The 69,710-nt window shown below is 36.4% G+C and overlaps 2 protein-coding genes across 3 annotated transcripts in view; one reads left to right on the top strand and one right to left on the bottom strand.

Moving 5' to 3' along the window:
* The first annotated feature begins 9,071 nt into the window (after window positions 1–9,071).
* Window positions 9,072–40,048, top strand: ankrd24 (ankyrin repeat domain 24). Its single transcript, XM_056448357.1, has 22 exons — window positions 9,072–9,200; window positions 11,046–11,176; window positions 11,289–11,377; window positions 13,587–13,651; window positions 13,747–13,804; window positions 13,902–13,972; window positions 14,487–14,593; window positions 16,840–17,015; window positions 17,445–17,467; window positions 21,980–22,066; window positions 22,775–22,903; window positions 23,050–23,169; window positions 23,869–24,019; window positions 26,171–26,334; window positions 29,699–29,865; window positions 32,391–33,076; window positions 33,165–33,502; window positions 36,005–36,238; window positions 36,318–36,494; window positions 38,559–38,714; window positions 39,621–39,686; window positions 39,764–40,048. The coding sequence occupies exons 1-22, from the start codon at window positions 9,138–9,140 to the stop codon at window positions 39,833–39,835; spliced, it is 3,330 nt and encodes a 1,109-aa protein (XP_056304332.1). The 5' UTR covers window positions 9,072–9,137; the 3' UTR covers window positions 39,836–40,048.
* A 4,582-nt stretch (window positions 40,049–44,630) lies between these two features.
* shc2 (SHC (Src homology 2 domain containing) transforming protein 2) overlaps window positions 44,631–69,710 on the bottom strand; it is a 26,899-nt gene continuing 1,819 nt past the window's right edge. Inside the window, exons 2-14 of one of the 2 annotated variants that reach the window (XM_056447945.1) lie at window positions 69,345–69,575; window positions 63,027–63,097; window positions 57,713–57,773; window positions 57,401–57,520; window positions 56,793–56,846; window positions 56,664–56,715; window positions 56,271–56,397; window positions 51,675–51,852; window positions 51,215–51,308; window positions 50,924–51,082; window positions 49,263–49,552; window positions 47,241–47,394; window positions 44,631–46,955 (exon numbers count right to left, since the gene is read on the bottom strand). In XM_056447945.1, the coding sequence (XP_056303920.1) occupies window positions 47,266–47,394; window positions 49,263–49,552; window positions 50,924–51,082; window positions 51,215–51,308; window positions 51,675–51,852; window positions 56,271–56,397; window positions 56,664–56,715; window positions 56,793–56,846; window positions 57,401–57,520; window positions 57,713–57,773; window positions 63,027–63,097; window positions 69,345–69,485 (1,476 nt within the window). In that variant the 5' untranslated portion in view covers window positions 69,486–69,575 and the 3' untranslated portion in view covers window positions 44,631–46,955; window positions 47,241–47,265. Of the gene's footprint in view, window positions 46,956–47,240; window positions 47,395–49,262; window positions 49,553–50,923; window positions 51,083–51,214; window positions 51,309–51,674; window positions 51,853–56,270; window positions 56,398–56,663; window positions 56,716–56,792; window positions 56,847–57,400; window positions 57,521–57,712; window positions 57,774–63,026; window positions 63,098–69,344 lie in introns of both variants that reach the window. The other variant, XM_056447944.1, reaches the window with a different exon arrangement.

The raw sequence follows: 69,710 nt of genomic DNA, 5'->3' as shown, positions 1-69,710 counted from the left end.
TTCTGTATCTTTTATTTAATTACATTTTATTTCAGTTGATGTTAAAATAATCAGGTACATTTTTTTTTTCATTTTCGTTATATAACAACCCTGATTCATAATATCACATATATGTATTTTACTACATCAGGAGAGACCAACCCTGTTCCTGGAGATCGACCTTCCTGCAGATTTCCGTTGCAACCCATATCAAACACACCTGCCTGTAATCATCAGTGCTGTTCAGGTCCTAATTAATTGGTTCAGGTGTGTTTGATCAGGGTTGGAGCTGAACTTTGCAGGAAGGTCGATCTCCAGGAACAGGGTTGAGCACCACTGTACTACATAATATGCATAATACTGTAATAATATTGTATATACAGGCTAAATATATATACACACACACACATTGCAGTTTTTTACAGACGCTAGGACACATTTCTCAATACAAAACTCCACACAGTGAGCACAACAGAAGTCTGTGTGGGCTAAACTAAGGATCAATTATCATTGTTTTGGCACAAAATGCATTCAGTCGCCACATCTCTCAAATTTCATGATTTCTTTTCTCACTCAGACACAACGACTGCCAAAAAAAATCTTTGTATGTACAGGACATTTTGCATGTGCTTACATACTGTTTTCAAAACTGTTCACCATGTTCAAAACAATAACAATGCAAAACTGAATTAGACAGCAAAATTCAACAGCAATATTTTATTGAAACATATTTCACAACTTAAAATGCAGTTTAACCAGCCACAGCTGATTCTCACTGCAGATGAACAGGTGTGTATTTTGCTAATATTGAATAAAGTGTTTTGGTAGTTGTAGTGCATTTTGAATGTGAAATGAACTGTTTTGCCAAGCTGAAAGTCGGTTAGGAGAATTGTGTGAAGAGTTTTGCAAAAGTGACCTAAGTATTGAGAAATGTGTCCTAGAGTCTGTAAAAAAACTGTAAGTATTGTTTTATGTTCTATGTATACAGTTTTTCTCAGTGGCTTTGGTGCATTTCTCACAACACTATTTACATTTGCACAATAGTTAATGCATTTCTCAAAACGATTAGTACAAACTGCAAAACCTAGCTGATAACCTGCAAAAGCGTGTCACTTGCTCAAAATAGATAGCTCATTCCTCAAAAGCAAGTATTGATGTCAAGTGTCAGTGTCATCATGATGAAAAGTCCTGACACCATTGTTTATAAACAAGATAGTCAAGATTTGTCATGTTTTCATTATGTCAGTTTACTCTGTAAATTTTTTCCAAAGCAAAAAAGTCAGATTTTGGTGACACTTCCTGAAAATGCTCAAGACAGCACTATATAGTATTTGCACAGCCATTTGAAAACTACAGTAAAGTTAGACATCACTGCATTTAGTGAGGTATCTGAGTACAAGACACTGAATATGTATATTTCACATGTTTACTGCAGATGCTCTTTGCAATTCTAATTTATTCACAACGTTGCGCAAAAGAATAAACACATATTTACAATAAACATAAACTTCCTTTGGGTAGAGCTGTGCACAGCTGTAAACAATATTGCAGTACATATTGGAACTGAACCTACAACATACATAGGTCTGTTAATCATTCATGAAATTGTTCAATTTAGAAGACATTTTGTCAGGGAAAAAAAGATTCTAAAAGTTTTATAAAATTTGCTTGACATATTTTGACTAGTTCAACATTTTTGTATGTAAATACTCGAGAAATGACATGAGGACTATTAGTTTTCTATAGAATGACTATTCAGCATTCACAAGTTTAGTTAATTTTGACTGACATGACAAATGCAAATGATAATGTTATAAAACAGCAGAGAGTTGTATGAAAGCAACTGATGCATGTCCAAAAGCATTTGCAGTTTGTTGAAAGGAATGAGAAACTGCAACTATGATGTGCACAAATGACTAATTGTTTTGAGAAATGCATTACCTGTTGTGCAAATGTAAATAGTGTTGTGAGAAAAAATGCACCAAAGCAACTGAGAAAAACTGTCAGATACCTCACTAAATGCAGTGATGTCTAACTTTACTGTAGTTTTCAAACGGCTGTGCAAATAGTGTATGGTGCTGTCTTGAGCATTTTCAGGAAGTGTCACCTTTTTGTGCATTGGAAAAAATGAACAGAGTAAACTGTCATAATGAAAACATGACAAAGCCATTTGACTATCTTGTTCATAAACAATGGTGTCAGGACTTTTCATCTTGATGACACTGACACTTTCATTGACACGAATACTTGCTTTTGAGGAATGAGCTATCTATTTTGAGCAACACGCTTTTGCAGGTTATCAGCTAGGCTTTGCAGTTTGTTCTAATTGTTTTGAGAAATGCATTAACTATTGTGCAAATGTAAATAGTCTTGTGAGAAATGCACAAAAAAAAAAAAAGGTAAATTTTTATCATTTTCGTTTTATAACAACCCTGATTCATATCATGATATGAATAATAAATATTTATTATTTGATTTCTTACATAATATGCATAATACTGTAATAATACTGTATATATAGGCTATATACACACACACAATAAGTACTGTATTATGTTCTACATATAAGTTTAATAGACAGAGATAGATAGATAGATAGATAGATAGATAGATAGATAGATAGATAGATAGATGGATGGATGGATGGATGGATGGATGGATGGATGGATGGATGGATGGATGGATGGATGGATGGATGGATGGATGGATGGATGGATAGATAGATAGATAGATAGATAGATAGATAGATAGATAGATAGATAGATAGATAGATAGATAGATAGATAGATAGATAGATAGATAGATAGATAGATAGATGTGTCATATCAAAACATAAATAATAATAACCTATTTTATTACATAATATGCATAATACTGTAATAATACTGTATATACAGGCTGTACACACACATACACACACATTAAGCATTAGTGTTAGTGTATTGTAATAATTTAAATAATCTATCTATCTATCTATCTATCTATCTATCTATCTATCTATCTATCTATCTATCTATCTATCTATCTATCTATCTATCTATCTATCTGTCTGTCTGTCTGTCTGTCTGTCTGTCTGTCTGTCTGTCTGTCTGTCTGTCTGTCTGTCTATCTGGCTGTTCACACCATAGACTAAATATTCATTCATTTTCATGACAACACGTTTTAAGTTGGAAAATATAAAGAGCTTGGTATTTATCGCCCCCACGCGGTCATTCATATGTACTGCTTTATTTGAATACCATATATGTCACCAGTGTCTAGTGTCCACGGTGCCCACATATTCTCAAACATTTGAAGATTTATGTCATATTCTTGTATAGTTAACTTGCAGTACTAACAACCCCAAAATGAATATGTACTATAAATGAAACACAAAGTTTGAGACACCTACAAACATGGTTAAACTTTCCTTAAGCTTACCTTTTAATTTTTAAAAATTATATTTTTTAAATAAAGTGAGCGCCTATATTATTATTATTAAACAGCTTTGTATCAGAAAAACACGTGAAGTGCACATGACACCTGAAGTTTGAAACATGAGGTTCGCTGAGCTGTCAATCAAGCCTCTACCGCCCACCTCTTGCCGCCGATTGGCGGAATTTCGTGCCCAGTCAGCCAAATCCAACAGGCGTGTATTCTGCACATGACGTCACGGCATCCCAGCACAGCACATCTCATACAGCAGAGCTCAAGAATAACAGCAAAACACTGAATGTAAGTCATTTTACATTTATATTCATTTATTTACTTACTACTAAACATGTTGTTCCCTTTATATACATTTTTAAATGACGTCGTCTTCAAACAGAGGAAGGATGTCTAGAGAAGGGATGATTATTCAAAATAAATAAACTACGACACAAAGTTGCTATTGATTTAATGTAAGGCGTCCAAAACATAACAATAATAGAGTTTATTGTGTTTATACACATTTTATGTGACACATTTGTGTCTAAAAAGGAATGTCTTTTTTAAAAAGTATATATTTTAATTTTAAAATTTAAAAAAAATGTTGTTTTATTCATTACAGCTCATGAATATACTTTAGAAGAAGATGAAAACATTAAAAGCAAAGTTCAAGAAGTCTGAGGTAAGAAACCGTCACATGCTAAGTACTAAACGTGTTAGTTATGTGTTCTAGTCATACTAGTATGCTAGTATGTTTGGATCCATATTTAAGCAAAACGTTCACCAAGTATTGTTTTACAGCTTCTTTTTTTGTAGTTTTCTTTCTCTACTTGTTGCTTTATGCCTTCAAATGTGTTTTAGCAGTAGCCTGCCAGCCTGTAGACGGCACCTGTAACAAGAGACCTCAATAGTGTTCAATTATTGAAACACATTCATTCACTCACGCTCACACACTCTGTATATGATGTATACCGTGGTCTTCATTGTTTATAGGAGGTTTATGTGGTATTAGAAGCTTTTATAGTCCATCATCATCTTTAATATTAATGAAGCAGTAGGTTATTGGGTCGAATCTCACTGGGTGAAAAACGAATGCCCCATCCTGATGTTGTGAGAGAAGGGCGTGTATGTGTTGTAGATCTGAGGTTGTGTTAGGATGAACGGATAGATGAGACACTATAGGAGAGAGAAAGTGAGGTGCTTGTTTTTTTCATATCTTTCATTCAAGCCTCATGTCTGGGTCAGGTGTCTGAAATGATACTGTCACTGCTACGGGTGGGGTTCAAAAGTCAGCGATGGATCCACCAGAACGAGAGAAATGTTTGATTTCTAATAATGTGTTTGATCTTATAAGTCTTTGAACCAAAAATAAAATATATTGTTGGATTCCTAAAATATATTCAAATGGGTAAAATTAAACATATTACAATTTAATACTACATAAGGGTACTAAAGGCAATCAATGGATGCTTATAAATAAATAAATAAATAAATAAATATATATATATATATATATATATATATATATATATATATATATATATATATATATATATATAAACAAAAGAAATATAAACAAGACATAATTGTTTATTACATTATAGATGTGTAATTTTAGTATTATTTATATATTATGACTGTACGACATGTACAATGTTATAATTGCATTGTTTTTGTTTTAATTTTAGTTAAATTTTTTTTATAAAATTTAAACTTTTGTTTTGTTTTACAATTTTTTTTAATAACTTTAGTACTTGAACCCATAGTTTATGGTTCATCATCTCATTAGTATTTTAGTTTGTTTTGTTGCTAAAGTTATTTTTATTTAAAAAAAATTAAAATATTTTTAAATAAGTGCCCATTAATTAAACAAATATATTATTTATATTAATTGATTTTCTTTTCGGCTTAGTCCCTTTATTAATCCGAGGTCGCCACAGCGGAATGAACCGCCAACGTATCCAGCATATGTTTTACGCAGCGGATGCCCTTCCAGCCGCAACGCATCACTGGGAAACATTACACTACGGACAATTTAGCCTACCCAATTCTGCTATACCACATATCTTTTGACTTGTGGGGAAAATCAGAGCACCCAGTGGAACCCCACGCGAACACGGGGAGAACATGCAAACTCCACACAGAAACACCATCTGACCCAGCAACCTTCTTGCTGTGATGCGAACATGCTACGCACTGCGCCACCGTGCAGCCATATTATTTATATAGAATATAAAAAAATAATAAATAAAAAACATTTAAAATAATGTACAAATAACAAAGAAAAATAACAATATAGAATTTGTTGTTTCAGTAACTTTAATAATTTTGTAATAAAATGTCATTCAATTTCTTATTTTTGTTTTAGTAAAATTTCTAGCTATTGTTTAGTGTTCATCTATTTTTTATAATTTTTTATACTTGAAAAGAAATTCATTTATTAATTAATTTATTTATTACTTCTTTATTTAATAGTTTATAATTTATTGTTAATAATAGTTATTTTAATGAACAAAAATAATTTGAATAGTTACATTATACAATAGCAACACTGAGTTATACGTTTTTGCATTACAAAACAAAGCGTAATTGAAAAATGTACGTAGTTAAAGCTCAATCCAGTCGAATTCAGAGTCATGTTTAACTCTAGAATAAAACATGTCACATTAAAGATAAAAATGAGAAGTGAAGAGTACTGGAGACTTTTAAAAATTATTGATTTTATAATATTTTAGTTTTTGTTGTAGTAATATGTATTTTTGTGTTTTATATTACTTGTTGTGTTTTAATATACTTAGGCTTTTTTCACTTTCAGTAACTTTACTACTTCAGTCCATAGTTTATGTTTTATCATCTTATTATTATTGTTGCTAAACTTAAATTTATTTCAGGTATCAAAAACAAAATTTTAAGTAAATGTACATTAAAAAAAAAATATATATATATATAACCTTTATAACTTCTATAGAATTTGTAACTTTAATAATATTTGTAATAATAAGTCATTCGATTTGCATATTTGTTTAATGTTCTTCTATTTTTTTTGTATTTTTATATTTATTTTTATTACTTTGTATTATTAAATTATTAAATTGTATTTTATTTATTAGTTTATTTCATAGTTTATAATTCTTTGTAATAATAGTTATTTTAATTAACAAATATAATTTGAATAGTTACAGTATACAGTGCTCAGCACACAGTTGAAGTCAGAATTACTGTATAACTTATTAATGGCTTTTTGGAATTTTTTTTACATTTTTGTTTTTTAATATTTCCCAAATGATGCTTGATAGAGCAGGGACATTTTCATAGTATGTCTGATAATTTTTTTTTCTTCTGGAGAAAGTCTTATTTGTTTTATTTCGGCTAGAATAAAAGCAGATTTTAATTTTTTTAAACCATTTTAAGGTCAAAATTATTAGCCCCTTTAAGCTATATTTTTTTTCATATGTCTACAGAACAAACCATCATTATACAATAACTTGCTTAATTACCCTAACCTGCATAGTTAACCTAATTAACCTAGTTAAGCCTTTAAATGTCACTTTAAGCTGTAATGAAGTGTCTTGAAAAATATCTAGTCAAATATTGTTTACTGTCATCATGGCAAAGATAAAATAAATCAGTTATTAGAAATGAGTTATTAAAACTATCATGTTTAGAAATGTGTTGAAAAAAATCTCTCCGTTAAACAGAAATTGGGAAAAAAAAACAAGGGGACTATAAATTTTGACTTCTTCAACTGTATATGAGTACACCCCTCACAAATCTATTTTTTAAATTAATATTTTCAATAGGAAGCCATACAATATTATATTTGTGCATATACATTAGATTAGTCAGTACTGAAGCCAAACCTGGAGCTTCTCTAACAAAATAACTTCTGATAGCAGTCCAAAAACTAGTACACCCAAATTTATACGTTATAGAAAAATATTAAATACAAATTTTAAAAAAAGAGGAAAAATCAAGAGAAGCAAAAAAAAGGACAAATTTAGTTGGAAGTTTGTAATTTATTTTTGCAATATTTTGTATGAATTTCTAAATATGTTTTGTGACTGAAATATTATTTTAATAAACATATCTGTTTAATAAATCTGTTTTGTTTAAATGCACCAAAATACATTGCATACATTGACTGAGGAATAGATAAAAATATTAATTCTCAAAATAGGGTGTATTCAGTTATGCTGAGCACAGTACAATAGCCACACTGAGTAATAGGTTTTTGCATTAAAAATGTTATTAAAAATGTACGTACTTAAAGTTCAGTCCAGTTGAATTCAGACGTTAAATAAAGTCATGGCCGACATATTTTTTATTTTTAACTCTAAAATAAAAAATGTCACATGATAGATGAAAAATGAGCAGTGAAGAGTACTGGAGATCTTTTAAAAATATTTTATTCATAATATTTTATTTATATTTATCTAGTTTGGTTTTTTATAAACACAAAACAGAGCAAAAACATTTATATAATCTATAATAATTTATATACAACTGGTAACAAGAAAAAAAATGTAAATAAGTAAAATAATTTAAAAATACATAAAATACTTCTACTGCCGCTAATAATTATAAATAATAATAATTATATAATAGTAATAATAATAATAACAAAAATAATAATAATAATAATAATAATAATAATAATAATAATAATAATAATAAAACAAACACCAGTCCATTCAAACATGCGGCATATAGAATAAATAATATACACCATCAAGTTTACTTGGTCAAATACAAATATTGAAAATGTAGTAAAAAATAGGATTAAAATTGTCCATCAATCAAAAGTGCACTACTTTCAACTCTTAAAAAGATAAGCAAGGAAGAGGCCCCAGATTCTTTCAAGCTTAAGAGCAGCAACCATTTTAGTAAGCCTTTAGTGAAAAATAGGTGGTACTGGAGGCTTTTAACCAACAATCCAGCTCAAAACTTAAAAGTCATTGCAAAAAAGGCCTCTCTTAAAGGAAACTCAGAGAAAAGTTGACATCACTCTAGTGCACGTTTGGGCAATTCATCAATATTCATAAAAAAAAAGATGCCTGGCTACTTTTACCAACTTTAAAAGGGCATTAGCATATAAATGACCTCCAAGCTAACAGAAAATGCCTGAAAACACAAAATGAATATTCCACAGCATCACGAGAAGTGATTAAAATCCTACTGCGTTAACATGAAAGTGATACACGAGTGTGCAATAGACGCTGTCTGGGAGGGGTTGCGGAACCCAAACTGTTTATTTTTATACCTCCATTTATTCTGATTGCTGACTGCGTGTTTCCCTGTTGTGTTTGCTGAGTTCTCACCCCCTGATGCTAATACTGTAGCTTTGGGACGAGAGAGTGATTAGCCTGAGACGTAGGCAGCGGTGCGGACTCGAATATAAATGATATTTGGAGAGAAGTCAGACACAATTGGGATGAAGAGTAAAGAAAGAAGGACACCGGGACAGGGAGGTGTGTGTGTGTGTGCCAACAGTGACTGCAGTGTGTGTCGTATATCTCTCTGCAGACGCCAGAACAGGACGGCATAGCACAGCTGCATTTGAGGGACAGATTTCAGCATCCTTGTTTTCTGATTAGTAATCGTTTAGGCCTTCGTGTTGCAGACTGATATCCTTGGCTCTGTTATGATAGCTCTAGTAGGATGAGGAGCGGATTGAGAACTTGTTTTAAGAAAGTATTTAGTGCCCTTATAGCTTGGACAGAAGCAGAGGTTTTGTACGTCCTCTGAGCTCCATGGATCCACATGTCGTCTTTAGCCCAATGAAACACTTCTGCATGTGTTACGGCGTGATTACGGTAAGTACAGCCACTCCTCGAGAGGTTATACATATGGAAATAGGAGCGTGTAATATGGTATTAAATTATATATTAATAAAATTGTAATGATATATTGATACTGCTATCAAAATATTTTGCAATTTGAAACTTTGGGGTACAAAGTGATAGTTTTTAAGTAATAAGCTATTATTTGAACTGTATGTGAACTACACAAATGTGATTTTGCGAAAATGTTAATCTCATGCACAATATGCTACAAAAAAAGGACATGATTTCTTGAAAAAATTGTGATATCTTGCTCTAAACTACAAAAAAAACAATTTTGTGAAAGCGGTGATGTCATACATAAACTACAAAAACATTGAGTAAACATGTTAAAGTTGAAGTAAATAAGTTTGACACCCGGTGGTTGAACTAGGTATTGCACTGTTGGTTCAAAACAAACGCAAGAGCAGGTTGCCAGATTGACTACATGAACAGTAGTGTGCCTGACTGTCGAGCCTAAAGGCTGATTCAAATCGTGTTCTAAATAAAAGCAACAACACACGGTAGAAGGAATATCTTTCGTATTAAAAGGTGTTTTTGTCCTAACCAACACCTGAAATTGACGGCTTCTATTTCTCGCAGCTGAACAACAGAAAACTGACAATGATCAGCTAAGGTACACCTCATGTACTTTATTCAGTGTTAAATGTCAACAATGTGAGTTTGAATGGCATTTACATGACATTTATTGCCATACTACTGAAAGCAGCAGCAGATCTTGAAAATAAAATAAACTGTTTGAAATTGAACTTTAGAACTGGGACTCAGTTATAACCAACACAGTTTCAGTGATTCAGGATGCACATTTAATAATGTTAAAGAGGTTAATATATTACCACCAACTTATCCAGCGGCGGTTTGTTTTACGCAGCGGATGCCCTTCTAGCTGCAATTCATCACTGGAAAACACCAATACACTCTCATTCACACATATACACTATGGAGAATTTTAGCTTACCCAATTCACCTATAGCGCATGTCTTTGGACTGTGGGGGAAACCAGAGCTCCCGGAGGAAACCCACGCGAACAAGGGAGAACATGCAAACTCCACACAGAAATGCCATCTGACCCAGCAACCTTCTTGCTGTGATGCGAACATGCTACCCACTGCGCCACCATGCAGCCATATTATTTATATACAATATAAAAAAATTATAAATAAAAAACATTTTAAATAATGTACAAACCAGCGACCTTCATGCTGTGAGGCGACAGCACTACCTACTGCGCCACTGTGTCCCCATATATATATCTATATATATATATATATAGATATTTAACTATAGATAGATATAGATTTTTTCAACACATTTCTAAACATAATAGTTTTAATAACTCATTTCTAATAACTGATTTATTTTATCTTTGCCATGATGACAGTAAATAATATTGTACTGGATGTTTTTCTAGACAGGTTCAACTAACTTTTAACTAGGTTAATTAGGTTAACTTGGCAATTAGGCAAGTTATTGTATATCGATGTTTTGCTCTGTAGACTATTGCAAAAAAATATAGTTTAAAGGGGCTAATAAATTTGCCCTTAAAATGGTGTTTAAAAAAATGTAAAACCGCTTATATTCAAGCCGAAATAAAACAAATAAAACTTTCTCCAGAAGAAAAAATATGGTCAGACATACTGTGAAAATTTCCCTGCTCTGTTAAACATGATTTGGGAAATATTTAAAAAGGAAAAAAAATTCAAAGGGGGGCTAATAATTCTGACTTCAACTGCATATATATATTATATCTTAAATATATTATATAAATATCTTAAATATTATAATGTGTTATATTGAGTCTGTTTCTTTGTGTTTCAGAGTCAGGATTGGAGTAAGACAGATGAGAGGTTATTGCAGGCCGTGGAACAGAATGATCCAGAAAAAGTAGCCACGCTCTTGGTTAAGAAAGGTCTCTGTCCATCCAAATTGGACGCAGAGGGAAAATCGGCGTGAGTGAACATTTGAATTATGCATTATGAAACACAGCCTTGTCAAAGAATATTAAAATATAGATTTGAAATACTTGACAATGAACATTGAAAGTCAACGCTCCATTCGCAGGTTTCATCTGTGTGCGTCTCGAGGTCGATTGGATTGTTTAGAGGTCATCCTCTCTCATGGGGTGGACATTGGTGTAACAGATGGCACAGGTAACATTTAGTCAACTAGTTTAAGTAGTGAATAAAGGGGACCTATTATGCCCCTACAGATATATGTGTGTCAGCATAGCAGCAGATCCATAAAAAGACTAAAGTTATCTCTGTGAAAAACTGAAAATGTGAAAAGTCTATGGAGACGACAGTGTTCATTTGTGCATCCTACAACTCCACAGTTATAATCCTGTTAGTCACGGACATTATCCTCAGTTGGTGAAAACCATTAATGGCTGATTCTCACTCAGGGCTGTTTATGCTAATGAGTAAGAGATCATCATTGACGAGCAGGGCTTTCCCCCTCCGATGACGTGTACAAAAAGCAACCCAGGCTCATTCTGAAAACGTACCTCTACAAACATTTCTGGAGACTGCAAAATACGTCCTGGCGGAACGTTTTTGTGCAGTTTTTGTTTTCGCGAATCCGCCAGAGGTCGCTGTGTACGCTTTTTGAGATCTCAAATTTTCCTCGCGAGTGCCATTTGCGCCTGCTGTTCTCCCGTAGACCCATCAGAGGCCGCTGCCGACTCACTTTTTGACAGACTTTCTGACTGACTGAGCGAAAGATCGGCTGACCGGAGTGGCGCGCTAACAGGACAAACTGGTTGCAGCCGGAATGCCGTCCATACGGAGGTAAGCGGTCGGTCAGCTGGTAAGCTCGAAAAGGAACGGCGTCACACTGCTCCGTAGCGTTCATTTAAAAAAATGAAATGCAGCCATACGTACCTCCGGCTACGTAATTTGCTGTCTCCAGAAACGTCCGCAGGGCTACGTTTTCACAGTGAGCCTGTGTTGACAAAAAGAAATGTGAATCAAAGTGTTTCTACAGACTTTTGTTATCAAGAGTGATAGAAATAGGTCCCTTTTAAATGATGATTTAGAAATTAAATCATAAACTTATATGGTTTTGTTAACATGGTCACTTCAAAATACTGTGATTAATAATTTATTATTTAAACTTTTAGAGCGCCTTTTGAGAACATTCAGATTCAGAGTATTTATTTTCGAATGTAAACATTTTCACTTGTTAATCTGACCTACAACATAGCGAATATATAAACTTTTTTAAAATATATTTTTATTGGCCTTTTTTTGTTAATTGTTTACTATAAGGCTCCTTTTTTACAATAGTTATTTTAACTAAACTGACAAATAAAACAACTTATAAAGTATTTATCAATCATAGATGATGTTGATTTCTTACTTAATCTTTTTAAACCCTTAAACCCCCAATAAGACTTTATTGTAAAATGTTACCTGTTATACTTTATAATCCTTTTACTATTGAATTAGTTTAAAACATTTGTATAGCAATACACAGAAACATAAAGCTCTTTTTGTTATTATTTTGTTATTATACCGGTAAATTAACGCTACTTATCTCAAGATCGAGAATATACCTTACTTAGTGATAAAAGCTTTAGTAATTATTGCAACAAGGAAATGCCACTGTGTCATACAGTTTCAAACCAGGCTCATTCTGAAAACTTAGTCCTATGGACGTTTCTAGAGACTGCGAAATACGCAGTTTTTGTTTTCACGAATCCACAAGAGGCCACTGTGTGCGCTTTTTCATACCTCAAGTTTCTCTCGCGAGTGCCGTTCACACCCGCTGTTCTCGTGTAAACCCACCCGAGGCCACTGTCGACCGTCTGTCTGACTGACTGGCCAACCGACCAATCGACTGACCCACCCTCGTCCTTCTCTAAACCCAACCAACTTTATCTATTGACCCGCCCACCCACTTACTTCCCTAAACCCAACCAACGATTTACAAAAGCCGCCCAGAAAAAGAAAAGCCCTCATCTGATTTTTACCACATTCTTACCGTTATTCACCGTGTTGATTTTATTTTTTGGATTCTGTTTTTGTCTTACCTGATTTCTGGAACCACTCTTCCCCGGACTCAAACCCCCGTCGTTATCGTCGTGGTCAACTCCTCTCTGCATCTCAAGTCCATGGATGTACACGACGAGCTAACTAGACAAATTGGTTGCAGCGGGAAAGTCCTCCACATGGAGGTAAGCGGTCAGCTGGAACGGCGTCATACTGCCCCTTAGTGTTCGTTTAAAAAATAAAATGCAGCTATACGTACCTCCAGCTACATAATTTGCGGTGTCCGTTCATGGGACTACGTTTTCAGAATGAGCAGGTGTGGCACAGTTTACTTACTTTCAATACAATGTATTACTTTATTTATTTGTAGGCTTTAACGCTCTCCATCTTGCTGCTAAGAATGGACAGCCAGATTGTCTGAAGAGACTTCTTCAGGTATGAGTCTTCAACCACAGTCTTATAGTCCTAGAAAGCCAGTGTTTGCTTTAATATTAAAGTGGTAAAGGATGGATGTAATGTTCATCCTGCAGGAAAGGATGCCTGTTGACTCCACAGACAGTTTTGGGAGGACTTCGTTACACCATGCTGGTAGCAATACTAATACAATTCTAAAGTTTAAACCATTGAACATTGTTATATTAAAGTTGTTTTGGTATTCATTTTATGCTGTATGTGACTTTGTCAGCTGTAAGTGGCTGCCTGTCCTGCACGGAGATTCTCTGGGACTTTAAAGCCAACCTTGATGCTCAAGATGGAGTAAGTTTAAAACACACTATAAAAGACAATTGAAGACCTTGTGAAATCAAATTTGACTGTGTTTATTTCGCTAGTGCACTTTAGATGAACAATTAATCTGTGCGAGTTATTCCAATGTTAAAAAAAAAATTGTGGTAATTTTCGATCAAAGTTCGTCCATTTGCTTCCATGTTTGGAGTGGCGGTCCTACTCTGTTGACGTCTGTTTGACGACTTCAGCCATAATATTCTTAACCATACCTATCTATCGTTAGTTTGCTATGAGAGAATGATGCAAAATTGAGCCCCTTGCTCAATATTCGGTTTCAATTGGAAGTACATCAACATAGTGCAATAAAAGTCTCAACAGCTTCCAGTTCACGCAGACATTAATATTTGGGCATTTGGCAAAAGATTTTATCTAAAGTAACATTCAAGATATATATTTCTTATTACTACACCCTAGGGCTCTAATAAGTATGCTGTAATACAGGAAGTTTTGGGGGTTCTAAATATTTTAATTGATCTTTTATTAGGATGGCTCAACTCCATTGATCCTGGCAGCCCAGATGAGCAGAATCGAGCTTTGTGCCTTTTTTTTGGAACGAGGAGCCAATCCTAATTTGCAGGACACCCAGGGCAGGTTGGAGATACACTTATGGGTTGTTTTTAATTTGAAAGGCACTCTTTTTTTGTTCCTAGCACAATAGAGTGGACTCGCTGCTAAATGCTGATTAGTTTACAGAAAATCATCACTTTTGCGTGCAACAAGACAAGGAATTGACTATATAGGAAGCGTCATTTTTAAATACACAGTTGAAACACATTCTCACTTTCTTTTGGATTAGTCCCTTATTTATCAGGGGACACCACAGTAGAATGAACCGCCAAATATTCCAGCAAATGTTTTAGTTGGCGGATGCCCTTCCAGGTGCAACCCAGTACTGGGAAACACCCATATACACTTATATTCACACATGCACTAAGGCCAATTTAGTTCATCCAATTCACCTGGAGAAAGTCCATGCAAACACAGGGAAAACATGCAAACTCTACACAGAAATGCCTACTGGCCCAGCCGGGACTCGAATCAGTGACCTTCTTGCTGTCGACAGTGCTAACTATTGAACCACTGTGCTGCCCAATTGAACCACAACACCATAATAATACAATGATGGCATTCAGCAATGAACCATGGTCGACCTGAGCTCAAATGCTTGCCATGCGTCTACATTCGAAATAATGACCTTGCGTGTGCAAGACAAGTGTTATGTAAACAACCCTAATGGCTTTGTTTTATGACCCAAAATGGCGTCGATAGCAGCTTTCAGACATACGCCATTCCAAAAAGTTTTTTTTGGTAGTTTTCGATCTAAGTCTGATCATTTGCTTCTACGTTTCGAGTGTCGGTCTTTGCAACTTTCTGACATACACCATGCCTACCAACTAAACTTATTATTGGCAGTGGAAACACAAGCCTGATTAGGGTGACCTGTACCGAATCATACTATTCTATACTGAACCGTGCGGCTCAATGGAACAAGACAACTTGGAAACTCATCAGTAAAATATTACAAATGGGTAAAATTTTAATTCACATTTTATTTATTAACCCTTGTCACTGGGACAGTACCTTTTTATGGGACAGAATTGTACCTTAAGACAAAGAAACAAATTTGTACCATTGCAGTTTGTACCTTTAAGGACCTGATTTGTATCGTGGGAAACCAAATTGTACCTTTGGTTTTTAAAACCTGCAGATACAATATTGTACCTTCATCAAAGGTACAAATCTGATCCATAAAGGTACCATCACAGTGACAAGACACTTTGTACCTTAACAGTGTCAAAAATGCTTACCAAACATTTATTTAAAATGCCTTAAATGTTTAGTTTAAAATTCATATAATTTTATGTTTTACCAGTTGTTTTGTATTATTGTATTATAGAACTTAATAAATAATGTTTATGAGTTTCTTTAAAGATATACTTTTAAATAATGATTCTTGTTTTAATATGGAAATTATTCATAAAATCATTTTGCCTTTACAGTAATACTTATTTTCATAGATATTGTAATAAAGAAGGAGTTGTCCAACACATGAACCTTTTGTATGAGAACAATTGTGTACCTTCATTTCAGTTGTACCATAAAAGGTACAGAACAGTATCATAAGAGGTGTTTTCTGTACCATATAAGGTACAACTTTTACAAAGGTGCAAAACTGTTCCTCAAGGAACATTATTTGTACCACCGTGTACCTTTTTTTCTGAGAGTGAACAAACTGCAGAATTCTACCTGGTTTAAATCAAAGTTTCCATTTGTAAATACTTTTAAAAAATTTTTATTTTACTGAAATAAAATTATTATGAAATATACACTCACCGGCCACTTTATTAGGTACACCTTACCGGGTTGGACCCCATTTTGCCTTCTGAACTGCATTAGTCCTTTGTTGGATTCAGTAAGTTACTGGGAATATTCCTCAAAGATTTTGGTCCATATTGACATGATAGCATCGCGCAGTTGCTGCAGATTTGTGGACTGCGCATCCATGATGCGAATCTCCCGTAGATCCCAGTAGATCAGCAGTTTCTTAAATACTCAGAGCAGCCTGTCTGGCACCAACAACCATGCCACGTTCAAAGTCACTTAAATCCCCTTTCATCCCCATTCTGATGCTTGGTTTGAACTTCGGCAGATCGTCTTGACCATGTCTACATGCCTAAATGCATTGAGTTGCTGCCATGTGATTGGCTGATTAGAAATTTGCTTTATCGAGCAGTTGGACAGGTGTTCCTAATAAAGTGGCCAGTGAGTGTGCATAATAAATGAAACTTCATCTTATAAGAGTTGTTGGTATTATTATTATGTGTGTTTGGAGGCAGATCAGCGTTGATGTTTTCCTGTGAGAGTGACAGCATCGAGACTGTCGAGATGTTACTGAAGGGCGGAACAAACCCACACCTAACCGATGCCCTCGGCCATAACTCCGCCCACTACAGCATCACCGCTGGCAACCACAGTATAACCCAGATCCTGCAGAACCTAGGCGTAACCGCAGGTAAGCCACACACACACACATACACATCAAGCCCTCACCTTTAATTCCTCCACCATCTGGAGTTTGGTGGTGGGTCTTTCCAGCATCTCTGATCTTCATTTGGATATGCCCGTAATCCGAGAGGACGGACTAAAAAGCAGATGTTACGCTGGGTCGACGGATGAAAACACTGGAAGGTTTGCTAACTCGAGTTACAATTGGAAACATATGTCGGGCTGAGATGAAATGGATCCCAGTGTTAATAAAGGGCCCCTGTGGTCGCACCACCTGACAGAGTGATAAATGTGCAGCCTTTCATGTTGCCTCTTATTTTACTGCAACTGCGAGCGTGTGCTGCAATGGCAAGATTATATATAGTTATGTGCTTGATCAGAGTGTTTTTTTGGAGTGATGGTGTCTGTTTCTTATTTCTGTCCCATGCATTCCCAGCTGCTGAGGGTTCGAGTGAGGAGGTAATTGTTACTAATGGCATTTCAAAAGAAACAGCCTCTCCCAACACTTTATGACATGCAGACATACAAGTAAACCACACAAAATCTTCAAGGATGTTCCGGGATGTGTTGTGTTGCTCTTAAATACAAGTATAGTCAATTCTGGGTCTCATCTGAGTGACTGCGGCATCCAGACAACTTCATTTAAAGGTGAAGTGTATGATTTTTGTGCCTCTAGTGGAGTTGGATGAAATTGCAAAAGCATTTTTAAGCCTCCACACTTCTAGCTCAAGGTTTGGTCATACTTATCATTGTTCTGGACATTTTTTGGTTGAAAGTGGGTGATTTTGATGGGAATGCACTTACCGGCCACTTTATTAGGTACACCTTACTAGTATCAGGTTGGCCTTCCTTTTGCCTTCAGAACTGCCTAAATCCTTCGAGGCATAGATTTAATAAGCTACTGGAAATATTCCTCAGAGATTTGGGTCTATACTGACATGATAGCATCACGCAGTTGCTGCAGATTTGTTGACATTTGTACACCACATCCCAAAGGTGCTCTATTGGATTGAAGTCTGGTGACTGTGGAGGCCATTTGAGTACAGTGAACTCATTACCATTTTCAAGAAACCAGTTTGAGATGATTCACGCAATGTTTTGCCAATCTTCTATTGTACAATTTTAGTGAGCCTGTGCAAATTGTAGCCTCAATTTCCTGTTCATATAGGTAGCTGACAGGAATGGCACCTGTTCTTCTGCTGCTGTAGCCCATTCCCCTCAAGGTTCGACATGTTGTGCGTTCAGATATGCTCTTCTGCATACCTCGGATGTAACGAGTGGTTATTTGAGTTACTATTGCCTTTCTATCAGCTGGAACCAGTCTGGCCATTTTTCTCTGACCTCTGGCTTTAACAAGGCATTTGCGGCAACAGAACTGCCGCTCACTGGATATTTTCTCTTTTTCGGACCATTCTCTGTAAACCCTAGACATGGTTGTGCATGAAAATCTCAGTAGATCAGCAGTTTCTGAAATACTCAGACCAGCCCGTCTGGCACCAACAACTATGCCACGTTCAAAGTCACTTAAATCGCCTTTCTTCTTTATTCTGATGCTCGAACTGCAGCAGATTGTCTTGATCATGTTTAAATGCCTAAATGCATTGAGTTGCTGCCATGTGATTGACTGATTAGAAATTTGCTTTAACGAGCAGTTGGACAGGTGTTCCTAATAAAGTGGCCGGGTAGTGTTTATGCTTCATACATTTCGACTTGGGTTATTAAAACTTTTGTTTCCCACTAAATCAGAAAATCCTTTTATTTTTTTATTTAACACTGTGTTTTCTGTGTTGTTGGTGTGACTTTATACATTGTTCAGACACTTGCATGTAGCATTACATGTTGACTTACAGCTTATTGTATTCTATCTATGGTATCTATTATGTTTGGACAAAATCTCTAGTCTTCTCCTCCTGTTCTGGTTTCAAATGTGTCCCAATGGAAAAAACTAAGTATTTCAAGGTCATATATCCTACATACAGTTGAAGTCAGAATTATTAGGCACACTGTTTATTTTTTCCCCAATTTCTGTTTAACGGAGAGAGGATTTTTTTCAACACATTTTTAAACACAATAGTTTCAAGAACTAATTTCTAATAACTGATTTCTTTTATCTTTGCCATGATGACAGAAAATAATATTTTACTAGATATTTTCAGGAGACTTCTAAACAATTTAAAGTGACATTTAAAGGCTTAACTAGGTTAATTAGGTTAACTAGGCAGGTTAGGGTAATTAGGAAATTTATTGTATAATGATGGTTTGTTCTGTAGACTATTGGAAAAAAATATAGCTTGAAGGGGCTAATAATTTTGACCTTAAAATGGTTTTAAAAAAATAAAAACTGCTTTTATTCTAGCAGAAATAAAACAAATATGACTTCCTCCAGAAGAAAAAATATTATCAGACATACTGTGAAAATTTCCTTGCTCTGTTGAACATTATTTGGGAAATATTTAAAAAAGAAAAATAAATTCAAAGGGGAGCTAATAATTCTGAATTCAACTGTATCATATATTAATTCCCTTTGAATCATTTTATCTTAATATCTTTGCACTTTTGTGATTTTGTGAAAAAAGCAGAAGCAGTCCAAGTGAAGTGACGCAAGTTTTTTTTCCAGTATCAGCTTGGCGTAGGTTTCATTTTCACGTGCTGCGGTTTAAATAGCAAATGCATTTGCAGCCATTTGTATGCCCATAGGCATGGTAGTGTCTTAAGGCGCATTGTTGGCCCATCGCTATTTTGAGGCAACTAAAATTGACTGTGCCATTGACCAACTTAAAGCCGGTCTAAAGTTAATGACGCATTTTTTATTGTTATTGAAAAAGCACATCAGTGATAAGTCCCAATAGGCAGATCCGCAACATGCTTACACATTGCTTATTACACAAACAGGGATGGGCGGCAGCAAATAAACATTTTGAATAATAAAAAATTTAAGGATTAAAATGTAAAAGATGATTATGTCTACATAAATGTAAAAACCGCAATCTCCTCCCATACCTTTTTCATCTGTTATGTAGATGGTCTGCTTGCTTTAACCTCACACACAAGCAGATCCATTTCCTCACTAGGGAAGTGTTTATGGAGCCAGATCAGTCTCAAAAATAATACATTTACAAAATTTAGTTCATACATCCACAGCACAATTCAAATTCACAAAATCCAGGTTCCAAGTTCATAACACAATTCGTAAATTTACAAATCCAATTTGTGAAATTAAAATACGATTCATAAATACACAAATCCATTTTGTAAATTCAAAAAACGATTAAAAAATACAGAAATTCAATTCGCAAATTCAAAAACTATTCGTAAATACACAAACCCAATTCGTAAATTCAAAACCCGATTCATAAATACACAAACCCAATTCGTAAATTCAAACCACGATTCGTAAATACACAAACCCAGTTAGTAAATTCAAAACACAATTCGTAAATACACAAATCCAATTCGCTAATTCAAAACACCATTCATAAATCCACAAATCCAGTTTGTAAGTTAAAAAAACTATTCAAAAATACACAATTCAATTTGCAAATTCAAAAAACGATTCGTAAATACACAAATCCAATTCGCTAATTCAAAACACTATTCATAAATCCACAAATCCAGTTAAAAAAACGATTCAAAAATACACAATTCAATTCGCAAATTCAAAAAACGATTCGTAAATACACAAATCCAATTTCTAAATTCATAACACAATTCGTAAATACACAAACCTAATTCGTAAATTCAAAACACGGTTCGTAAATACACAAATCCAATTCGCTAATTCAAAACATGATTCGTAAATACACAAGTTCAATTTGCAAATTCAAAACCCAATTCGTAAATACACAAACGCAATTCGTAAATTCAAAACACAATTTGTAAATCCACAAATCCAATTCGTAAATTCAAAATACGATTCAAATGTACACAAATCCAATGCACAAATTCAAAACAAGATTTGTAAATACACAAATCCAATTAGAAAATTTAAAACTCAATTAAAAATTACACAAATCCAATTCATAAATTCAAAACACGATTCATAAATACACAAATCCAATCTGTAATTTCAAAACATGATTCGTAAACACACAAATGCAATTTGCTAATTCAAAACACAATTCAAAAATACACAAATTCAATTCGTAAATTCAAAACACGATTCAAAAATACACAAATTCAATTCGCATATTTAAAACTCAATTAAAATACAGAAATCCCATTCATAAATTCAAAACACGATTCGTAAATACAAAAATTCAATTCGCAAATTACAACACAATTCGTAAATACACAAATCCGATCCGCAAATTCGAAACATGATTCGTAAATACACAAATGCAATTTGCAAATTCAAACACGATTAAAAAATACACAAATGCAATTTGCAAATTCAAAACACGATTTATAACATACACAAATTTAATTTATTTGGCAAAAATATATAGAATTTTTCTATTTAAAAAATTGTGTTTTGTATTTATGAATTGTGTTTTCAATTTTTGAGACTGATCTGGCTCCATAAGTGTTCAGTTTTTTCACTTAAAAATCTTCCATGTAAATAGTGAATGTGCTTGGCAAAGATGAGATTCTGATTGGTTTAATACAAGTCATGACCAAAACACACACATAACACAATAAGAGAATAAGGACAACCCTTTTAGACTATGTGCCGGGTAGGCAGACTGTTCATCTTTAAAATAGCAAAGTGGATTCAGACACATCCTAAATACACCTGTGCCATGCGATTTAGATCATGTGCTTAGATCATTAAAATAGAGCTCAAAGGGTGACCAAAAGCACTGATTTATGAAAAAAAAGTTTAATAAAGCATCACAAAAGTACACACTTCACATTAAAGGAGTAATATGAGTAGTCTTGAGACCGAAGTGTATGTTGCAAATGTGACTAACATGGCTGCTGCTGCTTGCTTTGCTTTCTAACCTGTACATCTTAAAACCTCACCCATATCAGCAGGCTCCTCCTCCTCCCAATCCCCCATCTAGTGGAACCACGCCCCGCAAGAGGAAAGCCCCTCCTCCTCCTAAATCTCCTGCTCAGGTACAACATAGGTTTCATGAATCCTATGAAACCGCAATAAAAGGGAAAACCTTTTTAAATTCAGTTGTTTTGTTCACCAAAAATGAAAATCTTCACTTAGTCTAGTCGTTCCTTTTTTTGCATGTGTACACACTTTTTTAGTCATACACTAAAATAAATAAAGGAGCTGTCAAACTTAAAAACTGACAGAATGAACACCATAAAAGTATGACATTTTGCACACACTGTTTGTTCAATGCATCACTCTGAGTCTCAGATACAGCTATTTAATCGCATTATTTAATATATACACAATTCATAATAAAGCCTTTCTTTCTTGTGAAAGTGAAAGTGAAAATGAAAGTTGTTTATTCCTTTCGATTTTACACATTTGTGCAAATGTAAAGCCCATTTACAAGTTTTATTTTTACTAATTTTTTCCAAACTTTTGTATTCATACATTTGAAATTGTTTAACTGTCTAAAAGCCAGTTCATCCAAAAAAAATTACTCACTATATACTCAGGTTTCAGATTTTTATGAATATCTTTTTTTTTGTTGAACACAAAAGAAGATATTCTGTAAAATGATGGAAACCTGTAACCATTGATTCCAATAGTATTTGTTTTTCCTACTATGGAATTTTCTTCAGTATTATATGCATGACCATTGAATGGTGCACAATTTCTTAACTTGCATAATGCATGGCTCATGCTTAAAAATTCTTCAGGGCCCGCCTCCTTCCTCAGAAGCCTCAAACACACCCCCTTCTCCTGTCCTCACCCAATCACCTGAATCCCAGAGCCCTGCCCCGCCTTCTCCTGCCCCCAGGACCCAACATCCCCCATCTGAGAACCTTGTGAGTGACAGCCGACATAACAAAATGTAATCTTAATTGACTCGACATAACCCATAGTGTAATCTTCTGTTACAGGTATAATCATGTACTCAATTAGTTATCTGGATCTGATCAGTCTTTCATGTGACTGTATGTTTATGTGTCAGACAGAAGATGAGGAGATCTTTGAAGAGATCCGTAAGCTCAGGCTGGAAAGAGGTCGTCTACTGCAGAAGATCAAGGTTCTGGAGCAGCAACAGAGCAGCGCCACCACTGCCCTAGAGGAGGTACTGCACTGTACTTCATTATTTATACATTCATTCGGCTTCGTCCCGTATTTATCAGGAGTCACCACAGATGAACCGCCAACTATTCCAGAATGTTTTTACGCAGCGGATGCCCTTCCAGCCACAACCCAGTACTGGAAAACACCCATACACTCTCACATTCACACACACACTTGTACACTACGGCCAATTTAGTTTATTCAATTCACCTGTACCGCATGTCTTTGGACTGTGGGGGAAACCGGAGCACCCGGAGGAAACCCATGCAAATGTATTTATACATGTAATATATTATACTTGGCGACGCAGTGGCGCAGTAGGTAGTGCTGTCGCCTCACAGCAAGAAGGTTGCTGGTTCGAGCCTCGGCTGGATCAGTTGGCGTTTCTGTGTGGAGTTTGCATATTCTCCCTGCGTTTGCGTGGGTTTCCTCTGGTTTCCTCCACAGTCCAAAGACATGCGGTACAGGTGAATTGGGAAGGCTAAACTGTCCGTAGTGTATGAGTGTGAATGAGGGAGATGTTTCCAAGTGATGGGTTGTGGCTGGAAGGGCATCTGCTGCATAGAACATGTGCTGGATAAGTTAGCGGTTCGTTCCGCTGTGGTGACCCCAGATTAATAAAGGGACTAAGCTGACAAGAAAATGAATATATTATACTTGATTTCGTCACTTTAATGCAGTTATAATGAATGTTCTTTAGCTAAACTCTCTAAAAGAGCGTCTGAGCGAGGCTGAGGCAGAGCGTGACCGTCTGCTGGCCGAGCTAGAGGAGTTGAGAGCGGCTCAGGTGAGCGGTGTGACCTGTGACTCAGAAGACGCAGAGGACTCGGATGACATGCTGGATTTCCCGGGTGAGTCAGGAATGCTTCCTGTTAGAGCTGCGCGATTATATATTTCTAAACGAGTAGTTGTCATATAACGTTATTAAACAGCTTTAAAATATATTTATCCACACTGTGTTGTTATTTCTGTGTTAACAAAACTCAGACTATCATAGACGCACTAGTATCAATGATTATACTTTGGAAATAAACAATGATGAGATCAAAATACAATAATATTTGATATATGGCTATATCTGGCTCAAATGACAATTATATTACTAAATGTATAATCCAAAAGATGAAAATAAATGCTCATTCCTTCAGTTATGATATAAGTTAAGCTTTTATACATGCTAGTGGGCCCTAAACCTCACTTCCACTCGGGTCACAGCACCATTTAACCCTTCCTGTGCTCTGAGTGGAAATTGAATTGGATTTTCAGGGATTGATGTTAAAGGTCACAACCTTTTATGGCAGTACACCTCCTGACACCTCTAAACCTCACTATCATCTGGGTCATGGCACCAGTTTAACCCATCTAATTTTATTTGCCCTGGAAATTAAACAGGGGAGCATGGGAATAAAGTTGCCTTACAGGGATGCTAAAAAGAACCACCTCCTCTAATATCAGTTGTTTATTTGCATCAAAATGCCTCTACAACACACTATCATCCGGTTCACGGCACCAGTTTAATCCCACCAGTTCTAAACTGGAATTAAACAAGAGTTTCTAGCATGGGAGGAGCATGCTAAAAAGAACCACAGCCTCTAGTATTAGTTGCTAATGTGCCTCTTAATGCCTCTACAACTCATTATTGTATGGGTCATGGCCAGGGCCGGATTAACCAATGGGAATTATGGGCACAGGCCCAGGGGCCTGTGCGAACTTGGGCCTCTGCCTTGGGTGATGCCGATTTTGGAGTGTCTATTAACTGCAAATAGCGCACCTTATTGGAATAAGCTAGTTAAGCGATTCACGGCCATCACCGTTTTATTGACAGAGACAACATAACTAAAAAGCGCAGCCAACAGCACCGTGAGTGGTGTGGCTCGTAAAGCACATGGCAACATGTTTTGACATGATCGATCATGAAACCGGTTCGAATCCAGCGTCTGATGAACACGATCTTCTTTTTTCTCCCACTACATATCAGATTTTGCTTACTCTTCATTACGAGGAAGACAAGAAGGAATCATTAATAAGTGTGTGTATTATAGAAGACTCAAAGTACTGGATTGGAGAGGTGTTATATCCAAATCATATGCATTATAAGCATTAAAAATGCCCTTAAATATATATTTTAGTACTGCTTCTGTGAACTTGAACAAGTACTATATATTAAAATCCATTAGTTTTCACTAGTTGTATTAGTATTTTTTTCGAAGTGTGCTTTTAATGCTTTAAAAATAAGTTAAACCTTTGTAAACTGGAAATATATGTACTGTATATCATTTATTTTAAAAATGTGGGCAATACATTATAGATTATGTTTATTAAGAAATATTATATTAATCTTATTTTTTTATTCAACTATAGGGATGAGGCCAGGTAGGGGGCCTACAAGACATTGTGCCAAAGGGCCTCTGAATTCTTAATCCGGGCCTGGTCATGGCCCTAATTTAATCCCACCTTCAACTTGCTCTGGTCTGAGCTAGAATTAAACTGGATCTTCTAGCATGGGATGAACGTTACTAACAAGGATGACTAATCGGAGTACAAAATCTAATGTCAGTCACTAATGTGCCTCTTAATGCTTCTATACCTTACTATCATACGGGTTACAACACCATCCCACCAATTCTACTTGGCTTGTTCTGAGCAGGTATCATACTGGAGTTTCTGACATGGAATGCAGGTTTTTTTAAAAGGGATGTTAAAGATCACAACCTCTAATTTTAGTTGCTAGTGTGCCTCATAGGGCCTCTGAAAACACAACATAGCAAGCAACATGCTAACAAGAATGCTAAAGTTGCTAGTTCGTCAATTCTTCTAGCTGATGTCTGTCAAGTTATTTTGTCTTGTTGTCTATTAAGCACAAATATTGCAGTTCTCAGTCTATTCTGAATCCTGCAGCTCTATTTTCTGAATCAAAATCAATGAATATGCGGTGGGATAATCAGTTTTTGGGTCATATTAGGTGAACATTTATTGACATTATTATATGTTTGCAATGTCAGGAGCAGAGAAGTTGCTGTCTAGGCAGTCACGTAGTCTAGATGCCGATTCGCCAGCTGAGCGGGGTGAGGGCATCTCTCAGGAGAATCCTGCCATGGTCGAGCAGCTTCGCAGAAAAGTGGAGGAACTGACCTCCCAAAACGCTGACCTGGTTCTCAAAGTGCAGGTATAGTTTCTTTCCTTTATACACAAACATGGAGAATGCTAACAAAGCACTAAATCACAGGCCCACCTCCACACACACACAGAACGCTGACCTCATTGTCTGTGTATAGACGTGTTATCAGCAGCGTTTTTAAAGGTTATTCAGATGGACAAGATAAATATATACTAACCACATACTGCACCTGACCTGCTTCTTAAAGATCTGCAGCTGCTTTAGAGATTCAGAGACATTAACACTTAACATATATACAGCATCGGTTTCGCTTTGCACCAGCATATAATATGGTGAGCTGCTTATAATAGTCATATGTCTGAACGTTTTACTTTTGTTTTGTTTGTAGTTACAGTATATGTTTAGTTTTTCTCAGTGTAAAAAATAAAAAATATATAAAATTATCTGTGTTTTTAAGGCTTGAGAATGAGTAAGCATTTTAAGTGGGCTTGATAGCATTCAGGCACAAGAAATGATCATTTTTAAAGCATTAAACTGTTGGACTAAAGTGTTAATTTGCATTTATAATTGAGTTTCTGTACCTGAATTATGTTAGACTCCCCAGAATATCATAAAGCAGTGTTTTTTATTTGTGTCTTCCAAGGTTATTATAGTTAACGAAATCGAACGAAAAAAGAAAACTAGAATTGAAAAACATTTTCGTTAACTGAAATAAAAATAAAAACAAGATTTCTTTTTTTAAACTAGCCTGAAACTGTATTGTGTAGTGTACATACAAAACTAACTGAAACTAACTAAGATTATCGCAAAAATGTCCTTCGTTTTCGTCTTTGTAAATGTATTTAATACATATGCCTACTGTAAACCTTCTAGAATTAAATCTATTTACTTCGCGCTGCAGGTGTTTGACCCGTACGGCACCACAGAGTGTGTAATCCTGATGCCATTGGCCAGATCAAGCCGGTCCTCCTCCAGTCATCCTCGCTGTTGCTCCCGCGACAAAAGCAACAATTAGACATGACAGCAGCACGGTGATAGCATTTAATACGACTCGAGTAGACATATAAAAGTATTCATTTAACACATTTGTGCCCAATAATGGGTTTTATTTCTGTATTAGTGATTCTGATCATGAACAAATTGTTCTTTTTAACTAGATCTTCTGCGTGAACTAGTTGAGCTAATCATTTTAAAAGATATGCGTCTCCAATAAGCACTCTACTCTACACTCTACACAAACTACTTACTTTTTAACATGCTTGATACCCCCCTCTGACTTGAAATAAACCAATTTCCCGAGTTATTCAGTTATTAGAACAGTACACATAATAATAAATAGCATAATAATGCTGCTTATGCGTGATTCTGCAGGCGAATCGAACACAAACAGCATAAGACAGCCAGTCACTAAACTAAACTTGACCTACTGCAGCACGGGTAAACCGAGTGCTCAGTGTTGCCAACTTAACGACTTTGTTGCTATATTAGCGACTTTTCAGACCCCCCCTAGCGAATTTTTTTTTAAAAAGCGACTAGCGACAAATCTAGCGACTTCTTAGTGTGTTACTGGAGATTTTTATAAAAACTCATGTGTCAGTACTGTACCATTCCTACTCTTCTCTCAACGAGCTGTGGGTGATGCGTCGGCTCCTCCCCCGCCTCAGTGCACTGACAGGCAGTCCAGTCGTTGTAAAGCAGTCTCTCCCACCTGCAGCCTGAGAGCAGATCAGCCCTCTGCGTACTGACGATGACTTAGCACAGCGGGTGTGAAGGTATTTCCCTTGTACAGTCAAACCGATCTGCTTCCCCTTTGTTTTAAATTTAATGTAATGTAATGTTTACAATCACAGGTTATTTAGTGACAGTTTCGGAACTTGTCTGAGTTTCTTACGTCGGAGAGATTGCTGCAAATTCACAATACATCTATACTGATAGACTGTATTCAAACAGCAATAAATTATTTTAATTGACATGCATACATAAAGTGTAGTGCAGATATAAATACTCTTTAATAACCATTGGCTGTTAAACAAACAGAAACGGTTGGACGTGATGACGTTAGAAATATACAAATTGACGTATGACGTAATCTAGCAACATTTAGCGACTTTTCAGGCAGAGCTTAGCGCCTTTTTATTGAAAATAGTTGGCAACACTGCAAGGGCTTAAATAAGAGGATCTGGTGAAACATATGTTTATTTCATAACTGAAAGTCATAATAGAATTTAATGGAAATGGAAGTGAATCATGCTTCAGTTGGGTTGCAAAACTTAATTGTAAGAAACTTTTTAGATCATGGTGATGTTTTAACTGACTAAAATTATGATTGCTGACTACATTATTTTAATATGTTGAGTCCTAACATAGGAGGATTGTCACAAAAGATCCGGTTCACGTTAAAGATCCAAAATTTCCCATCACTACTGTCTTTCTAACCTCTAGCCTTGCACACATATTGTACATAAGCCTGTTATCTCGTGGGCTGTTGTATTTAAATGGTTGTGGTAGTGTTCTTGTGTCCTCTGAATACACGTTTTAAAAAATGAATCTTTGGTTGAGTTTTTTTTCTACAATATTTATTCTAATTTTGAATCTTGCACCTAACAAATATCTTTATTTACAAAAAAAGAAAAAACTAAAACACTGAAACTAATAAAAGCGAAACTAAAACTAAGCAATTTCAAAATATAAAAACTAGTAAATCTGCCTCTGAAACCCATTAAAACAAACTGAATTTAAAAACAAAAAGTCAAAACGAAATAAACTAAAACTATAATAACCTTGGTGTCTTCGCTGTCTTGCGTTTATCAATGCACGTAATTAGTTTTATCATATTTTATACAGATGCCCTCCCCTATGAAATCATCCCAATCAATATGCGATTCTGGAGCTATTTAAATCCTTGGGTGAAATAATATTCAAATCACAATGTACATGGCAGAGAAACTAAATATAGTTTCATGGTCCAAATATACAGAGCACAGCTGACATCATAATAGCACTAATCAGATCAGTGTGGTCCTGTATTCTGGTAAAAATAGCATGGCATGTATGCTAAGCGCTAATGTGGCATTCGACTCGTAAAGCCCTTCTGGGAAATGTTTGGGGAACATGTGCGGCAAGCTTGTGTTTTCTCAAACAAATAAGCTTAGTAAAATGTTTTTCTAGGGAATTTACCACTTATACTTGCACATTTGACATAAATCAACAATGTTAGTGAGGGTCCTCGGAATCTGGTTTGAGTTTCACTCAAGTTCAGGGTTAAGCAAACAGATCAAAGAACTCTGTGAGGATAATGGCCGAGGCAACATATGGCAACTACATGTGCTTTCTTTAAAAGAAAAAACCTATAAATACCTTAGTTATTGCAATATTCTGAGGGGGGAACGAAATATTGTTTTGTGGTCTGCAGATGCTGGAGATGTTTGAGAAGGATGACACGGATATGCAAAGCTCAGGTCCAGATTTTGTTCCGACGGCTCAATATGAATCTTTGAGGAGAGAGTTCGAGGAACTACAGGAAAAATACTCCAGAGCCCAGGCTTCAACCGAAGCCTCAAGCATTGCAGAGAATCCTGGGTAATGTAGTTAAAGAGCCTTATTTTGTATTCTAAAAGGTCGTATTTTGGTTTTTGGGGTCTCCGCCAACAGGCTGATTTGCATGCAAGGTCAAAAACACTTTCATTGTCTTATAATAGCATTTATTTTAACCTAATTATCCCAACGACTCCCATGTAAATTGTTCAGCGATTCATTTGTTCCCAAACCCCTCCTTTTCGTGAGGCTAATCTGCACTGATTGGTTGCTGACCCAGTCTGTTATGATTGGTCGACTAGGTTCAGTGCAAGACAAAGAGAAACGCCCACCGCGGCTAGGAAGTAGCACACAGTGTATGTGAGAGCCCAGTGTGTTAAACACCAGCATATTAACGCTAACCCCAGTATTAATCCACACAGTGGCAAAAGGTGAACTATTTTGAAAATTGACAGCACCACGCAGGAACAGGAACAGCTGACGGTGGCCATAGCAAAGGCAAACGGCAGAGGATCGCGAGTTCAGAAACGCATTTAAATCGTTAAAGGAAGAAGCACTCGTCGCCATTTCAATGTGGTTTTGGATGCGATATGTGAAATAACCCATACAGATTTAACCTGAGCGATACAGTACAAGCACTGATCTATAATAGATAAGTGATTACAAGCAGCGCGGAGTGATTACAAGTTACAACACACGATTAAATACATATTTTGCTAACTACACAAAATGCGGTAACAATTTTAATTACACTTACACTGACAAAGTCCCGTACATAAAAGTCCTTCCTTTAAAAGGAAACAGTCGACGAATCCCACGATGCAGCATAGGTTATTGTGTAAATAATCATAAAAATCACTAGGTTGGCTATACTGTGGTATTGTTGTGAAAATGAACTTGAACCCTTTATTTCCAGCAGCCGAATCTCTATCTGTCAGTGATCATCATCTTAGTGTCCGTCTCGTGATCCTCAGCGCTCCGCTAGTGTCTGAAGGGAAAGGCGCGGAACCGGCAGTTCATATTTGGTGATGTACTGTATTGACGTCAATGCGTTCAAGCAAAAGATCCAAACCCAATGCCATTCATTTATTCGACTCTTGATTCGTTAACGAAATAGACGACTTATAGTTTTAAACACGGTGCACTTTCAGATTTACACCTCAGCTGGGTGTTTTCATTCAATAGACCTGTGTTACACACTGGATTAAAGGTCATTTTCAAAACCCCATATTAGGGGCTCTTTAAAATTAAATCAGATTGTTATTTATATATTAATTAAAGGGATAGTTCCCACAAAAAATATAATTGTGTCATAATATATTCACCTTCCGCTTGTTTCAAACCGGTTTGAGATTCGTTCTTCAGTTGAACACAAAGGAAGATATACTGAAGAATGTTGGAAAGCAGGAGCCGTTGTGGATGTCAATAGCTACCAATTTCCAGCGTTATTCTGAAAATCTTGTTTTGTGTTCAACAGAAGAAAGAGATTCATTAAACTTATAACCACTTCAGGGCTCGAAATTGCAATCGTTTAGGTCGAATATGCGCCTGAAATTTTGCACCTAAAAACACCAAACGCAGCGCTCAGGAAAAGTTTAAAACAGTTGTCATGTCAACTTGCTGCAGTAAACAAAGCCCGCAATGCTTGTCCCGCCTTCAAGCTCTTCTTATTTGCCCACTGTGCTAGAACAGAACATGAATGGATTGGTTAATATCAGCTGTCAATCACTCACTTCCGCTGACAGGGAGCTACAGCCGTGAAAATGTAAAGGTCTGAATATGAATGTCAATCCAGCATTTACACTTTTCGAAGAGTGGATAAAAGACTTCCAGTGGTTAAAGTCCGCTATGAAAATAAAGCATTACAGCCGTACAGCATGTGGGACAGAGTTTTCAGGTAACAGTGTTTGCCACATCTACACATTGTAAGCGCGAGATGTTCTATTTAATCCTTCATTTAATTGTCACGTTGCTGTCAGTCGTGTGACTGGCACCGCGTTCACCATCGCTAAAGAGCATGAATTCACCGAAATGAAACTAATATTGCAGCTAGTGTAAGACCGTTAATGCTACTAAGATGACGTATGCAAATAGTAAATTATATGTCAATATCATCTGTGCAATATCAGACAGCACCCGTGAGAACAGCACAGTTATTATCCTTAGCGCATGCAGATTTTTTGTTTATTTGTTAGTTTTGATTAGTAATGAATAGTTTTGAATTGATTTCAAAAGCAATAAATCTGTTAATATTAAACGTGTAGTAACTGTGCTCATAATTTTTGGTGGGTGTGACTAAATTTTGTCTGGTGCGCCTAAATTTTTGAAGTTAGGAGCACCGGTGCTACCAAGAAAAAAGGTTTGAGCCCTGCACTTGAATGTTAGTAAATGGTGTGGAATATTTTTCTTTTTGGCTGAACTATTTCTTTAAGTATCAATGTGTAAGTCACCAAGACTTTATTCAATGTGCAAGGCGAATTCTTAAAAAATGTTTGAAAACTGTCCCTTAACAAGGACCATGCACGTGTGAATCCTATCAATCAAATTAAAATGTTTGCTTTTCTTCTCAGATCTGAAGAGAAAGAGGAGAAACATCAAAAAGCACTGGAGAAAAAGTTGTCCCAAGCCCAGGCTGAGTTAGAGGAACTCAAAGAACAGATGCGTTTAGGGGTCTACTCTGTGGAGGATGCCGAAGAGAAGCCTGAAAAGGACTCTGGTGAAGGCGGAGATTTGGAGACCCACCAGTTGAAAGCGAGGGTACAGGAGCTGGAGGCGGAGCTAGTGAGCAAAAAGACAGATGGGGAGGGGCTTAGTGAAGATGACAACAACACCATCCAACAGCTGAAAGAGAGGGTGAAGGAACTTGAGGCAGCTCTGCAGGACAGAGAGAAAGAGGGAGAGGAGAATGAAACAGTTGTAAACCTTAAAAAGCAGGTGGAAGAGCTGGGAAAAGCCCTGGAGCGAAGCAAAACGGCAGGAAGAAAGGAGGGCGAGGGAGCGCCGGTGAACGGGTTGCAGGCACGGGTGGAAGAACTCGAGCAGGAGTTGAAGGAGAGCGTCCCTCGAGGTCAGTTTGAAGAGGTTCAGGTCACTTTGGGCCTTCAGCTTAACCAGTTAGCTCAAGAACGTGCCGAAGTGGCTACCCGACTCAACCAGGCCTTGCTGGAGCTGGAAAGGCTCCGACCCCCATCCCACATTGACGAGGATGAAGAGGACGATGAGCCGTCTGAGAGCTCAGAGGTCTCCATTGCATCTGGTGAGTGCACCTGTTGTCCCTCTGCGACTCTCCAAAATAACTACTTGATTCCAATGTTTAAATATAACTCCAATTTTTGACCAATCAGACCACTCTCTACACATGTCGCCGGGCGGCCGGACCTTGGAGGCCATAAAAGAGGAGCTTGAAGTTGCAAGGCAAGAGGCAGCCCAAGCTCTGGACAGCCTGTGTGCTGAAAGAGAGAGCCGGGCTCAGGATGTGCTACAGCTGAGAGACGCAGTACCCCTTGTTAAACACCAGGAGTCACTGTCCGCAGTAGCCCAGCAGCTAGCTCAAACAGAGAAAGAGCTGCAAGCTGAGAGGGCACTGCGGGAGCATGCGCAGACTGAGCTCTCCAGACTGGAAACTGAGCTACAGGCTGTGCAAAAAGACTCAGTTAGCAAGGAAGAACATGATAAAATCAAGGTGAGCTACGCCTTTTGTGAATGAATCATTCTTTAGATACAGTTCTTTGAATTGTTTTCTTTAAATATTATTTAAAGCTCCTAAAATTAAAAAGATGGTGAGAAAGGGGGACTAAGAAGGGTCCATTGTAAAGTCTCTGTGAGGGAAAACTTGATTTTTATAGAAGGGAACCAAATCCCTTCTTTGCCACCATGTGCAATCTTTACCTGTGCAAAGGCTTCCCTGCTAATTATTAAACATTAATTCATTCATTTTCTTTTTAGCTTAGTCCCTTTATTAATCAGGGCTCGCCACAGGCAGATGGCAGTCCAGCTGCAACCCATCACTGGGAAACACTCACACATTCTCATTTACACACATACACTACGGACAATTTAGCTTACCCAATTCACCTGTACCACATGTCTTTGGACTGTGGGGGAAACTGGAGCACCCGAATTAAACCCAAGCAAATGCGGGGAGAACATGTAAACTCCACACAGAAATGTCAACTGAACCAGCCGAGGCTCGAACCAGCAATCTTCTTGCTGTGAGGCTAGAGCGCTACCCACTGCGCCATCGCGTCACCAATAATTATACTAAAAAAATAATAATTTCCCACAGATTTCATTTAGTTTGTGAATTTTCTGTATACATGTATGTATACTTGAAAACATGAAGGGTACATCAAAGCATACTAGACTGTACTGTGTCCCATAATGCAAGCAAATCGACAATTTCACTTAGTAGTTTTCTTTACTTACTAAAATAGTAAGTAGACTTCTTAGAAAGGACCAAGCTAGGGTTCTTATATATTAAAAATAAATGTTTTTATTTGCATCTGTGGTACCATAAAAAACCTTTAACATCCATGGAACCAACGTGTAGCATTAAAGAACTGTTCACTGCAAAGATCTTTGTGAAATCAAAAATGGTTCCTCTATGGCAGAGGCAGGCCTGGCGCCAGGTTGTCAAAACTGAGGGGGCTAGACCTGGTGACTGATTTTGGTCCCTGCTGAGGTTAGATCCAGTCCTGCTCCAACACACTTGCCTGTAGCTTTTGTTGGGGATGAAGATTAGCAGTTAAATATAGAAGTCTGATGTGTCAGATGAATAAGACACAATAAAAATGAAGAATTTACTAAAGATAGTTTGCAGTTTCATCAGCCAGCTTTAACACTCGTCTGGGTTCCTAGGCGGCTCTGCTTGCAATCACAAATCAACAATTATATTCTCACATAACGTCATTAACTGCTTCATACATATAGGTGTTTTAACCTGATTGGTTAAAGCAGTGGCCACCAAACTTGTTCCTGGAGGGCCGGTGTCCTGCAGATTTTAGCTCCAACCCTAATCAAACACACCTGAACAAGCTAATCAAGGTCTTACTAGTTGTACTTGAAACATCCAGGCAGGTGTGTTGGGGCAAGTTGGAGCTAAACCCTGCAGGGACACCGGCCCTCCAGGACCGAGATTGGTGACCCCTGGGTTAAAGCATAGACTTAGAATTTTCACAAGGGTGTGTGCGTGCGTGAACGATATCTCAATATCTTAAAGCATACAAACATCATTCACTAGGCTGTTAACAGCTGAAAACAGACCTGTGAAAGGATCCACAATCGAATAGAACACACACACTCAAAGTACAATCTGTTTCTTACCCAAGGCTGAGTGTCCTCACAGCCGTCTTTATCAAAACTGGTTAAAGAATGGTATGATCTACATTCAGGATGCTATAGTCTCACTACACAAAGTCTATCTTGAATAAAAAGGTAAATCACTTTAAACAGAATTAACACATAATGATAATAATATCAAAATCACTTTAGACTGTATTAACACATAGCAATGCATATAGTAAAACTGTTGTTTTCAATCATCAAGCCCATCAGTTGCACTTGAGGTCTCCGTGACCTCTGACCTGGTTCTGAAAATAGAGCTACAAAGAGACAGGCAAATGCACTGAACATTCTTATATCAAGCAATGTGTTAACGTTATTCATTAGTCAAAATCATTTCAAGATACTGATTCAGATAACTATGGTAATAAAATAATGAGAAAAGGATAAACGTTGATCCATGCTGAGACGGATTGGTAGACAGAAATCCGAATCCACCACTTTCAAACAAGCCTGAAGGACTCAAGTAGTTTGATCAGGTGTGATTAATGAGGGTTAAATCTAAACTGTACAGAACTCTGAGTTTGACACCTGTGCTCTATGGCATCATATAAAACCCATTCTTTTTTGAATCAATAGTTCACCCAAAAAACTAAATGTTATCATTTTCCTATTTGAGTTTCTTCTGTTGAACACAAAAGAAGATTTTTATTTCATTTAATGGATGTCAATGGCTTCCAGTCTCCAACATTGTTCAAAATATCTTCTTTTGTGTTCAACAGAAATAAAGAAACTCTTAAAGGTTTGGAACCGCTTGAGGGTGAGTCAATTATGAGTAGATTACAATATTTAGGTGAACTATCCTATCAAGAGTGTACTTTTCTAACATTGTTTCTCATTTCAGGCAGATCTAGAGCGCTCTCTAGAGGACAGTCGACAGATAGCAGCAGCAGCACAGGAGTCTCTGAGCGAGAAAGAGACTGAACTGAAAGACCTGCGGTCTCAGAAAGCTCTGGAACAGGGACTGGTGTCCAAAGAAGACCACGAGGCCCAAAGACTCTCGCTTCAGGCTGAGATCAACACCCTGACGGCCCAATTAGCTGATCTAGCACGCAAGCATGAGAAGACCTGCCTCGAGGTCTGTGTGCTGTCCTTCATGTAAACACCTCACGTCTGAAAAACAAGCTGTATTTTACTCTGAGAAGTCTCCCGTTTAGGTGTTCCAGGTGCAGCGGGAAGCGTTATTCAATAAGAGCGAGCGTCAGGTGGCTGAATCTCAGCTGGAGACCGTTAAAAAGCAGCTGACGGATCTTCAGGCTGAGTCCACCCACATCCAGCAGCTGCACCAGGACATCCAACACTCGCAGGGGCTCATCAAGGAGAAAGACCGCAAGGTATGAGGGGCAACTGATTTTTACTATAAAAAACTGTCAGCTACAAGGTTGTTAGTCAGTGCTAAATGTTTTTAGCCTGCATTAATACTTAATTTTTTAAATAGTCATGATGTAAATTCAGCGACGCAGTAGGTATTTCTGTCACCTCACAGCAGGAAGGTCACTGGTTCGAGCCTCGGCTGGGTCAGTTGGCGTTTCTGTGTACAGTTTGCATGCATTTTCTGTGTAGAGGTGCTCCGGTTTCCCCCACAGTCCTAAGATATGTGGTACAGGTGAATTAGGAAGGCTAAATTGTCCATAGTGTATAAGTGTGAGTGAGTGTGTATGGATGTTTCCCAGTGTTGGGTTGCGGCTGGAAGGGCATCCGCTGCGTAAAACATATGCTGGATAAGTTGGCGGTTCATTCCGCTGTGGCGACCCCGGATTAATAAAGGGACTAAGCCGAAAAGAAAATGAATGAATGAATAAATGATGTGAATTCCCGGTGACATTACCCATAATTCTGCAAAAATCTTCTCCAATCAGAGATCTGCAACAAACTTATTTAGCTAAATTGAGATGTTAGTAATGAAAATGTTTTAAAACAGATATATTATAATATATACCATAATAGTTGACTTGTAATAAAATCGGTGCATTCCAAAGGGGATATATAGGCCTCAGGAGGGCACTCTGGAGTGAAAACAATCATGGCCCCAATATTGTGTTATTATTAAGTGTTGTTCCAAACTTAAGAGCTCAAGACTGGCCATTTCGAAGGGCTCTTTGGAATGAAGGACAACTTAGTTCACACAACAAAGTTGTTTTATGCTGAATATGGACCCTTCAAAGGGATTAGGATGAGCCCTTCCAAATAAAAATAGAAAGACCAATTAGCATTTGGTAAAGCATTGCTATTCTTTCAGGCTCCTATAGAAACCTGAGACTTACACATTTAAGTTGCTGGTCCAACCGGAAATATAAAGACCTTTTAACATGTTGAAAATTCGGAACAAAGTTTATGTGGCAGTCTATATCAGATTTTATAGTAGATTAAAAATGTTAAATTGTTGATTGAATGAACTCATTGCCTTTTATATAGGCACTTGTCGCCACCTTCTGGCGAAAATGCTTGGTCGCTCCAAAGTCAATAAGTATATAAATAACTACTGTTTTAATACTCGTTTTAATTCTAATGCTGTGTTCACACCAGACGCGGTATGCTCGGATAAATCGCGCTATTCGTGCGTAAATAGGCGCGTGAACATTTGAAGTTTACTCGCTTCATTCTCACGTCAAATTCACTTCACAACAGACTGCCCGGTGACTCTAGCTTCATTGCTAAATAGCTAGCATGGATTTTATTGAGAGAATAGGTGTTTTTATGTGCTTTATGAAGGCTGAAAAACAGCGTCGATTCGTTTGGCGCCGTGCCTGAGTCCATTGGATCCATTCTGAGGTGCACCCAGCTCTGTGAGCTCATAAACTCCTATACCTGGATGATGGAGGCTTTCAGCGGTGCTTCCGACTAAGCCGAGCACAATTTGATGAACTATTGTCCGGTGCCGGCAGGAGGATTTCCCCTCAGGACACCAACAACAGGCGCTACATCATAATCACTCCCCTACAAGAGCAAGCTCCTGATTGGTTAACGCGGCACGAATGTCTGCTGAAGTTCAGCTTTTCCAACCAGAGCGATATGCGCGTTACGTGCACAAAGCGCTTAACTCACACCGCTTCATTCGCACAAATCGTGTCATTCGCGCTGCCTCATTTGCACGTATCACGCTGCAGGATGTCTATTCGTGTCTTTGCATTGACTTAACATGTAAATCACTCGCACTTAATGTTTCTTCCGAGTCTGGTGTGTACGCAGCATAAGACAAAGGGGACAACAAAGGCACAGAACTATACTATAATGACACAAATTATTAATTTGGTCTACGTAAAATAAAATGTAAATTGAGACACACGATACATCAAACGTAAAATATAAAACATGATATGTTTGAGCTTATATTAGCTTTCATTAGCATTTTTTGCTATTCATGAATCAGACTTTTGGTTGTTTACGTCTCCCTGTAGATAACAGAGTTGTCTAAGGAGGTGTTTCGTCTGAAGGAGGCTCTGGGGGCTTTGACTCCTCCGCTTGGACGTTCTCCATCACCCCCGTCCTCAGGGATTCCTGGACAACAGCTGGCACTGCAGAACCGAGTGACTGCACTAACACAACAGCTTCAGGTGAACAGAACGTTACTATTGCCATGTTGATAAATACACTACCTGACAAAAGCCTTGTTGTTGATCCCAGTTGTAAGAGCAACAAAATAATAACTTGACTTCTAGTTGAGGAAAACTCATTTGGAAATGTAGCAGAAGGTAGATTTTTCTGATCAATCATCTGTTGAACTGCATCTCAATCATCACAAATACTGCAGAAGACCTTTTGGAACCCGCATGGACCCAAGATTCTCTTAGGAAGCAGTCAAGTTTGGTGCAGGAAAAATCATGGTTTGGGGTTACATTCAGTATGGGGGTGTACGAGAGGAATCTGCAGAGTGGAATGGCAACATCAACAGCCTGAGGTGTCAAGATATTTGTGCTGCTTATTACATTACAAACCACAGGACAGGGCAAATTCTTTAGCAGGTTAGCGCTCCATCTCATACTTCAAGCTTCACATCAAAGTTCCTGAACGCAAAGAAGGTCAAGGTGCTCCAGGATTGGCCAGCCTAGATACCAGATATGAACATTATTGAGCATGTCTGGGGTAAGATGGAGGAGGCATTGAAGATGAATCCAAAGAATCTTGATGAGCTCTGGGAGTCCTGCAAGAACGCTTTCTTTGCCATTCCAGATGACTTTATCAATACGTTATTTGAATCATTGCAGAGATGTATGGATGCAGTGCTCCAAGCTCATGGGAGTCATACACAATATTAAATCTTTTTCCACTGCACCATGACTTTATATTCTATACTGTACATTATTGCTGTTAAGTGACAAGACTTTTGTCTAAGTAAAGTCAGGCCTTTACTGTCGTAATTAAATAATTAAAAATCAAGTGATATTTTATTTTGGTATATATAAATATATAATTATATATGAAAAAAATGTAATTTATCTTCAACTTTCTTCATTTTTCAGGACTGGGAACGCAAACACAAGACTGTTGTTTCAATATATCGTTCTCATCTATTAGCTGCTGTACAGGTGAGACCCATAACCTTGACTTTACATCTTCAGAAACATCTGATGTCTTATATCATGATGGCTTTTTGCCTTAATAGGGCCGAATGGATGAAGAAGTTCAAGCGCTTTTGCTTCAAATCCTCCGTATGACACAGAAAGGTCAGAATTAGTGCTTTTTTTACTGACAGCAATACACTGAGCTCAAGTGACCCCTTGAACCCAAGCCTATCAGCACTGTGCACCACCAGTGAGCCATTGAAACTGAATGAGAAGATATAGTTTTTGGAACACGACAGAGATGATTCTATTTCCTGTTTGTGTTGATTCGTGAGGAAGAACACTGATCATTTTGTACCACATTGCAATAAACATTAAGAAACGCTGCTGACTTGCTCTTCCTTTTTTTTTGCAAGTTTGTGGTTGATAGTTTCATGCAGCCGAAGAAAGTGTATGGTAAATATTATTTTGGTGGTAAAAGGAACTTCATATTACATTTCTGTGGTGTTAAAAGATACATAGAGGAAATTTCATGCTTCCACGTGTGTTCAACCACAATCAACCGAGCAGATCTATTAGTGCAGGCTTCCTTTTCAAGATATTTCATCATTTAGCCAGAAAAATGCTTGTCTTACTTACAATTTTTGTTGTTTTTTAGTCCAAATATCTAAAGATTCTGAAATCATGAAGAATTTTCTAGACAAGCAAAACGTATTCTCTTGTTTTAAGAAATAATATGCCAAAATAAATGGAGCTTTCCCTTAAAAGAAGCAAAATTAACTAGTTTTTCCTTATGAGATAAGATTATTTTGCTTGTTTATAGGTAAAACTGCCTCCATTTTGACATATTATTTCTTAAAACAAGACCATATGTTTTGCTTGTCTAGAAAATGCTTCTTGATTTAAAAATATTTAGATATTTACACTAAAAACAAGACAAAATCTAACTAAGAAGAGCATTTTTGCTGTGTATCATTCACAGATTTTATTTTTGGGAGTACTGTGTCTTTAAAAAATGAGTTAACCAAACATTTTCTAGCACTTTTCCCTTCCTGTTCAGTTTTATTGAGAATGCCTTTGGATCATAGGGGAACAGAGCAGAGAGAAAACGACATCCTGAGAATGTAAAGTAACTTGGTTTCTGGTGGTTTAGCATACCTGGAGAAAGCTAGCCGTTAGCATTCCCACCACATTAACTCCCAGCTAAGGCAGGAGAGCCCATAAATATGTGCATGGCACAATGCGATTACATGTTGCTTAGGGAAACCAAGCTTTATGGACCAAAATCTAACAGGCGCTAACCGAAATATGCTAATCGGATAAAACAGCTCCAGTTGACTCTACTAACATACACTACCTGACAAAAGCCTTGTTGATCCCTGTTGTAAGAGCAACAAATAACAACTTGACTTCTAGTTGATCACTTGGAAAACTGGCAGAGGGTCATCACAAATACTGCAGAAGACCTATTGGAACCAGCAGTGACCCGAGATTCTCATAGAAATCAGTCAAGTTTGGTGAAGGAAAAATCATGGTTTGGGGTTACATTCAGTATGGGGGTGTGCGAGAGATCTGTAGACTGGATGACAACATCAACAGCCTGAGGTATCAGGACATTTGTGCTGCCCAAACCACAAGAGAGGGCAAATTCTTCAGCATTCTTCTTCTCATACTTCAGCCTCCACATCAAAGTTCCTTAAAGCAAAGAAGATCAAGGTGCTCCAGGATTGGCCAGACCAGTCACCAGACATGAACATTATTGAGCATGTCTGGGGTAAGATGAAGGAGAAGGCATTAAAGAATCGTTAAGTGACAAGACTTTTATCTAAGCAAAGTCAGACATGATCATATTTAATTTAGGTAAAATAAGAGGCCTTTGGCTTTCATATAAGCCACTTCTGATACCACTAGAAGTCAAGTTATTAATTGTTGTTCCTAAAACTTGGACAGGCGACAAGACTTTTGTCAGGTAGTGTAATAATCATACCATTTTCACTTCTGTCATCTCTCCATATGAGCTAAATAATATGACTAGCATGCTAGTATGCTATTCTGTCTCATACATAATGTAAACAAGAGCTTTTGAAATGGGACCAGGATGCAGAAAGTAAATATAAATACAGTAACAAACAATAATTACGTTTAAGGCACTGGAATGTTCTTTTTCTCAAAACGAGGGAAGAAATGTGAAACACAATTTGGTTCTTTATGCACAGTAGTGAGCCAGACTCTTCGCTTTATATATAAACACAGTATTTTAACACATTTTATTGGGGAAATGTCAGTTTTAGGTTGACTAGACTTCTCCAGAAAGCAGCTTTTAAGTTGAAAGTGTCACAAAATATTTATTTTAATGTATAAAAAAAAGTTTGGGGTTGACTTTTGAGTCCAGAGAAACTGAAAAGGGATATGTAAAGGTACATTCAGTAGTTTATTCCACCTCAAGTCTACAGTGGTGTATTGACATCAGTTAATGTGGATCGCCATCATAATATTGAGTTTTGTGTCAATTACTCGACACCAAACAGTTTGGAGTCTACACAATATGCAATTCCTTACATGTCCAACAAACAGCTATGGAATTCAATTGAGATCACATCTGTCCATTTTTGTGTATTGTATGTATGCTGAATTTATAATTCTGCACCTTTATTATTATTATTAATATTATTATATACACAACAGTAAGTTTTCTTCTCTCTCATTTTCACTCTGCATCAGAAAATACTCTATGCCAGTGTTTCCCAACACTGTTCCTGGAGGCACACCAACAGTACTTTATTTTGGATGTCTCCCTTATCTGACCCAATAGGTTTTGGAGTCTCTTCTAATGTTCTGATGAGCTGATTCAGGAGTGTTTGATTAGGGAGAAAGTGTGTACTGTTGGTGTGCCTTCAGGAACAGGGTTGGGAAACACTGCTCTATGCTATGTTACTGGTGGATCTACATGTATGGTGAAACTGCGTAGGCAAATGGTAATTTGCTCAATGAACAGAAAATATTCAAGCAATTTGGAATTTGACATAAGGGAAACAAAAAGGTTTGGTCACATTTTTCAAACCAAATGGCTCTCTGTCCCAGCAAACAATTTCATGTTTAATAGACGTCTAATAGACATCTAAATGTAGACAGCTTGGCTAAAACAAGGCTAAACTTGGGCTGTCAGTGAAAATCTAATAGACATCTTAGAATAGCCCAAATCTAGACTAGTCATTAAATAGACAGATTAGGTAGACTTTAAATGTGTGGTCATTCATTTCTGTTTATTTGATGACTAGTCAAGTTTTGGCCTATTCTTAGATTATTAGATTTTCACTGACAGCCCAAATTTAGCCTTGTTTTAGCCAAGACGACTACCTTTAGATGTCTATTAGACATCTATTAGACATCTTTTAAAAACAAAATGCTTGCTAGGATTGTTCAGGGATGCTATAACAGGGGAAAGTTCTAGACAATTCCATGCCACCCTATTAGAGGCCAGAGACTTCTATTGTAAATGTCACAAAGAAAAATGAAATTTGACATGATAGAAGAAGCCACTGTGGGCCTTTATTCTAGTAGAATAAATTACTTGACCTCAGAAGATCAAGACGAAATGCAATGAACGTCCTTTTGGAGGCACAAAACGCTCTTTGGGATCGCAGCCTCTCAATACGGTTCCGAGAAGTAATAATAGTGAACCACTTTGATGATGGACTTTGGCTGAGGGATTTTAGAATAACCAAAACAGTCTCTCTATTAATGCCGTCCCATCAAGCCCATTTTTGTTATCACATGTGACAAAAACCACATGATGTTGTTGATGTGAATGCTGGAATTTATTCTGTAAATGTGTTTCCATCTTAGTTTATTTGTGTTTTTTCATATCGGGTAAAAAGCTCAAGCATTTTAAAAAATGTACGTGCTGAAATTTCCATTAAGGGATTTTGAAATTGTAAAAAAATAGAGGGATGGAAAAATAGCTATTGTTTGGTTCTAACATGCTTGTTAACATGCTAACGTGCTTGTTTCTAGAAGCCACTCCGTAGTTCCTCCATTTTAATGACATCACACACATAACTAAAGAGGATAAGTGATGACTGGCTTGGAAGCTAAATGTAGTCTGACGTGTTACTTGTCCAGGGGTGTGTTTCCCAAACAACAACATAACTCGCAGCTGAACTATCATATTATGATGCATCGTTTGGGAAAAGAACCGTAGTTTCTCTGTCAAAGATCCATCATTTAAACCACATTAGTTATCGTCCATAAAGATGCTCTAAACAGGGTGGAGTAACTACTTCTTTAGAGTAAACTCCATCATTTTTTGTGCAAATGATTATTTTACAAGCACTCGCATTTTTAAAAACCCAATATTAGTTTTGGCAAAAATATGCACTCATTTTCCATATTAATAAAAATATATGTAAACAACACATATAGGCCCTATATATGTTTCCTTTACAAATATTATTGAGAACATTCCATATAAAATCACTGAGCTAACATGTATTCTAATCTCATATATAAATCGTTAATTGTTGTAGGCCTAATTTACAGTAGACTTTTTATTAAAACATTTTTTTTTAAATCCTACTTAATAATAATTATTATTATTACTAATTTATTATTATTTTTATTATTACTATTATTATTATTATTATTAAGTAGGATATCATTTATTTATGTTTTTTTAAGTCTACTTTTACAATTTAACACATTCAAACCACTGCAGAAACGTTCTAACCAAAAGGCTCATGTCATATACAGATACATTTCTTAATTAAAAACCTACTATAAATTAAAACCATTAACACATGCTATATATATATGTAGTATTATATATATTATATAATATATATATATATATATATATATATATATATATATATATATATATATATATATATATATATATATATATATATATATATATATATATATATATATATATTATTATATTATTATTTTTCTTTTTAACAAGCTTTGGAGACGTACCATAGCCTAAATTCCGCTTTTAAATAATAGGTCACCTATCGTTTTCATCATGAGCCACGGCCGTGTTCAAAATGGGATAAATGTTTCAAAGTGCACTACAAAGGAGCCCAATTCTCAATATGAAGATCGCTAAAACTGAAGTGTAAAAATACTTTGAAAGCAGATTACACCTAAGAGTGATGACTTTAATGCGTTTTTTTATTATTATTCCAAGTTTAAATGTTAGAACGATCTAAATGAATAGGGCATAAGGGGGATAACAGGGAAGAGAACACAACCAGGAGCTATGCTTCTAACTACAGCTCTAGAGGTGCAGTGGCAAGCGTACAAGTTTACGACGCAGTTTGCGAATGTTCGTTGGAATGACAGATTTGGGAAATGGCAAATCAACAAACTATATTTGTAACGACGGAACTTGCGACATTAGTTAGCTAACGATGGTTTTCGGAAACGCACCCCTGGACAACAATCAGGGTTTCTGAAGGTTTCACCAGGTTAAATTAAAGACATTTTTAAGGCCATTATGAAGGTTGTTGCTAGATTGGATATGGTTGCGGCCAAAGGTTAACGAGAATGATTTATATTATTAATTCAATTTCCCATTCATTGTATTTTATTACCGTCTACCCCCACCCCAACCCTAAACCCAACAGTCACAGTAACGTAAAAACAGTAGTTGTACCGAGTATTATTTATGCTATCTATTAAATTACCCAATGTATTTTTTAACACCTACCCTCACCACAACCGTCACAGTACTGTAAAAATATGAATTATTGTTATACAGTGTCATAAAAAATGCTGCTATATTGATCTGCATATCGCACTTTCGGCTGTCTGTATATCCGATCTAGTCTTTACCCATTATGAATGAAATTTTACACTCATACAGGACAAATTTTTTTTGAATATCCCGGTTAAAAAGGATTTTCACTAGCTCCCTCAAAAAAATCATTATAATTGAATACATTTATCAATACAATAATAATTTAATAATAAAAGTATCCTCAGCAGTAAAAACATGGCGGACTTTCAATCAAGTGTTATTGTAAGGAAAATAATTAAACCATTACGGTCAATAGAGTTAAAATGGATGAATAGTTGGTGATTGTAAGGGTGTTGGCCAGATTGAGTAGCTATACATGAACAAAGGAAAATTAAGACCTGTTAAAAAGAAAATTTCAAGAGTTCCCACTTAGATATGCTTGGCGTATAAAGCAGGTTTGGCATGCTGTCCCGGGAGAGAACCCTGAGCTCGGAGATATTTGAGCCCAGGGCTCTCGCCCGGTCGATAAGCATATCAGGAGATCCGAGATCAGGTAGGTCTCGAGAGCTCCCCTTTAGAAAAGGGAGGAAAAGGAGGAGATGGGGTGGAAGGGGGGATTCTTCCAAACGAAGATAGAAACAGTAGGGAGAAAATGATCCATTAATAGTAGACTAGGATCACTCTGATTGGATTATTACTGATTACAGATGAGTGGCCAGACGAGCTCAATCATATCATGTGCTCCTCTCGAAATTAGTTTATGAAACTTCACTTAAGGCCTACAACACAATATTTCAGTAGGGTTAAGACTTTTTAAGGCTTAAAGTGTAAATTTTGAGATTTATTTAAGACCCCGCGAACACCCTGACAATATAATCTGAGACTGAGATCGTAACAAACAAAAATACCATGTAGTCTGAACCCAAGTTTTGTTAACATGCTCACGCACCAAACTACTGGATGTACCTTTGAGTGACGACTTGTGACTAAACACAAAACTATGACGTATAATGCATGTCTGGATCACAGTTATTAAAAAAAGAGCAATATCTCTCGAGCGTGACCCAAAAACATTTGGTCCTGAGTTCGTAAATGAAACATGTGCGTCCGATACGACTGCATTAGAGCGACTGAGCTTATGAGCTTTATATAACGTCCATTACAAACACGGCATCCTGAGAGCAAACCGATGGTAAAGCGCAACAGGGACGTCCATCAGAGAAGATCGGATCCACAGTTAGCGAATACATCACGTTTAGAAACGACAGCTCAATGATCGAACGCTCGTAGAGGAAGGGAAGTTTTCGTGTTTCTCGTAACTTTTCTGACAGTCTGTTGGGAAACTCAAAGTTCACAAGCGCTTCGTTTCCCAACGCCAAACTCTCAGTTGGGGTCTTCTCGGATGAAGAAGGGGATCGATTGAGCGAGGCATGCTGAAAGCTGTTTGTGGTCAGTGCCTAAGGAACGGCGATTTCCCACAAGTCCCAGTGGAAGCTCATAGTCTGTGTTTAAGGCAATAGTGTGTGGCCTCGAGACCTTCATCTTCATCCCTGGACAGACATGATGCACAATCTGTGAATTACTTAACCAATTATTTCTTGACAGATAGTGCAGTGTTTCCCAACCCTGTTCCTGAAGGCACACCAACAGTACACACTTTCAACCTCTCCCTAATCAAACACTCCTGAATCAACTCATCAGAACATTAGAAGAGACTTCAAAACCTGAAGTGAATGAGTCAGACAAGGGAGACATCCAAAACATGTACTGTCGGTGCGCCTCCAGGAACAGGGTTGGGAAATACTGATTTACTGGAATCGTCTTCATGCTCTCACCATGTATATGGGCTTCAAATGGGGGTCAGTTTTTTCGGCAGACGACCTGCTGGAGATGTAGTTCGCTCTCCGCCGCTACAATCGGCAGCTTGTTTGTCAGATGGTAGTTGATCAGGTGACTGATGCTCTCAAAAAGCATGTCTTTAGTTCGAACCTAGAAGAATACGGAATTATTGTTATTATTATTATTATTTAATTGATATGAGATTAGATAATTTGCTTATGCCAACTAGATTTTTTAATACACTCTACAATGATAATACCTCACTTTTATTTATTTATTTATTTATTTTTGTCAAATAAGTTTTATTTGGTCATTGAATAGACTTAAATTCATCACAAATTCCAGGATTAATTTTCTGATATGCATAAACTTACAAAAACAAACCCCAACCCCAGCCTGTAAGTTTACAGTGATAATCAAAACAACTTTTTAGTCACAATACATTGCTTTGGGGAAAAGAATTTCCTATGAAGTGACAGAAAAAAGGGGCCCAAATCTTCTGAAATTGTCCAATGTTGCCTTTTAAAAGATATCTGCTTCGTTCCAAGTGCCAAGTTCGTTCCAAGTGAGTAGATATCAATTTTTCAAGCCATAGTTTAGCAGTTGGAGGATTAACATTTTTCCAGTACAATAATACCAGCCTTTTGGCTGTTATCAAACAATATGTAAGGAATATGTTTTATCAAACAATATGTAAGGAACAATATGCAAGGAGGTTACATTTTATGAAAGGTGCCATATTTTAAATATTTGAATAAGGTGTTATATTTTTAATAATAATAATAATAATAATAATAATAATAATTCAATTTTTTTTATTTAGATAATAAATAAATATTATCTGATTTGTATTGTTATTATTAATAATAATAACATCAGCAATAATAATAATAATTATTATTATTATAAATTTTATCTCAATGTTCATTTTTACATTTGACAGTTTCTTTACCATGTGATATTTATTAATAATAATAATAATAATAATAATAATAAATTGTGATTTATTTTTTGTTTAACATTTTTAAACAGTCTTTTTATTAAAGTTTTTATAAACATAGTATACATATAACCTTTACTTAGAATGTTTACAAACATAAAAAGAGAAACAAATAGATAGAAAATAATAATTGATAGAAATTATAATAATAGATAAATAATAGTGACAGCTTAAAAAAATAAATAAATAAATAAAGGGGGAGGGGAGAGAAAAGATAAATAAATAAATAAATAAATAAATAAATAAATAAATAAATAAATTCCAATATAAAGGCAACAACAAAGACAAAGCCCCTGACAGCCTTTCAAAGATCAAGTAAGTATGTTTCAATTAATGCCCAGGTCTGTTGGAAAAAGTCTAATTTCATCTGCAAATCTGCAGTCATTTTCTTAAATATATATTTGTTTAACATTTTATTATGTGTAATTAATATTCTGTGAAATGTGCCATAATTTTAAGAAATTAATAAGGTGTTATATATTTTTTGAATATTCATATTATTATCATTAATAATAACCATAGTAATAATTCCTAGCTTGTTTATTTAGGTAATGAATATGTAATTGCTATTAGTGTCATTAATGTTGTTAATAATTATAATAATAATAATCATCATCAGCAGCAACATAATTATTATTTAAATAATATGAGTAGAATCTCAATCTCTATTATAATTGTATAATATTTACTGACTGTTATTTTATAACTTTTTTTAAGCATTCTATAATTTTGGGCTAGATTCCACAGAAAGAGCTGAGCCTTTTTCTAATAACAATTAACAATATATTTTTAGAATAATTTCTCACTATGTTATTAATAATGTCTTTCTAATACTTATTAATAATAATCTATTTTCACCGGCAAACTAGTCTGGATTGCCTGAGCCATATTTGATTCCACATCCTACTCAGAAGAACTTGGAAGTTTGTTTTCTTCCTCTGCAAGTTCATGAAGAGCCTCAAAAACCCAGCTCTGCCATTAAACTGCATCTATACCAAGAGTCTGAAGCTCCACTCACCACTCCTTCAGGATCCACCAGCAGCAGATGTTTAGGAAGGCCGCACTGCATCCCCGTCAGCACGTACTGGCCTGGGTTAGTAGCGCTGTCCCGCACCAGGAAATCCCCATCGCGGCCCAGCAGATTCTCAGCATCCCTGCGGCTCATTCGGCCATGGTACCACATCTCTCGTCTCAGCTGGTCTTCTGTAGGGGCCACGGGGGCCCGGCGGCGTGGGGGACTCGGCCACTTGTCCTCCAGCACACAAACACCACTGGCTTCATGTAGACGCAGGGCATCTTCAAATGGCCCTGACAGGTCCAGAACAGCAATTTAGAAGATCTCAGATATGCAAAACATCTTGGGTGTGCATTATTTTATAATAATTCAACGAAGTGGAGTCAATTACTGCGCTTATACTATAGTTACCACGCCTAAGGACACTGTTCAGACTTGTACTTCAAAACATTTGTCTTTTTTTTTTTTTCAAATATAATTTTTTTGAGGGCATTTTAGACAGGAAGTGGGAGAGAGAGCAGGGGGAACAAGATCTTAAAAGGTCTGGGACTCGAACTCAGGATGCCTGGAGCACCGAGGAAATTTACAATGCTAGCGCACATTGTTATTATTTAGACAACCCAGGCTCATTCTGAAAACGTACCTCTATATACATTTCCGGAGACTGCGAAATACGTCCCAGGGGGTACGTTTTTGCAGTTTTTGTTTTCGAGACGCCGTACGCTTTTCGAGATCTCAAATTCGTGCCTGCTGTTTTCGCGTAAATCCATCAGAGGCCGCTGTAGACTGACTGTTTGTTTGACTGACTGAATGACTGACCAATCGACTGACCCACCCTCCTCCCTCCCTAAACCCAACCAATTTTATTGATTGACCCGCCCACCCACTTTCCTAAACCCAACCAACAATTTTCGAAAGCAATCCAGAAAAAGGAAAGCTCTCGGCTGATTTTTACCACGTTTTCAGATTTCACCACATTCTCACCCTGTTATTTACTTGTTTTGGGGCTTTTTTTGGATTCTGTTTTTGTCTTACCTGCTTTTTGGAACCGTTCTTCACTAGACTCGAACCCCGTCGTCGTGGTCAACACCTCTCTGCGTTTCAAGTCCACCAATGTACATGGCAAGCTAACGCGACAAACTGGTTATAGTGGGAAAGCCATCCATATGGAGGTAAGCGGCCGGCAACTGGTTATCGCAAAAAGAAATGGCATAATACAACCCCCCCCCCCCCCCCCAAACGTAGCATTCGTTTAAAAAAAGAAATGCAACCATACGTACCTCTGGCTACATAATTCATGGTTTCCAAAAAAGGTATATAGGGCTACGTTTTCAGAATGAGCCTGTGTTGTATTTAGATGAAGTTAATCCACTGAAAAAAGTTTGTTTTGGTAATCTTCAATCAAAGTCTGGCCATTTTGACAGCTTCAACTACAATATTCTTAACTGCACCTCTCTTACTCTTACCGTTAGTTTGCTACAAGCGTATGATAAGGAAAAAGAAAGCCCCGCCCCCTACTCAATTTTCTGCTTTTTTTAGAAGTACATCAACATACTGAAATTAAAGCCTCAGCAACTTCCAGTTCATGTGGGCATTAAATAATCCACTATGACATGTGTGGCAAAAAGAGATGTATTTAAATGGTTAATTCGTAGTGGACTCACTCATGTCAAAAATGTCCTTCTTGGGGCTCTCAGGTCTGCGCCCAACCGCTGAGGCCTCCAGGTTGTCCAGATTTTGAGTGTTTACATACAGATGCTCCTCGTAATCGCGACTGCCTGGAGGATGACCATCTGCTCGCAAGTAACCATCAGAAGTCAGACCTGCAGAACGGGCCGAAATAAAACCCTGTTTAATGGCATTGCATTTTGAAGAGAAATCTGGAATGATGGACTCATGGCTTAAAAATCAACAGGAGTAATATAATAGTGTCGTTTATCCAGCAGGAGTCTCACTTGAGCTGCTGTTATTCTCTGTGTCCCAGTGGACTTCATAACACAAGTGGGTGGCAGGGAGGCTGTTTGTGTCTCTTTTAGCCGGTGACCCCATCTAAAAGAACAACCACAGGTCTGAGATCAGGTCAAAGGTTATTTTAATGTCAGATATGATGTAACTTTTAATTCTTATTTATTACCGTCATTGATATTATTTATATATTTGATCTTTTTTTGGATAAAACAGATTAAAGAGGTTTTAAAATTATTTGATAAGTCAAATTATTAAAATGTTAAAACAAATATTTCATTAAAGAGTGCTGTATTCATTACCAGCTATTTGTTTGTCTTAGTTAGCATTATGCTAATACCACTCAGTGAAAGTTCATTTTTAAATTCCAATTCTCTCGATTGTTTGGATTGTTAATAACACAAAGCATCATCAATAATGTTTCCCCATCCATGTAGAAGTCAGTTTTACCTGTGATGTTTTGCTCTGTGGGTGTGTGTGAACGTGGCCCAGTAGGCCCGCAGGAGGCCTGAGCCTTGAGTCTATCACTCCCCCAACAGGAGGCTCCTTTCCTGGGATGCTGTTGTAGTAATCGTGCTCGGACGACTCCTCGTCTTCACCCCATGCTGACTCTTCTGTTCTTATATTTCTAGACAAAATATTAAGATATTCAACATGATTGCATATATAAACACATTACATATCAATTAAAAAGTGTCATAAATGTTGAAATATATCAATAAAAGTGTATCTAATAGGCATAGCCCGGTATAACTTTCTGACAGTTTGAGAACCTTGGATATAAATACCACGGTATATCACGGTATTGTGATAACTGCTCTAAAACAAATTATTTTAAAATGTTTGGGTAAAAAACAACAACTCTTTCCCTATTGAACATAATATATTTTATTTTAGGAAACATTTATAACATTTAGTAAACATGTCAGACTAAATAATTCTAATAAATCATTGACTTCTGCTGTCTTCATTAGTTTCAATAACACAGATTTATTTAGAACCCATTAAAAAAAACACATAACTAGTACCTTAGGACCAGTATAACAGAAAATCTTTGCGGTTTCAAAACCTTGACTTTTCCAAACCACGGAAAGCCTTGAAACCAGTTATCGTCCCATGCCTAGTGTCTAGTGATATATTTTACTTAATTCACCCAAAAATAATTTAAAAAACACCATTTACTCACCTTCCAAGTGAGTTTTTTCTTTCTTTGTGTTTTTTAAAATATATTTGAATCAGAGAACCATTAATAACCATTGAAGGGAAGAATATTATGGAAGTCTGATACCGATAGAAAATCAGTTTCCAACAATCTTCAGAATAACTTGTTTAATGTTTACCAGAAGAAATCCAAAACCGCTTTCTAACAAGTGGAAGCTGAGCAAATGATGACAATTTTAATTTTGCTCTATTTGTAGGTGGGCCATTTTACTGATATTTTTGTTTACTTTGTGTATTTCTGTTCAGTAAAGCATAGTTTGTGATAGAAATCAAGTCATTTTAATGAACGTCATTTTACACAGATTTTACAGTATGTCTGTTGGTCCAAAACTACAGTTAAACTACAGCTGGAGTCATACTTTACTATACATAACAGTGCTATATGATTGATGACTGACTGTACTGTGTATGGCCTGCCACTTCTCTGGACATTGTTTGTTTTATAGTTTGTACCACCAGTTAGTATGTTGCTCATTTTGAAAGTGTAATAAGTCACCAATTCTCATCCCATTCAAAACTAGAGGGCTAAAAATAAAAACGGAATATTAAATAATGCTCATTGTGTTACACTGGTGTTTTAGAGCAGTGATTCTCAGCCAGTGGGCCTCAGCGATCCTGGTTAAAATTAACTTCAATACTATGCTATAATTGTTTGATTTCAATATGAAATGTGTCATATTAAAATGATCGACGGAATGGCATTTCCCATTTTCTGTTTGATTACTTCGGACTCACCACCAAAAACAGCCTCGGTGTTAAATACAGACATAACTGTGGCTTAAACTTGCCATGCTGCATGCCATCTAGGACTTCATTCTCAGTTGTATAAAGCAAACTGTCATGCAAATGTAATGGTAACGATAAAAATCAGCTCTTGAGTGCCTCACATCTGCGACTCATACTCATACAGAGCCATTGTCCATTGCGTGCTATCTTTGTGTGAACACTTTAAAATATTCGCATAGATGTCCAAATGAATCTTCTGCGAGTGTATTTTAACGGACGCGCGCATGTACAGAAGGATCTAGCGAGGCTCTGTGGTGTTTCAGTGGTGAACAGCTGTTCACTGTTCCTGTCAGTGAACTCCAATAATATCCAGCTGCAAACCCAACTGCCTTCAGATCGGTGCGTTTCAACAGATTTAGAGTGTTTTTACTGTATTTTACCATTTTTGATGGATATGAATAGTAGATCAATCGATGAACAGTAGTCAGTCTATTTCAAATCAGCAGCAGTTTTTCGCCATCTTCTGTTGTCCTGTCATGTTTATTTATTGAAGGCCCAAATACTCTGCAGTTGTACGGATTAACTGGTCAAAATTTACAAATTCAATCTGTCTGTGTTTAAAAAAATAAATCAAATTAATAAAAATATATAAAATTACATATACATACAGTTGAAGTTATTAGTTGTAAATTAGTTGAAAAAAATCGTCTCTCTGTTAAACAGAAATTGGGGAAACAATAATTCTGGGGGGCTAATAATTCTGACTTCAATTGTATATCTATTTAGCTTTTTACAAAATTTTGTTGAAAAAGAAGAGAAATATAGTAGATGGCAAAATAAATGTATTGCTAATAAATAAAGGTTTAAAATGAGCATTTTCTCTAGACAATCAGTATAAAAGAAAATGTCACACAGATGGGCCTTCAAAATATTTTCGCAGAAGGAGGTGGGCCTCGAAGTTAAAAAGGTTGAGAACCCCTTATTTAGAGGGTAAGGAGTAAACCTCACTTCCCTGACTTCTAGAGGCACACAATCGACTGTCTATAGTGCCCCTGCCAGTGCAAATCAAAATCCAGCTTGGATTAGGATGGAGAATGGGAGTGATTGCACATGTACCAGCAGTGATATAAAACAGAACAAAATAAAAGAAATTATCCATCACTGATGTGACATTGAGCAGTCTTGCGGTTTCTGAGAGCCTCTTAAATGAATTTAGCTTTAAATAACAGTCGGGTCTCTAAACAGGATGGCTGTATGAAACACAAGCCGTGTGTATCTTGTTTCAACCTTCTGAAAAAAGGTTCATAACTGAAGCTCGATGTTGACTCCAGGTGAAATTAGAAAGGCGTTGCTTTCAAGCTGCGATACATCAACAAACAATACGGTTTATGGGAAATCATGTGAATCTCGCTTATCAGAGATGCCGTGATGGCTGCACCAAATCAATAGTCTGCATAAATAAAGAATAATTACTCCCTGATCCAGTGATAGCAATTTTTGGCTGGTCAGATTTTCTTGAGACTCTCAACCGAAATGTACTGTTCAGTATGGCATGATCATAGCTAAAAAAGTTATGCTTTGTTTTTGGAGGAAAAATGTAAGGCCTCTTTTCTGACTGGCTTCTTGGACTCACTTCCACTTTACATTTGGTAAGAATTAGATATACCACTGGGAACTTTCTAAAAGTTCTAAAACACGATAAAGACGAATAGCGTTGTTTAATTTCTGAAGATTTGTAAGATTTTTTTCTCTCTCTTTACATCCATTGCTGTGTCTTTTTGTAGGTCATACATGTTTTGTACTGTATGTTGCCATTTTCTCTTGTTTCATGCTTTATTTTACATTTTGCATAGATTATTGTTTCATGATGGGTTGGTCTGTCTGTTCTTTGTTTTTCTGTCTGCAAAAATTATAATAAGAAATATTTAAAAAATAAAGGAAACAAGTAATACTTGTGTGGGTGAACTATAGTAGAATACAGTGAGCATTTTAATGAATTCAAAGAATAGTTCACCCCAAAAAATGTAACATTTGTTTGTTTCAAATCAGTTTGAGTTTCTTTTGCTGCTGAATACAGAAGATAACTTTGGATATCAAAGGCTTCTAAAAGGCCTCGCATCCAATTTCGCATTAAATTTCACAATAAACATGATAAATTAATGAGAGATACAATTAAACATACCTTATGCCTCTTTGAAGCTTAATAAATGTATAATCTGTGAATCTTGCATGAGTTTGAACATATCTTGTGCAATTACTGCTCAGTAACACACTGTAAACTAGCGGAGCAGAGAGGAAAATGATCATAGCTGTCTCACTAGAAAACGTTGTGGCTTATCAAACACAGTCCCGAGGCGTACATGATCCCAGAGCTGCATATAAGTTCTCTTGATGATGTGGCTACTCGTTAGGTCCGGATGAACGACCTAAAGTACATGCAAATGATGACGGCGTTGCCTGTGACTTGTGTAACAGTCTGCTTTGTGTTCTGATTGGCCTTTTGTCCACCAGGCTTTTAAAACAGTGGTGTCTGAAGCTAAGTGGTGTCTGATTTCCATATACTGATCTCTTATTATTTAACTATGCCTAGGTATACCCAGATTTTCTTTATCCGTTTGTTAAGTCGTGATGTATCGGTGATGTATGGAATACTGTTTCCGGGTCGAAGCCACTACTTATTTGAATAGAGAAAAAATTTGCTTATGTTTATGGTTTTTATTCATATCACACATTAAAGTGAATTTTATATAAAATCAGGTGTACACTACAGTCTCTAGACTTGCTTCATCCCAAATACCAAAATATTTACAATTCATAAAAAATTAATCACTTTCTGGCCATCGGATGTTAGACACGGATATATTTTGCCATCGTGATTTTTGAAAATATTACATCGCCTTGTAAACCTTTATTATTACCATTTGATGAGTCTCCCCATACAGTTTGATATAGCGGTTGGACCCTGAAGCTGCTTCACATGACGTCACATTTAACAAGCGGATAGGGCACCTTTAAAGGGTGACTGCAAGTGAACTGAAGAAACTACCATTTCAGCTGTAATACATTAACATGGCTTATGGGAAATGATGTAAATCTCACCTATCCATAGCGGGAATGGCTTTGGGTGGACTGTGAAGGTACTGTTTGAACTGCAGTTCGAAGGCCTGGCCAATGGTGCTGATCACATTCTGGGCAAGACCGTCGCAGCACTCCAAAATGTGACAAGCTAGAAGGTAACATTATTCATTTTGTCAGAAATCAATTCATAAAAATGACATAAATGAAAAATTTTGGAATCAAACCCATATTTTACAAACAAGCACCACAGTTCAACATCCTACTGCAATTATATATGCTTTAGCGCATGTTTATTTTGGTGAATAATATACAAATGTGCAAAAAAATAAAAAATATATCATTAAAATACATTAAATAATATATAAAAATACGAATAAACCTTATTAAAAATATACAAATAAATAATAAATATACCTCTTTGGTTGACGGGGTCTTTGGCTACATAGGCAACATAATCAGGTGTATCCTGAAACACGAAAAAATTGTTAAAATTGTAAAAGAAACAGCGTTACAAAATGAAGAAGTGTTTTTCAGAGGCCTCACCGAATCTCCACCAGAGGCGAAAGATATAGACTGCATGGGATGATGGGCAATCACCTAGATAAAAACAGACGAAAGTGAGATGCTGTGATGTCTGCATAACACTGAATTAACTGTCAGCATAAAGAAACTAAATTTAAAAATTCAGAGCCGACTCTTTCCTTTGAGAGACAATATCTTAATTTTTTTGCAGCTATGTTACAAACCGTGTTACAATTTTTATTTAATAGCCAACTTGCTCTTTATATTAAACTAATTAACTCAAATAAATCGAAATACATATCAGCTTAAAGCTCTGTTTTGGAAATTTAGCAAACTTTATTTATACTATTATTCATACACACTTAATGGCCACTTAATTATGGAGCTAGATTAGTCTCTGATGATTCACGCAAACAAAAACAAAAAAAACAATGTACACGTGTAGCAAAATTCACATAGATGAAACCAAATATTTATATTCATTCACAACAACAATTCATCTGGACAAAATAAAAAGATATACTTTTTACGGATGCAAACAAATTGCAGAAGTGACAGATGCTCAGGTTGAGTGTGTTTGGTTTAAAATAGCACTGATATTATGGGCTTTCCTGTGTGAATCAGCTGACCTGTCGTGTTGTGGGGACGAGGAGACTCAAGCCATCAATGGAGATGTTGACGCCGATGCTCATTCCAGCAAAACGCAGGTTACTTTTGCCCATGATGGACTGGAGGGTTTTGTTCGTTGTCTAAATTGAGAAGTAAAACAAGCTATTTAATAGTCGGTGCTTCATGTTGTAAAATCATTACAATATAAAGCAATGTTCCATGAAGATGTTTTGTAAATATCCTACTGTAAATATGTCAAATCTCGATCTTTTATTAGTAATTTGTATTGTTAAGCTATTGATTCTGACAACTTGGACAATTTGCTCACTCACTTTCTTCTTCCAGGCAGTTTTTCCTCCAGGTACAGATTCACACAACCTGTTGATGGCTTCCCTTGGGGAAAAAAAAAGAGTAAGGATTTAGAGATGTATTGCCCTATGTGTTTGTACAAAATTATGTGCTAAAAAGTAATGCTTACTCTAACCAAATTACAATCAAATAAAAACAAATCGAGTCGAATAAATCAAAAAAGTGTTTTAATAGAGGACACAATCTCAAAATCAGCAAGAAAATAATGTATAAATAAACAAATAAACAAAAGAATCAAAATTGAAACGAAACAAACGAAACAAAGCAAAAAACAACTCGAGTCGAATAAATCAAGAAATCTTTTTAATAGAGGACACAATCTCAAAATTAGCAACAAAAATGTAGTAAACAAAGCAAAGCAATGCAAAACAAAAACAAAACAACTCATTTTAGAGGACACCACCTCAAAATCACCAACAAAAATTTAATAAATAAACAAAATAATCAAAATTGAAATGAAACAAACAAAACAAAAAACAACTTGAGTCAAATAAATCAAGAAATCACTTTAATAGAAGACATAATCGCAAAAATAGAAACATAAATTAATTGAATAAACAAACTACATAATCAAGCAAATTTTAAACAAAAACAAAACAAAAACAACTCAAGTTGAGTAAATTAAGAAATAGTTAAAAGTAAACAAAACAAAGCAAATCAAAACAAAACACAACTCATTTTAATAGAGGACAACCTCAAAATCAGCAATAAAAATTGTATAAATAAATAAATGAAATGATCAAGAAAATTTAAACGAAGCAAACAAAACAAAGCAAAAAACAACTCGAGTCGAATAAATCAAGAAATCATTTTAACAGAGGATGAGCGTATGGGTGTTTCCCAGTGATGGGGTTTCCCAGTGATGGGCTGGAAGGGCATCCGCCACCTAAATTATGTGCTGGATGAGTTGGTGGTTCATTCTACTGTAGTGACCCCGGATTAATAAAGTGACTAAGCTGAAAAGAAAACGAATGAATGAATGAATGAAAGAACAAAACAAAAGAAAAACAACTCAAGACGAATAAATCAAGAAATTATTTTAATAGCGGACACAATCTCAAAAACAAACTAAATTTAATAAATAAACTAAATAATCTAGAAAAATCAAAACAAAACAACTTGAGTCTTGAGTTGAGTTGAGAACTTAAGTAATAAATAAAACACAATGCCAAAATCAGTTACAAAAATCGAGTAAATAAACAAAAACAAAGCGAAGCAAAGCTAGACAAAATAAAACAAAGCAAATAAATAAATAAAACAAAACAAAAACAACTCATTTTAAAAGAGGACACGGTGTCAAAATCAGTGACAAAAATCAAAACAAAACACAACTCATTTCAATAGAGGACACAATCTCAAAAACAGCAACAAAACTTTAAGAAATAAATCAAACAAATAATCAAGAAAATTCTAAACAAAACAAAACAATCTCTGCTGGACCAGACCAAAACTGACTTTAGAAAATCCACCAAGCCGGAGTAAGATCAAAATCAGTAGTGATGTTTTAACAGGTCTATTAAAACAAATAAAATAAAAAAAGTTTCACTTATGAAACCATATCAATGTCTGTGAAGCATTTGTCAAAGGGGGCATCATTGGTTGCGAGGTCAACAGTGACAAGAGTGTCTTTGAAAGACCGCTGCGCTATCAAATAACCCATTAATATTGTATAAGTGCCAACTGTCCCAGCAAAAGACTTTTCAGGGAATTTTTGCCTCAATAAATGTCAAAGGATACACACAGTTTGCATCAATGTGTTACCCATGTAGCCATTTTCGTATTGCCATTTAAATATATCCAACATATTTGCTGCATTTTATGTATAGTAAAAATTTATAAATACATAATAATAAATAAAGTGCGTATATATATATATATATATATATATATATATATATATATATATATATATATATATATATATATATATATATATATATATATATATATATATATATAATAGAGTATACTACTGTTGGTTTGTCATTATGAAGAGTATATATAATGTATTTGCTTAATTATTTGCTTTAATAAAATACTTAAATATAATATTTGAAGAAAGTATTTGATGTCTAAAACAAAGAACATACAATAAACAAAGTTGTAGACAAGCTAAATTTCTGTTTTTGCTCGGTTTTACAATGCAATTGTTGAGGATGGAAATGTTTTTGGTTTGTTTTTTTGCCCCTAAAATACTTTTTAAAATATAAGAGTTTCGATTTCAAAAATGTATTTAATATATATTTAAAATAGATTTCAGTCATGTGTAACCACGGACCATAAAATCAGTCATCGGGGTCAGTTTGTCAACATTTAGATTTTACATCATCTTAAAGCTGCATAAATATGATTTACAATGATGTATGGTTTGTTAGGATAGGACAATAGATGTCTGAGATACAAATATTGGAAAAACTCAAATCTGAAGGATTGTGGAGGAAATTCTAAATATTGAGAAAATTGTCTTTAAAATGGGACAAATTAAGTTCTTAGAAGTGTATTTGACTAATCAAAAATTAAGTTGTTACATGTTTACAGTAGAAAACATATAAAAATGTCCTCATGGGACATAATCTTTACTTACTTTAAAGGAAAATCTATCATTTCGACTCATCCAGTGTATTTTTGGCTATTGCATTGGGGTGTGCACGTCTTGCTTTTATGCATTCTATAGAAATTGCCTGTTGGTCACAATATATGACAATGACAAACGACAAAAGCCCACCCACAATCCTTCTTCTCCTGCAGAAACACAAAAATCAGCTGATTTACAAGCCGTTCGTTCCTGCGGTGAAATAGATTCTGGCTAAATATGCAGGCTGCTTCCAAGCACTCCCATTATAACCATTATAATGTCATAACAGACAGACAAACAATCGCTCTCTCCTCCAGTCCTCTGTGTTTATCAGCTCGGACTCCTCCCCGTGCAATCTGCATCATCTCAGGCCCCAGAAGGCCCTAGTCATTAGTGGGAGTCGTTAATAATACATGGCTCCATCTCGCCACTTTAGGCCATTGTGGGCTGTGGGGTTCAGGTTACTGCTGATCGATGAGTGAGGGCAGGGAGAGGGACTCCACTAGTGTCCGTCCCGTTACTCCATCTACAAGAACGCACATGCCTGAATGCATATAAATAAATATGCGTGTACTGTTGGGGTTAATGCAAGCAGGGCGACATATGAACGCATAGATCTTTGGGTGCTTCGGGTGGGTGTGTGTTTAATTACTCAATGAATGACAATAATGAAATGTTTATCATTTGTCAATGACAATTTGCGAACAAAATAAAAAAAATTATTATTTAAATCTAAAAGCATAAATGTTTTCTGCTCAGTAAAAACTACATTAAACACAAACAAACAAACAACAAACAAAAAATAACGTGACAAACTAAAAGAAAGCAAAGCAAAACACTAAGAGCAACTTTTGGGCAGCTTCAATAATGGGAATAGATCAGCAAAATAAAAAAACAAAACAACAAAACCAAAACAACACAAAAGCAAAACAATAAACATATTATGTTTAATCCTCCCCCCGCACACCCCAAAAATACTTTTATCTTTAGCAAAACAAAACAAAACAAAACATAAAATAAAGCAAAACAAAGCAAAGAAAAGCAAAGCAAAATTGTGAGGTATTTATGTTGTGTAATTAAATGTAAAAAATTTAATTATTCAAATCTAAAAGAATAAGTGTTTTCAGCTTAGTAGTAGAAACGACTTATTAAATTAAACACAAACAAAAAAACAAAACAAAACACTATAAGCCACTGGGAATTCAATAATGGGAAAAGATCAGCAAAACAAAAGAACAACGTAGCAAACCAAAACAACACAAAATCAAAACAATAAAAATATTATGTTTAATCCCAAATAAAATAATTTTACTTTTATTTTTAGCAAAACAAAAAACAAAACAAAACACTATAAACAATTTTTGGCACTTCAATAATGGGAATAGATCAGCAAAACAAAAGAACAACACAGCAAACCAACATATTATTTTTAATCCCCAAAACATGTATTTTCTTTTTAATTTTATTTAAAATGTACAAAACAAAACAAAACACAAAACAAAAAAAAACTAAAACAAAAAAACAAACAAACAAAAAAAAAAAAAAACAAAACAAAACATACAAAACAAAACAAAAAAACAAAACAAAACATACAAAACAAAACAAAAAAACCAAAACAAAACAAAAAACAAAACATACAAAACAAAACAAAAAAACCAAAACAAAAAACAAAACAAAACAAAACAAAACAAAACAAAACACTATAAGCAACTTTTAGGAATTCAATAATTGGAATAGATCAGCAAAACAAAAAAACAACACAACAAACCAAAACAACACAATAGCAAAAAATAAATAAACATATGTTTAATCCCAAAGAAATTAATTAATATTTTTAGCAAAACAAAAAACAAAACAAAACAAAACAAAACAAATCAAACAAAACAAAACACAGCACAGCAAAACTGTGTGATGTTTCTAAATTGCAACAAAATTAAAGAAAATAAAACATATTTTTAAAAATTAAATCACCAAAGACGCAATCTGAAAAACAGACAAACAAAAACAACAACAACATGGAAACAATACAAAAAGTTTTCAAAACAAAAAAAAAACAACATTTTAAAACATGAAATAATACACTGAGAAAAGCAAAACAATAAAAGACACAATATTACAAAACAAATAAATTAAATTGATAAATAATCAGGTACTTGGAAGTTGAAACAAATATTTTTTTCTAAAATAGAGCAAACAAAAATATAAATAAAATAAACATCAATGCAAAACAAGTTAATGGAGAACAAAAATCATTTAAAAAACTAATCAAAAGGGTGAGGAATTAATGCATCATTATCTTTTTTAATATTTAATACTGAAAGTCAAAAACTTTATGAAAATGATGCTTTTCTTTGAAATGATGCAGACTTTATGATCTTTTTTTATTATTAAATGAAATATAAATTATCCACAGATGAAGATTAATTAGATTAATATACAGATTGTTTTATAACATGAACAATTTTAATTAAAAAAATACATTAAATAAAATAACAGAGCAAAGAAAAACAATACAATAATATTAATAAAAAAACAATCACAAAAATAAAATAACATAAATAAAATTGTATTAAATAAATAAATAAATAAATAAATAAAGAAGATCAATAAACTCCAAAACCAAAACAATCAAATCACGTGAATTGTGAATATTTTATTTTTTATTTACGTCAAGCACAACCCAAATCCAAAACACACTTTACCTTGTGACTTGCGTCCTGGTGCTGAAGTCCAACGATCTCATGGATTTGAGGACCTCAATGCAGCCCATGTACTGCAATAAAAACAAGAGACATCTCATTAGTACACTCAATCAGTCTTCATTTCCCAGAGGTCATCGCTGCTTCGTGGAAATATGAATCTAATTTTTATTGGCAACAGAGTGTATCGTTTTCTATGTTGTTTTTTCTCTCTCTTTCCATCACACGCAAACACAAAGGATGGTTTAACAGCACAATACTGACACTCAGAGTCACATACGCTCCTTTAGCATACAGTAATTACAGATAAATGCTAAACATATAATTTCAGCAAGACAGCTTGTTCTTGGTGCTTCTGGAAAAGACGGCATAATAACCGTGCTGGGGAAGGTAATTACTGCAAAGTGTGAGGAGATTGACGGTAGTAACCGCATCACGGCCGGTGGGGGTGGGCTGGGTAGGAGGTATTACTGCAGTCTGGCTCTTCTGGGACAGGGAAAGTGCTTTGACGAAGGTGTAGAGGAACATCCATTTGGCAGTTAGTCACTAATGCGTTCAAAAGGATCACAGGACCTTAGAGAAAGAGTGACTCTGCCACAGAGATGGCGCGACATATGTTCGAATGGAAGAGTTTGCGGTTCGGGATGCTAATAGAGGGTAATCCCTAATCATTTTTTTTTGGGGGGGTTTTAGGTTGGGTAAAATATTTTGGAGGTCTACACCCACCTTCACTGATGTACAGATTGTGTGGTGGCCAATGGTTGAGTCAAAGCAGTAGTGTTAAACATGACAGTCATTCATACTCCTTCGGCTTAGTCCCTTTATTTATCAGGGGTCGCCACAGCAGAATGAATCGCCAACTTACCCAGAAAATGCTTTACACAGCGGATGCCCTTCCAGCTCAACCCAGCACTGGGTAACATCCATACACACTCATTCACACACTATGACCAATTTAGCTTATTCAATTCACCAATAGCGCATGTCTTTGGACTGTGGGGGAAACCGGAGCACCTGGAGGAAAGCCATGCAAACGAAGGGAGAACATGCAAACTCCACACAGAAATGCCAACTGACGTCGGCGCCAATAGCCTAGTGGTTAGTGCGTCGACATATAGCACCCAGGTGCTCGCAGCGACCCGAGTTCGATTCCCGGCTCGAGGTCCTTTGCCGATCCTTCCCCTATCTCTGCTCCCCACATTTTCCTGTCTGTTAATCTCCACTGTCCTGTCAATAAAGGTGAAAACCCCTAAAAAATAATTATTAAAAAAAGAAATGCCAACTGACCCAGTTGGGGCTCGAACCAGCGACTTTCTTGCTGTGAGGTGACATTGCTAACCATTGAGCCACCACCCAACAGTTAAACCAATTCAACCACCCAATTCAAAAATGAAATTTTACTCAGCCTTCATTCATTCATGAGTTTCTTTTTTCCCTGTTGAACACAGTGATAAGATGATATTTTGAAAAGTGTTAGCCATTAGCTTTAATGGCTAGCATTAGTTTCCATTCAAATATGTGAACTAGTGATATTTCCATATCCTGGACCAGGCCGTATCCTGAGCAGCTACTGTGATGGTCATGGAAGAATGGAGAACATGAGACTGATTCCTGTGACGCTCCAGAGACAGACAAGTCTTCGCTGAGGCCAGCTTCCAGCCTCCGCCACTGAGACTGCAGCTCTGCACAAGACGTTTGGCCAGCGGAGAAATTAAAATGGTCGTGCCCAACTGAGTCTGGTTTCTCTCAAGGTTTTTTTCTTCACTTCAGCCATTAGTGAAGTTTTTTTTTTCCTCTCCGCTGTTGCCTCTGGCTTGCATGGTTCGGGATCTATAGAGCTGCGCATCGTTGGATTTGCTCTTCAATATTTGGACTCTCAGTAGTGATTATTAAACCACACTGAACTGAGCTCAACTGAACTGAACTTAAACACTACAAACTGAATTACACTGTTCCTATTTACTATTTACTATGACCTTTTATGTGAAGCTGCTTTGACACAATCTACATTGTATAAGCGCTATACAAATAAAGGTGAATTGAATTGAATTGAATAGTGATATTGCGCAAATCTGGAATATCACATAAAACGTTTGTGAATAAAGCACCATATCCATCCAATGAGTCAAAGAGGACAAAATCATTACTTGCTGATAAACTGGCGCCAAATATTTAAAAAAGAAAATGGAACGGGCTCCATGCACATCTAGTGTTTTTCAGCCAACAATAAACTTCAGGTAAAAGGTTTATGTGAATATTTTCAATTTCATAAGGTTTTTTTTACAGCATCGATGTTGTAATGTAATTAAAATATAATTAGTTAAATAAACGTAAGCATTCATTTAGTTGTTCAAGCGTAAAATGAGAGGAAAGACCGTTTAAAAGTAAGCGACGTCAGTAGCAGCAGGTTTTTTGTTCTGTCTGTGTTTGCGTGGAAGTACTTCGGGGAAGTACCGACAAACTGCTTCTGACCTTGAAACGGTTCTGTATGAATATAAAATAATCCCTTTAACATAGCAGGCATGTGTTCTACACTGACTTCTCTTAAAGGGACAGTACCTCAAAAATGTTCTTAAGATGCGTTCTCACTTTTAGTTTGTTCCGTAATACAGTACATTTAGGTCTTGTCCGCTTTGTGGATACAATCTAAGTTATAGATCTCAAACTTGATGTCTATAGGGCCGTTTTGTTACAACCCTAATTAAATTCAGGAATTGAGTTTGAGACCATTGATCTAGGTTTACAAAACAAATGACCTTTTATGCCATATATTTAGTGATTAAAACACAAAACAATCAAATGCTGTGTCATGGGCTAAATCTGATCTGTGCATGTGCGTACATGGGATAGTATTTAAATGAGTAAATGAGTCAAAACAGCTCCAGGAATGAATCAATCACACACACAAACAAGCATCTTCTGCAATGAGGGAAATTTGTATAAACTGTATTGATCTGTAATGAGCAACATTGTGGCTATGATGAACAAAACTATGCTTCAGCATTTTGTCTTTCTTAGGGTTGCATCTTTGTGACATCACATCCTGTTTTTGGTGTTTAGATGTCTTTGGCACATGTTGCACCTGTTTTTCAGTGTTCTCGGTCCATTTGTTTGTTGCGCATCAAGATTCGATTGGCAGCGTTCACACTTATTCAAACGAACTGCACAAACAAAACAATTAAACACCAGAGTTTTAATTAAATCAAACCTGCCAAGTGTGAACACAACCTTACTTAGTGCTCCTCATGTCGTAACAAAACCAACCCAGGCTCATTCTGATAACATACCCCTATATACATTTCTGGAGAGAGGGAAATACATCCGAGGAGCTACGTTTTTTTGCAGTTTTTGTTTTTGCGAATCCACCAGAGGCCGCTGTGTATGCTTTTTCAGATCTCAAATATCTCTCGCGAGTGCCATTCGCGCCCGCTGTTCTCGCGTAAATCTACTAGAGGCCGCTGTCGACTAACTTACTGACCAACCGACCGATGCCCGCACCCTCCCCCTTCCCTAAACCCAAACAATAGTATGTTTATAAACTCAGATTGACCCGACCACCCACTTCCCAAAACCCAACCACAATGTTTTGAAAAGCAATCCAGAAAAAGAAAAGCCCTCGCGACAGCCTGATTTTTACCACGTTTTCCTATTTTTACCACATTCTCACCCTTTTTTTACCTGTTTATTTTATTTTTTGCCTTTTGTTTTTGTCTTAACCACTTTTTGGAATCATTCTTCACCGGACTTGAACCCTGTTGTCACGATCAACTCCGCTCTGCATCTCAAGTCCGCTGACATACATGTCAAAGTGCTACCGGACAAACTGGTAACAGCGTCCATATCAAGGTAAGTGGTCAGCTGGTAGCGAGAATAGGAACAGTGTCATACCGCCCCGTAGTGCTCGTTTTAAAGACGAAATGCAGCCATACGCAGTTCTGGCTACATAATTTGCGATCTCCAGAAACGTATATAGGGCTACGTTTTCAGAATGAGCCTGTATTGGACAAAACCACGTTTTTTCCTGTAGGACACATAAAGATTACACCTTTTTGTAGTATTGTGGTATTTTTATGTACTATGCTAGTCAGTGTGTTTTTAATATCTTTTTTTAGTATTGACCTTATTCTTCACGTATGAACACATGCAGTTATTTGAATCTCTTTGGCTTGAGACTTTTTGGTCTCATTCATTTTCATTCATTCTTAGACATTAAAACAGCTCATTGCACTGCTTGAGGTTGCAAATTGATATTTTCTTATTATATTTTTCTGCTTTGTCTGTAAAGTTATGGACAAACTTGCTTGTAGAGCAAGTAGTTTGACTGTTTTCTGCCGAATATTATTCATAGTCATTTCCCCCATAGGCAACTGAATCAAAAGTTCTAAAACAATGGCAAAAACGAGTGCACCTTCACATTAGAATAAGGTCAATACTGTCTCTTTAAACTTTTTTTAAGCACGTGTCATGACTCCAGCCCATTTCTTTCCAAGAAACCCATCGCAGACATCTTAACTAGATTAGTCAGCAGCGGGAAGTGTTCAATCAGTGTGATGAAGCTTCTTCCCTTTCTTCTACTGCATTTCTTTTGCTTCCTCCTTTTCTCAAAGAACCTATTGTGGCACTAGATGTTGCTTGTTAAATTAACACTCTAACACTCTAAAAATCAGCAATTTCCCACTATCGAAACGTAAAAGATGTTTCCGCAAAATTGAATTATGGCATGCACAAAAAGTGGCAACATCCACCAGTGATGCTGCAGCTAAAGCTACGGCTCACATGTGACATCACTGAATGATATATATGTTTGCCACCATGAATAAAATATAAACATCTAATTTTAAAACTGGCAAGTCACAGGAAATGTTTGCATGGGAGGAAATGAACATTGATTCTAAATATATTCCAAATAGCTTGTCATCTAGGATACAGATTTGAGCGTTGAAAATAAAACTCTTCTTTACCACAGTTAGTCGTACAAAGCAAGAATCCCTTATTTGTGGTGTGCCAACATGCCAGAGTGTTATTTGGCTAACAGCCCCCTTCCATGCCTGTTTCCTCTGCTACACATGTGATACAAATAACTGTGATTAAACCTAATTGAATAAACGAATGAATGGTGCCTGTGTAATGCAATTAAGGAGCGTGCGCAGGCCCAGTCTAGGCTTGAGGGCCGTGCGGTTTCAGCACACGGTGGGGTGGATGAGTGCAGGGACGGAGGGGTGAGAAACTGGGTTGAGAGAGCGGGTTGCTGCTGTTATTGACGTCAAATAGTCTGCCAACATTTGTAACCCTTGACTGACCAAGACGCAAGCCAGGGATGAAAATACATGGTTATATGCACAACATCTACTAAAACTGCACTACTAAAAAGGGATAGTTCACCCAGAAACTACAATTCACCCTCAAGTGGTTTCAAACCTTTTACTTTATGTTTCTGCTGAACCTAAAATAAGATATTCTGAAAAAAGCAGGAAATCCATGACCATTGACATCCATAGTAGGAAAAATAAATATTTTTCAAAGTATCTTCTTTTAGATTCATGAGTTGAAAGAAACCTAAACCGGTTTGGGACATTAAATATGAGTAAATAATGACAGAATGATCAGTTTTGGGTGAATTCTTTAAATTAGTTTGGTTACCTAAACGACATAAACAAAAATCAAGCACATTGGGAATATGCTTTCAGTGATTTCATTTTCAACATTCACTTAAAATGTCAAAATGAACATTCTTTCTGTTATATTAGCATGTTATGCTAACTTTTTTTTTTATTCATTAAAGAAAGCACATGTATGTATGTATGGACCGTTATTGATCCCAAAAGGAACTAGGAATTGCGCAAATATCCATCTTGGGATCAAATTCTGCGAACAGCCGTCACTCATACTCCATCATAAACAATGAGCCTCCCTCCACCTCCCATCAGCTCTAGTTTGTTGTTTACTTCGGTTTGTTTACCCCCTGCTCTGACGCAGTCGCAGTACCACACAAAGCAATATATCTGGATTAAATTATATATTCCTGCTTTCTCCTCAAGCAATTGAACCCTGACATAACCAATACACTGCAGCAAATAGAGCGCCATTGTTCTCCTATCATAAGCAGTTGAACTCAGCTTTTAAAGAGACGGATCTTGCAGTTGTTTATGAGCTGCATGGAGATTCAAATCTCTGCATCTTCAGAGCTGCATAAGATGGTGCAATGAATGTAAATGAATGCTTATCGACAAGACTAGACGGCAGAATATTGACACCATTGCAGAAAAAAAAACATTAGACGGAAAGCATGGTGAGATGTGGAGATAAGTATAGGGGACTCACCCTGACGATGTAGGAAGCCCCTGTGCTGCTGATCTTTTTGTCTGAGTGCAACCACCCTTGAGACGGCTTGTTGATGAAGCTGCCCTTCTGGGTGAAGTTATCCCCAAGCCATATTCCCTCCACCCTGGTCCTCCGGTTCATCCCGGTCCTGAAGCTCCCAGAGCCCCCTGGACTCCCCTCGGCGGCCCCTGCGTTGGACTCTCTCTGACTGGCCCTCTGTCTCCTGGAGGCCTGTAGGGAACAGGGGCCCACACAAACAGGGTCACAGGAGTTGAATACAGCTGCAAGGCTAGCCACAGGACCGCTGGCAGCAGCCGTCCCCCCAGAAGCCGCAGCAGGGGAACTATCGGTCGGAGGTGCCCTGCC

This window comes from Danio aesculapii, chromosome 22, assembly GCF_903798145.1.
Source record: "Danio aesculapii chromosome 22, fDanAes4.1, whole genome shotgun sequence".
Classification (NCBI taxonomy): Eukaryota; Metazoa; Chordata; class Actinopteri; order Cypriniformes; family Danionidae; genus Danio; species Danio aesculapii.
Note: the sequence above shows the minus strand (reverse complement) of the source record. Positions and strands in the feature narration are given on the sequence as shown.

Bases quoted from the DNA above. Each gene is read 5' to 3' on its own strand.
- ankrd24 (XM_056448357.1), top strand. From the start codon at position 9,138: ATGGATCCACATGTCGTCTTTAGCCCAATGAAACACTTCTGCATGTGT. The intron at 23,170-23,868 runs GTACTGCACTGT...AATGTTCTTTAG, and splicing joins CCACCACTGCCCTAGAGGAG to CTAAACTCTCTAAAAGAGCG. The intron at 24,020-26,170 runs GTGAGTCAGGAA...TTGCAATGTCAG, and splicing joins TGACATGCTGGATTTCCCGG to GAGCAGAGAAGTTGCTGTCT.